Genomic DNA, 72,089 nt, shown 5'->3' with positions numbered 1-72,089 from the left:
TTTCAAAGTTTGTTTTCTTTTATTTTCCTCCTCACCTCCTTTTTATACTGTCCATTCAAAAGTTATATTTGGTGATTATTTAAACATATCTAACTAATGTTTGAAGACAAACAAGTATGGTGGGGGAAGGTATGACAAATTATCTGGTGCCAAGTAAACTGTAGTTTGTAGCCTAAACATGCATTTATAGATATTATTCTGGGAAATTTGCCAAATGGAGCATTTTGCTTAGTAAGTTTCAATAGTGATTTTTTTTTTTTTTAATGTCAACAAGCAAAACAAAAAGAGGTTCCTAAAAAACAAAGGGCAGAAAAGTGGAATCTTTACTTGACAGTTTCAGGTAAAAAGAAAGGATAAAATTATCCCTTTAGTAGAATATATTCATATTTTAAATAAATTTTCAGCTTTTCATACTTTGGGACTATTAAACAAAAAAGACAAATTTTTGCTTCCCCCCACCCCCATTAAGCAGTTGCCTGTAAGAGGCGAACAGTTTCAAGATAAATTAACCAAATAATCTTCTTTCACCTATGAAATCACTTGACTTTTCTCTTGAAATAATTCATTAATATGTCAGTGAATGAGTTTTATATTACTTTGTAATTAATGACCTCAAACTGTCATGGCTTAAAACAACAACTATTGCATTTGCTCATGATTTTCTGATAAGAAATTTGGCCTGAGCTCAGCTGAATGGTTCTTCTATTGGTCTCATCCAGGTTCATTTCTGTAGCCAACTGGTGCAAGATGCCCACCTCATATGTCTGGCAGGGGGTGGTACTTGTCAGCTGGGCTATGCTAACTACAAGAGATGAATCTCAACTCCTTCACATTGTGGTTTCACTGCTTCAGAGGCAAAGAGTGAAAGGTGCAAGGTCTCTTGAGGCTTAGAAATCATAAAGTAATTTCTGTCACATTCTATTGGTCAAAGCAAGTCACAATGCCAACCTGGACTTAAAGCAAGGAGCAGACTCTACTTCTCAATAGGAAGAGTGGCTAAGTTACATGGCAAAGACTGTGAGTATATAAATAGGAAGAATTATCATGGATCTCTGCAAACAATTTACCATAGTTATTATGAGAGAAAGTTAAAAATCTATGAAGTTTTAACAATAAATCATTCTGTGATTGAGGTAACAAGTATATTTATTATATAATTTAATTAAATAAATAAACATCAAAATAATTTTGATGATTTTTCCCAGAATTTAGAATGTCAACTAAGTATCTTTCACTTTCCACATGTGTATGTGTGTGAGCATGATATATGTGTGTGTGTGTGTTTGAGATTTGGTTTAAAACCTGCCATGGAATAAAACAACATAAAGTTTTTTTTTGTCGGATTAAAAACCAACTTAGAACTTACATGTGGGAGGTGGTAGGGAAAATAATTTGCCTTTGTGAGGTTAACAGCAAGTGTTTTTATTTATTTCCTGACAGTAATTAGTAGATGGGATGAATAGTTTTTATAAGGTATTTGTTTTTTTAGTTGATACCATTTCACTTCAAAGTAGAATTATGTAGAAATCAGGTGTGCTTCTCTTTCACAATTAGGTTACACATTGATTCAATGCCACCTGAGTGGAGAACAACTTCTTAAAAGTAGTTAAAACGTTAGATGCTGATACCTAAGTGCTTAGTCCATTCTGACCAATTAAAATTATTTAATATACTTAAATAATGGCAGGATTGTATTTTATAGTAATGAAGAACACAAAGTAAGCCTAGCTTTAGGAAAGGGAAGTGGCTCACTACACAACACCTGAGACTTTGCTTGAGTTTAATATACATTAACTGTCTTGTTAAAAATAATAATAATAAATATTAAGCAAGCATGACACCTTTTTTTCCCCCACACAGAATTTATACACAGTTGACCCTTGAACAGCATGGGTTTGGAATGCAGGTGCACACTTATATGTAGATTTTGTTCAACCAAAGCACCTATGGAAAATACAGCATTTACAAGATGAGAAACCCGAGTACACAGAGGATCAACCTTTCATATAACACGAGTTCCACAAGGCTAATTGTGGCATTTGAGTATGCAAGGATTTTGTTATATTCAAGGGACCTGACACAAATCCTGTACATGTAACGAGGGACAACTGTATAATCTATTGTTTATTACCTAATCCCTTCATTTTTGATACTCAGTGAGGTTAAGAATGTCTTGTCCAAAACTACTTAGTCGATAATAAAAGAGGCTAAAAACCCAAATCCTTTACCCAGCTATTAGAGCAGTACTGTTTTCTCTTTCTCAACCATTCAGGGTTCACACTGAATGATTTCATATTAACCTGACTACTTGACAGTTCAGTTCTTCCTCTTCTAGGCATTTGGCCGATTCCACCCAACCCCATTCCATTTTTTTTTTTTTTTTTTTGATGTGGGTGGAACAGATGTAGGGGTATCAATGGCAGAACTCTCTTCCTTGAGAACATTTTAATGATATTATAAAAATTAATTTACTTTAAAGTCTGAGCACAGTTAGCACCATGACATTAAACTTTTTTGTTAAAATAAAGTGTTTTATTCAAGTCAATTAATTTTTGTAGCCTCATTCAAATTTTATCAAAGAAGTTAATTCTTTAAATAGTCATCAATACAACATATGGTGTAGTAAACATTGGTTTATTAAAATAAAGTGTTTCACTCAATCCAAATAGCCAATTTCATTATGTTTATCATTAATTATTTATGTTTCAGCATTTGAGAAACTGAAGAATTCAAAAAATTATTATGTATGGAAATAAGTTTTATGTAGAAAACAATTTTATGGAAAATAATTTTCACTTCAGGCACATTAAGTCAATAACTCATTTACAAGTTTGCCTATTGTATTTCACACAATCATATTTTTTTATTTAACAGTCATTATAGAAAAGGTATTTTTCAGAGGGTATATACATATTAGGGTGAAAAGTATCCAGTTGTCATTTTGTAGCAAGATTGGCAATTTCAACAATATTGAATCTAACATACACATTAGTTGTATATTATTCTCAATGATTTGAATGTACTATGGTTCTATATACATGCATTTCTACTTAAATTTTCTTCAGTAAACATAGATTATTAATTCAACAAATATAAACTGAAATCAATGGAATGAAGCTTTTAAAATGGCAAATTGCTAGATGAGAGTTTTGACAGAACCATGTAAGTTTTAAGAGATAAAAAATTCATTTATAAAAATAATACATGATATTCACCCTCCCTGGATAATATAGCTTTGCTTTTTTAAGTAAATGTAAGAAAAAAATCATTAGAATAGTTTAGGCAAAAGTAAGGATGTAAGTAAAAGAAGACTGGGTCACAAATAAGAAGTTGTGGGCAGAAGAGAAAAATGAAAAAATATATATATTTTACCAAAAAGTTCAGAATTATCACTGACAATATTTATGCCTAAATATTACATGCAATCTGTAATTAGAATCAGGAAACGATGTTATGTCAGACTTCCTGTATTCACAAAAATACACCAATTGGAAGACTGACCATGAAGACATTCTTTTCTAATGATAGCTAAAACTACTGCTGTAATTGACAAATAATCTTTAAAGACAGAAGCTTTTTATTAAATGTTCCATCTCAACATTGGGAATGTTATTTTCCACTGAAAGAATATTCATTTGTTCAGTGCTGCTACAAAATATCATGAAAATTAAAGCTATGATGTAATATTTTGAGTTTTTTAGCACCCCTAAATTCAGTTTGGAGAGCATACATGTGTACCCAAAAATGCTGTTCCCATTTTTAAATTTGTGTTTTTCTAACATTCCTATAGTTGTGTTCGGTAGTGACATTGATTGGAGTTATCTCCAAACAGTTTTTTGTTGTTATCTCTAGCAATAATAAAGATATAATTTGTAGAAGCACCATTGTCCCTTGCCTCATCATTGTTACCAGATTATTCCCTCTTTTCTAAGGTATTGAGACTTTCTCCAGTCTTTTCAGTCATTTTTCTAACAAGTCCTCAATGTTCAGTAGGGCTCTTCAGCCCAGTGGCTTACATGGGGATCTTCTTAGACAGAAACTCCCAGAGAAATATCAAGAATATAGACAGCGCTACCACATGGAGAGATCTCCTCCAAACTCCAATACTGAGTTTCAGATGGGGCTCCTCACTGTCACTGAGTACCTTGATGAGCCAGAGGTCAATATTCTTAACCTCTTTGACCTGATTCTGCTCATTTCAGAACTTCCAGGAACTTCTTAAGTTTCTATTCAACAAATGTTAGCTACTCATTGTCTTTATGTTGTTGTTGTTATTGTTACTATTATTATGAACCAGGCAATCTGTTAGTTACTGGAGATATAAGAATAAGCAAAAGGACATAGTTTTTGCCTTCATAGAAAGAAAGAGTATAAGTTATCCAGAATGTGTCACAAATAAGATAAAATTTCCACACTTTCAATCAGCTTTCAGCTGCACACATTGAAGTTGGTGCATGTAATGTCATCATAAAAGAATACCTTTGCACAGATCTCTGGTGGTTCCTTGGAATTGAGACCATAACTACCTAAGACTCCTCCCCCTTCCTACTAGATGACACTCATTGAGTATTATGTGCTAAGCACTACTTCATATATTTTATGTTAGCTTTTAAAAATCATCACTGTAGTCCTGTGAAGCAAGTGGTATTACCTTTATTTACAGATGAGAAAACTGAGGCACAGGATATTTTAATGACTTGCCCAAGACCACAAAGCAGGCTTCAGACCATAGGTCATATATAAACAGGAGACAGAAAAGTAATCAGAAAGCTCCTTATCATGGAAGATACAGGTGGCATAGTGAGTAGAATTGATGCAGAATACATCATGGAACAAGATTATTATTATTATTTTATTGTGTCTGAAAGCTAAAATTAGGAAATAATGGAAATCTTCAAAAATAGGGATAAAGTAGGATCCAAATGAACAATGAAATACTATATAGTACTGGGAATTACTGAGTATGTTTAATGGCACAGAAAGAAATCTTATGACATGTTGAGAGAAGATAAAAACAGATTACAGGACAGCAAGTAGAGCTTTGTGTACAATTGCATATATGTGTGTGGCTGCAAAGAGAAATACCTCAAAATATACTCACCAAGAATAGTTATTTGGGAATGTTGAGATATCATCTAAGCTTCACACTTCTGTTGGTACCTTTGTATGCCATGGAAGCTTATTTCTACTGTAATAGTACCAATTTTACAAAGAATAACGCTATATATTAAATAACAAAAGTCATAATAAAAAGTGGATTCTGAGTGCAGCTATCTAGGTCCTGTCTAAGCTTTGCATCTAGCTATCGGTACGATTTTGAGCAAATCACTTGAATTCTCTCTATCTCAGTTTTATCAAGTTTTAAAAATAAGCTTTGCAATTTTTTTTTTCTTCTAGATACTATGACACTTTTATTCAGAAGTTGCTTGGTTGCCTATATGTTCAGTGTGGGGCTAGACTACCAGCTTGGATTAACTTAGAAAACTGGGAAAAGAACCAGACTTGCCTCAAAAACAATTTCTCCCCTTTCTCTTTCTCCTTTTTTCTCTCTTTAGACTGCTATATTAACAATGAAAGTCAGCTACAGATAAACAGAATTCAATCACTGTGGACAAAAGACAGGAACTTAGCTGTGGTCAGTCCCCCACATCTGATGTCCTCGTGGTAGAGTTCAGGGTTGGAGACCAAGCTGGAAGGAAGGATGGGACTAGGAAGAACTGCATAATCAGACATGCCGTATTCACACACAAACTGCCAACTCCAGCCAGAAATCTTCACAGCTTTTTGAATAATAAAGTGGATAAATGTGAAGAGGCTTCAGTAAGTTAGATCAAGGAAGTTCTCAGTACCCAGAGCTATGCTAGGAGTAGTCATTAGATAATAATAACCAAATGTATTTTCCTTGACTGTTCTATAGGATTCAGGAGTGTTACCAAATTGTGCCTCTAAATCTTAAAAATAAAAGCCTCAATCTCTATGTCATCATGTATTAATTTATTTAGTCGTCACTTACTGAATACCTACTGGTTGTCAATGACTATACTAGGATGCAAAAATGAATAAATTGTGGCCCTCAGAGTGAGTAAGACATTAAGGAAAACCTATATGTTTGTGTGTGTGTGTGTGTGTGTGTGTGTGTGTATGCAGATATTGTAATATAATGTGGCAAGTGCAATGATGGTGGGCAAGAAAGTCACAGGAGCCCACAAGAGAGAGGGTCTCTAGATCTCAAACCCCTAGCAAGAGCAGAAAATAAATTCCTTTGTCTTACCAAAAATTAAGCCACCATCCTCCAAAGTATTAGGAAGATGTATAGATTTCAATAGGATAGATGTTTTCCCCATGCATTTCTGTTTAATAGAAAGGGTTTTAAAACTATAATTATTAATAGATGTTACCCAATTTAGAAAGGTATAACTAACCCCAGACAACTCCCAAAATCATGGGTAAAGACCCATAGTTGAAGGCTTAAAAAGTCCCCAATTCCCCACAAATATACATGCACAGTAGGACCTGAAAGAAAAATTTCCTTTGGCCACTGTAGTTTAGTTTGTTTCCTAGGACTATAGGAATCTGTACATTTGTTTCCTAGGACTGCCATAGCAAATTGCCACAAACTGGGTAACATAAAACAACAGAAATTTATTCTTTTTACCGTTCCGGAAGCCAGATGTCCACAACTAAGGTGTCAGCAGGCCTTATTCCCTCCAGAAGGAATATGGGAGATTCTGATCCTTGTCCCTTCCAGCTTCTGGTGGTGTCAAGTGTTCCTTGACTTGGGGTTCCAATTTCTGCCTCTGTGGTCACACTGCCTCCTCCTCTTCTGTGTGTCTCTCTTCTGTGTGTATCTTATAAGGACACTGGTGATTGGATTCAGGACCCATCAGAATATCCAGAGAAATTTCCTCAGTTTAAGATCCTTAATTTGCTTAATTTGGTTACATCTGCAAAGACCCATTTTCTTTCTTTCTTTCTTTCTTTCTTTCTTTCTTTCTTTCTTTCTTTCTATCTATCTATCTATCTATCTATCTATCTATCTATCTATCTATCTTTTTTGAGATGGAGTCTCACTGCTGTCACCTGGGCTGGAGTGCAATGGCATGATCTCGGCTCACTGCAACCTCTGCCCCCCAGGTTCCAGCAATTCTCCCGCCTCAGCTTCCTGAGTAGCTGAGATTGCAGGCACCCGCCACCACACCCAGCTAATTTTTGTATTTTTAGTAGAGACAGGGTTTCACCATGTTGGCCAGGCTAGTCTTGAACTCCTGACCTTAGGTGATCCAACTGCCTTGGCCTCCCAAAGTGCTGGGATTAAAGGTGTGAGCCACCACACCCAGCCCAAGGACTCATTTTCTAAATAAGGTAATGTTGACAAGTTCCAGGGACTAGGACTTCATATCTGTAGGTGACCATTATTCAGTTTCCTATACCACATGGCTCAACCCACTTTCAAGCTTGAAATGGTCATTTGGTTAATTCTTTAGCATCAATAACAGATTTTGCATAGAATTTTAGAATCTTTCAGTGAAAACAAAAGGTCCTCTTTGGAAAAGTCAGGAGGGACTAGTCCCCTTTGGTATCACCTGATTGAAATTCCAAAAATTGGAGAACCAAGAAAGAATTCTGAAGGAATGGAGACTTGATCATCCCAGTAACAATTTTGGAGACACATACATTTTGAGAAGGCTTCCAGAATTTCATGGGTGGCTTTTACAAGTGGAAAGCAATTTGTTCCTGGTAGAGCTGGGATATCAAATGAATTTTTTCACTGTAAGCAGTGAATAATATATTTATCAGGCCATCTCTTTAATTTCTAAGTGAGTGGTTTGATAGACATCCTAACTCTCAGGTCATATCCTTCCATATACTATGTCCAGGGACAGTGCCGAGTTAAGTTGAAAAACATTTTTGTAGAAACCAAAGAGTTCAGCTGATACCTTTCGTACATCTTCTTAGCATTCTTAAAAAACCTTACATGTCACTATCATTGACTGTTTACATTTAACATCTTTATTATCCACTGATAAACTTCACCCAAGTGGATGACAACCTACATCCAAACATATAATTTTAAAAATATAATGGCTAAGAAATGTTACACATTGTTTCTCATTGCATTCTCTGGAAACTTCATTATGATTTGGCAACATCTCATAATACTAGGTCACTGGCTATGGTAGGTCACCTCTAGTGTTTATAAATTAGTTCAAGCATTTCCAGAAGCAAGAAGATTAAATCACATCCAGGAGTTATTTTTACATGACATCAACAATTAAAGTCACAGCTGAATCTAGTTTAACTACTGTTTAAGTCACCCAGTGGGCAGCGCCAATAGATTGTAGCATCCTTTATATTTTTAGCCACATTCTTTGCATGAATAGCTGTCTACATTTGCTAAGATAAAACTACTATACTTCATTTAACTTTTCTAAAATAGACAATGCTTTGATCTACTAGAAACCCAGTGGGTATTTGATTTATTACATTTTTTGTAATATATACTATCTCCAAAGCAATTTTGAAGTGACTTATAGTATTAAAAATGTTTAAGAAATATAATCATTATTTAACAAGAAAAGTTAAAACAAATAGGAACATAGATACAGGGAGACCTAGGATAAGACTATTATTGAAGGGAAGGCATCCATTTAGTTCTGAGCTTCTTGACAAAAGGATACATCTCAGTTCATAATTAACAGAATGCAGTAGCTACTGCCTCTTGTTAGCTTTCCTTCTCTTAGAAGACCCTGTCCTTTGACCACGTATGACCTAGTTTTGGCTCTTCACAATTTTCCATCCTTCTAATAACAACAATTAGGTCAAGAAATGGAAATGTGACCCAAGTTAAGGGAATCAGCATTTATCCTTGCAATAGCTACATTGACTCTGGGCAATGCAGGCACTTCTTGCCCATTGAGTTGCTAAATTTGGGCTTCAGAGAACATAATCCACAGACACCTGGGGAAGTCAGTTTGCTTTAAGAGGAAGAGGTGTGAACAGGAAAAGACAGGCCAAGATTGTTTGTTTGTTTGTTTGTTTTTTAATCAGAGAGAAAAAGAAACTAAGAGCAAGAGAGGGAGAGAGGCAGCGCACTGTATAAGAGGTTATCCTATTTCAGCCCTTTGAAGACCAGTCCTTGCATCTAAGCTATTGACTCTGTGAGCTGATTCAGTGTCTTCAGCTTACTTAAACCAGTAAGTCATTTTTTGGTGCTAAAGTTAGCTTGGATTTGACATCTGTTACACTTGCAAACAAACAAAAAGCCCCAACTGATATTATTATATTGTTCTCATTTCTAATAGGGGATTTGTTTAACTTGATCTGAGGAGGTGTTTTTCTTCCCCTAGGATAGAATTCTAGGAGACATTGAAATATTATTCAAGAGGATCCTTATTAGGAAAAAACAAAAGTTGAGGAAACACTGGATAAGTTGTCCCACTGAAGTTGTATATCTATAAAATGGTTTAAATAAAAGAACATTTGGTTAAAATATCTTTTTCTATTTATTGCAAAACTACTTCTCCAGTGTTTCCTCAAAGTTTCTTTTTTTTCATCAATAAGAATCATCAAAGTGAAGATGCATCAACTAAAAAGAAAATTGTGTTGCTCCATAAAGCAGTTCAAAACAGTAATGGATTACAGAAAATTAATAAACTTAATTTTAAATTTAAATTAAGGCATTAATAAACAAGTGAGATTTTATTCCTTTTGGGGCCCTAGGTGTGTGAGAAGCACTGCTGATATTCTGTCATAAAGGTTTAGCAGTCATGTCTCCATCCTTTCCTTTAAGCTCCTATCCCACCTTACCATAGAATTGATTGCAAGAGATGCCTTCACATAAAACCATTTTTTCTTCCTTGAAAATGATGTCTGAATCCACTCAAACTTTTCCACAGATATTTAGTTCATGTTCTAAGGTTTTCTGATATAAACTATGAGAAGTTTTTGTGCCTAAAATAACTAGTCTAATCCTCTGAGGAATGTCAGATTCTGATTAGAGCTAGACTCTGATAGACACACTAGGGAAACAGCTCAAAAATATCCTTCAAAGAATATTTAATACTTTACTCAATGCCATCATGATTTATATTAAGATCCCACAGCAGCCTGAAGACCCACCTCAGCTATGTTAGCAAATATTATCATTTGAATAGGGTTTAGGAAATATCTAAACTTTTCTTGTATGCTCAGAACATAAGTTTATCTTAGGTAATTATGTTGGTTGTGTATGTGTTTTCACTACAGAATAACAAGGTCTATTTTTTAAGTATGGCTTATGGACTGAATCTTATTAATTTATAGAGATGTAATTAGTGAAGTGTATCAATGTTGACTGGTATTCTTATGAATTCTCCCAAACATTTTAGGTGTATAAATTTAGAGTGGAATGTCTTTAAGTAAATCTATTATTATTGTAGGAAGTTCCAAATTATCACAAAAATCACCTTTTTATCACATATATGCAAAAATAAATCCTAGCCTTTGCACTGTTTACCGAAACACATCTAGTATACATATTGACACTGACACATTAGTATTGAAAGTATTATACTAACTTTATTAGTAACATTTCTACTCCCTTGGGACTGTGGACTCCTCACTGAAATGTTAAAAGAACATAAGATGTTTTTCTGGTCATTCCCTTAAATGCTTGTTTATAGGAAAAATTACAGCTTAACTACCATAAATTCTTTCTAAACAAAGACAAAATTATTTCCTGAATAAGATATGTTGGTAGATTTAGTTCTTTTTTTAAAAACATAGCCCATGTCAGGGCCATTGGTCACAAGTTTATTATTAGTTAAATTATCTTACTTTTCCAAAACAGAAAATATCATGTACTTAGACTTGTTACACATTTATGTATCATTTCATCTCACAGGACACTGAGAAGGCTTCTTTGTGGTTTATGTTAGACCAAACAAGTAAAGTTTCTTTTTTTCCATTAGTAAATAGTCATTTTACTAACATTTTCTAATTATAGACTCAAAATAAATGGACATCAGGTGAACATTTAAATCATGGCATCTATTTAGGCTGGGTGCATAACAAACTTCAATATCATAAGCATATTCAACTTTTTTACAGGTAACATTGAACAATGCTATTAATATCTGTATGTAGATTTTTTCATTTAGGTGAAATATTTTAGTTATGTAAGTTTTATTTTTAATTTATGTTTATTTGATTATATGCCATTTTGTAGTTATGCTTACATGCCTTGATATAATATTGTTCAGGTTCATTTGTCATAAAATTAATAAGAACTAGTTTTTATTTAACAAAGCTTCTACTCAAGGCACAAATGAGCTCTTAGTTTTAAGTTGCCTAATCAAAAACACAAAAGTTTTTAAAATTCTCCTTCTAAACAATGAAATCCATGTAGTATCCCAGAAGGCCTTGGGAAAATGCATTCATGAACAATTTCTTACTTCAGTGTACCATCATTATAATGTTGCACCCCATTGCTTTGGCTGATAACATTCTTCAAGATAAATTTAAAACTCAGTAAAATGTTTTTTTACCTTGTAATCTCCGAACCATTTCTGATAAAAATTTAAATTCTTGACTAAAATGTGGCATACACATTTCTGACCTCTCTCTGTTCTCTCTCTGTCTGTCTCTCTTTCTCTCTCTCTGTATGTGTGTGTGTGTGTGTGCGCGCGCGCGCGCGTATGTGTAACTCTTAATATCTGTAGATTAGCATTACAAAAAAAGAACCTAGGAGTGAGGTAAGCATAAAGTTTAGTATTAAGGAATTGAAGTAAAGGCAGGAAAACTAAGAATTTGAATAAATTACATGCAATTAGAATTTGTATAAATTACACGCAATAACATAGTAGGAATAATGGGATGTGAGTACAGAGATAAGAGAGGAAATCCATTAGGCAATTCCAAAACAAGAAAATTAGGAAAGACAATAGTGTCAGCCTCTTGCAGATTAATTAAAGAATGGGAATTGAGCCAATGTTCGAAAGGAAAGAACAGTACTATAATCTTCTTTTGAAAGCAATGGCAATGAACCATTTATCCTGTTGGTTTTACCTTGGCCTGGTGCCCAGACTGGACAATTAATAAAATATTCTTGCCACGGTATGGTACTGGCAACTTTATCTTGCTGCTGTTAACAAAATGTCATTAACAACTATATGCACAGATCCAATCTATATTCTAAGTATAGATGAAGTGAAAACAATCAGTAGAGAACAGCAATTGGAAAGAAGTTACCCTGGAACAGAGACCAATCTCTGCCCTTTCTTGGGGCGTACATGTTGAGGAGAAGCACAAATCAACATCATTGTTTTCATTACAAAGATCATGTATACAAAGAAATATCCAGAGGATATCTGGGTATCTGAATCAGCAGGACAGATTATGTGTAGGACTGCAAACGATCGAATGTTTGGGGGTCTACATTCACCACACTGGTTGTCATGAATATACAGTCAAAATAGTCTAGATAAACATTTTTCTTTTACCAGTAATAGCAAGATATTATAGTTCATTCAGTCTTAGTCCAATAAGCTATTTCTAAATTAGAACCAGAATTTAATATTCTCCCTATTTCTCTAAGTATTTTAAAGATTGTGACCAAAAATACATTAGATTTTTTAAAAATTACAAAGGGATTTTCCAATATACCAAGTATGGCATCTCTATGGTTTCATTATAATTTACTTTTCATCCCTAATTTTTTTTTTGCTAATAGTAACGTTATTATCTTATACATGTATTTTAAAATAAAATTCATATAATTGAATGATTCAACATATTATTTGATGCAAGAAATTTGGGCTTCTTTGCTGTTCCTTTTTAGAAAAAGAAACTATTATAGTCATTTATTTCTGAAAATTCTTATACTGTACAATGTTAGCTGTAACTGGGGCCATTTAATCTTTTTCAAAATCACAATCCTATCCAAGAACAATAAAACACTCTCATTATTTCAGTCTTACTATATAAATACTAGAGAAATGTTGACAATTCAACCACTGTCTTTCATAACCCTGTTGTGTCACTACAAATAAATAAATACATTGCATGCAGTCTAAACAATATGATTGTAAATTTATGATAAGCATTCATTTTCTTTCTATCATCCTAAATTTTAGAATTTTTACATAACATCAATGGTTCACCAAAACTGAAGGTTTGATGAGTGTGCTGAATTTCAGTGAAAATCAAATTTCTTTTCCATATTGCTTTGTATTAGATAATAAAGACTTTAAAAGGTTGACTTGGCAAATAATATTATTTGTTACTTTCTATTGTAATGCAAAATGGAAATACACTTGCCTGTAATCTAAATGATTTTTGTAATGGTGGAAAAGATGTCTGGTTTGATTTTTAAACTAACCATTTATGTGAATCACCATACCAAGCATGAAAATGAGAATATAAAATTCTGAAGATTTTAGCTTTGCTACCATAATAGATTAGACTACTCTTCTGGAGATTTGATTATGTCAATAGGGCCAGAAACACGCACATATATGCATTTACAGAAAACAGAGGACAGAGGCAGTAATTAGCTATTGAAGTGCGACCTCATTATTTAATGCTTTAACAAGGCATGTATCCACTCAGATAGCCAGAATAATAGTGATGGTAGAGCCCTCCAGAGCAGTGCACCTCATTTATATACCCATGTGGCAGGATTGTTTCAAGAAATATATTTTGAAATAACGGTTACTTAAAAATCTGTAGTTTATATCAAGGGTTGAAGATAAGCTACGACTAGCCTCTCTCCCTACGTACTGGGCCATTCTCACATTGCTAGAAATACCTGAGATTGGGTAATTTTTTTTTTTTTTTTCTGAGACAGAGTTTTGCTCTGCCACCAGGCTGAAGCGCAGTGGTACGATATCAGTGCACTGCAACCTCCACCTCCCAGGTTCAACCAATTCTCCTGCCTCAGCCTCCCGAGTAGCTGGGATTACAGGGGCCCACCACCGCGCCCGGATAATGTTTGTATTTTTAGTAGAGACAGGGTTTCACCATGTTGGCCAGGCTGGTCTCGAGCGCCTGACCTCATGATCCACCTGCCTCGGCCTCCCAAAGTGCTGGGATTACAGGCGTGAGCCACTGCACCTAGCCGAGGCTGTGTAATTTATACCAAAAAGAGGGTAAATTAACTCACAGTTCTGCAGACTGTTCAGGAAGCATGGAGTTGGAATCTCCTTCTGGGGAAGCCTCTGGAAATTTACAATCATGGTGGAAGGTGAAGCAGGAGCTTGCAAGTCACATAGCAAGTCACAGAGCAAAAACAAGAAAGAGAGAGAGGGGAAGGTGTCACATACTTTTAAACAATCAGATCGCATGAGAACTCACTACTGTGAGAATAGTATCAAGAGGATGGTGCTGAACCATTCATGAGAAATTCACCCCTATGATCTAATCACCTCCCACCAGGCTCCACTTCCAACATTGGGAGACTGCAATTCAACATGAAATTTGAGCAGGGATATGTATCCAAAACGACATCACCCTGTTTTACTATAGTTATTGTAAAATCACTTTCATGAAGAGGCCTAATGATGCTTATCACAAAATTAATACCCTTAAAAGTACAATGATACTGAATCTTCGGAATAGTTAAGGGTTTTTTCTTATTTTTTTTTTGGCTCAACTACATTTGTTTTAACTATTAATTTATGCACTGTTTATTTTAACCTGAAATTTTTATTTTTATAGTTGTTTGAAATAATGAAAACTGCTTCTGATGGTTTAAATGATAAATTCCTATATACTGTTTTACTACAAGTAGTTCTTTTAGTAATTGTATGACAAAACAAAGGACATTTCTTCTATACACAAAAGCTATCTTTAATCCACAGATTGTTGTTGGCTTCTGAGATATTAGGTACAAATAGTTAGCTCATCCTCATAAAATATCCCCACTGAAATTAGGTGGAGTTCTGATTGGTTTGATGCTGAGGAATGTGGTTTATTATAGCACAGGCAACTGAAAAAGTATATGAAATAATTAAAATTGGAATCGGACACACCCATAATGCTCACTAGAAAACAATATAATTAAAACCACACTGATATATCGTATGACCTTGACCTAAATGGAGTCAGTCTTGAACAATTCAGCAAGGCCTGTTTATCTTTGCCTTTTAATATTTTTGCTCATCCTTCTTCAGTACTGAGAAGAAAAGCAAATGACTTATTTTTATTGGAAAGCACCCAAACATCTGTACATAGGTTTCTACTCTACTAACCATCCAACTGGAGGTTGGGTCACTTCCTAAAGTATGTGCAACTCTGTCTGCCTGTATGCAGACTCAACAAGGTGGGGCAAAATCTCATTTAATTTAGACAGCATGGTTAAGTAACTTAATTTTAAAAACTCTTTCAAATATTACATATTCAAGTTTAAACTCTTCCATTTGCCTGTAATTCCTAACATTCAATGATTGTTTACTTTTAATCTAAACTATTTGTTGTGTACTTACTAATAAAAAAAATAATTCAATTGCTCTTAGTCTTTTCCTACCCTCTCTTTCCATCCCATTTTGTCCTCTACCACAAGAGGCGCAATGCACATACACGCAGACACCACAGCCTACATGTTCAAGGTCTTTTCACACCTCTTTAAACCGTGGCCCTGTAGCCATCCCTCAGGCCTAGAGTTACATATACTCTAGAGTGTAATCTGCCATCGGAAAATAGATCTAGGGAGGAGGACTGCAAAGACTCTGGAACTGAGCTTGGGGCACTTAAGCCAGAGTTCCAGGTTCCAGAACTATGGTTTAGAAATGGCGCAGGCAGTTACAGCCCCTGAGTAAGTTCCCTTGATCTGTAAGATGTCTTACCCCCATAAGAAGGGGAAGACCAGAAGAGGATAAGAACAGACTCCTTTAAAGTATGGAGGCCCAAGGCAGGGCAACTATTACCTGGGAATATAGAGATCCAGGAAATGAGAGTCACAGTCAAAGAGACAATGAGCTGTGTCACCCCTTTGGGGAGCTCTAGTGGATGCAGCTCTGAGTGAGAGGTAGGCTGAGCCAGACATTTTGCACTCAAGCAGGGAACTAGAGAGAGCAGGATTAAACTCCTATATCATAAATTGGACTTTTTGCATTTCTTATATTCTTTGTATTTATGCCCTTAGGTATTGGTTTTTCTTAGTGTTATGCAATCTATTTTGTATTTTTCAGCCTATCTTAGCTGTGCTGTAGAGTGCTATCAATAATTTGAATCAGAACATTTAAAGGGGTCAGCATCTCTGGGTGCAACTGAGATGTGACAGAAATAACCAAAGGGAGAGGATATTAGGGGGAAAGTGAAATTGAAGAGAGCAAGGTCCAGATCATTCAAACTTTGTGCAAAGATAACCCTGAAAGTCCTGAGTTTAATTTAATTAAAAGAGATAATTTCACTTGTCTCACTTAAATTGTAATTTAATTTTTATATCACTAAATTAATCTGCATAAATTTATGATACAGACTATAATTTCCTAACTCAAAAGGTATATATGTCTCCCTATTGCCCACTATATCCTGTCTAATGCTTCTTTCACTCATTTAATATTTATTCATCATCTACTATATATCAAGGACTGTGCTAGGCAATGGGAATACAAAAACAAACAGAATAAACTTGGTACTGAACTCACACAGGACGCAGTAGAGATGCTAATAGGTAAAGAAGATAAGTACTGTGTAATCATAAAGAAAAAGAATAGAGTGTTAGGGAGAAAGTAGGAGACAGAGAAAGTAGAAAAGGGAAGAAAGTAGGAGAAATGAGTATTGGGGAGAAAGTAGGGGAAGGAGGAAGGTATTTGCCTACTTCAAATAAGGGAGACTACATTTAAGCAAATACATAAGAAAGAGAAGGAATCAGCCATTCACAAAGGAGGAAGAAGAATGTTCTAGGAAAAAGAACAGCATATGCAAAGGCCTTGAGGTGGGATTATTTGCCTTTTGCAGAAGTGAACAAAGGACAGTGAGCGTAGAGTGTAACAAAGAAGAGGGAGAATGATGTTGGTATTGGCCAGGGACCAAATTAGGCAAGACCTTTTGGCAATATTCATGAGTTTGATTTTCTTTCTCACAACAAAGGATTGTCATTGAATAATTTTCCACAAAGCACTGGCATAAGCTAGTTTACATTTTATGAAACTCTCATTTGCTGTGTTGTTAAGAGTGAATTAGAATGGAGCATGAGTTGATCCTAACGTACTATGAAAGGCTGGAATAGGCCAGTGAGAAACCACATGGTTTGGTTTTATTTCACAATAGAAATTAGGGGAATTAGGCAAGTTTGAGATATATTCTGGTGGCAGAATCTGACCAGTTATGTGAAATTTCTCCACTAAGCTGCAGTTTCATAGATGCAAATTTGGAAGAAAATAAATCGTTGGGATTTTTCTGGAGAGATCACAAAAGCAATAAAACTATTTACTGTCAATGATTAGAATATGAACTACAGAATTCAAATTGGAAAACAATAGATGGAAAGAGAGGAGAGGATTAATGGATGAAAGGAAAATTACTGAGTCAATACGTTTGAAATTTGAAATTTGTGGAAAAAGAGCTACAGTGTTGATACGAATCTGTTAGATTTTTTGCTTGTTTGTCTCTTGCATGCCAAGAAGCCAACTGCATATCCCTTAAATGTTAAAGGGAAAATTATAACCAAATCCTTGATAATACATAGCAGAACCTCATGGAAATTCTAGAAGAGGCTCATGAGATGACTCAGTGAAACCAGCACTCATTTCTGTTTATCTTTGCTCATTTATTTTTCATCAATGTCCAAGAGATAGGCTTTTTCTCCGACTTTAAAGTGTATTAATATATCTCTAATTATTTATCATTCACCTACATTCAGAGGACAGGGTAGATGAAACATATTGGAAAACTAGAGAAGTAACCATTGTAGTCAATAAACCATACAGCTTGAGTAAGAGAGCTAGAGGCACAAGAGGTTGTAGTTGGAGAGTGGAATGTTAGAAAACTGTGAATTCAGAAACAGTGCAATTTCAGGTGACAAGAAGGTGTGACATGGGGTGGGAACGGAGTACTGAAAGAGAAGTTCTTGTCAGGGAACCAAAGCTATTCATTATATATTGAGCAAAGAATGAAACAAAGGATGTTTCATGCCTGGGGTGCGGGAAGAGCTGAAGAACCAGAATCAAAATGAAGATTGCCAATCAGAAGACCAAACTGGAGGGCATGGAAAAAAACAGGGAATTTTATGGGTTAAAGATGGTAAATTTTTAATTTTAAAGGAGCACTGTATTTTATGGAGCAATGGAGACAAATAAGGAGCAATGGGGACACACAGCACAGGTCTCAGCCCTGCACTGGCCCCAGTGGCCTATTGTTCCCTTTATCCCCCTAGGTTTCTGCATTATCCCTTGCAGGTCCCCTATACCTTCTGATACCTTTGTATTTAATCCTTTGGCAAATGAACTCTTATTGGATTATTCTAATTTGGGTGTACCATTAATATCCTTTTAGGACCTTAAATGATCCATCAGTTAATCTAAAATGTCTTGTTCCCATTTTTCTCTTTCACATATATTGGTAAATAATAACTGTATTAGTCTGTTTTCACACTGCTAATAAAGACACCCAAAACTGGGCAATTTACAAAAGAAAGAGGTTTAATGGAATTACAGGTCTACATGGCTGGGGAGGCCTCATGATCATAGTGGAAGGTGAAAGGCACATCTCACATGGCAGCAGACAAGAGAGCTTGTGCAGGAAAACTCCTCTTTTTAAAACCATCAGATCTCAGAGACTTACTCACTATCACGAGAACAGCACAGGAAAGACCTGCCCTCATGATTCAATTATCTCCTAAAAGGTCTGTCCCACAACACATGGGAATTCAAGATGAGATTTGGGTGGGGACACAGCCAAACCATATCAATAATGATTAAATGTTGGGTAATTACAAATAACCCAAAACAATGCATATATGATCTAATACTAGATATGCAGTAGATTGTGCTTCCTCCATATTAAGGGCAAGGAAACTAAGGCTCAGGAATGTTATGTAGTTAGTAAGTTGCAGAACCAGCCTGAGTCCAATACCTGTACTCTTAAATAAAATTGCTGTACTGATTCTGACAAGGGGAACACCAAGATGGCAGGGCCTCATCTCTGCATATAAGGAGAGAGGCATAATTTTAGTTAAAAAAATTAATTAATGTATGTGTGTATGCAGGGATGTATGAATGTATGAATATGTATATAGACACATACACCATACACACATAAAAAACTTACAATTAATAAGTGATGATTTTCTTGGGTATATGTAAATGGCACAAGTGTTTAAAAAACAGTATATGTATTCATTATAGACCAAGGAAAACAAAAGAAGAAAATGGTATACATTCCAAACAGTGAATGTCATTTATCTATATACGATGTGCCTTGTATTCTTTGGAAGTGAAAACTACTAGAATTTTTGAAACTTTTAGTTATAAAGAGTGTGTGTGTGTGTGTGTGTGTGTGTGTGTGTGTGTGTGTGTGGTATATGTATGAGTTTATGTGCATGTATTCTTCAAACAACAAACTGGTTGGTTGGTATAGAAAAAAATCCACTTAAAAACTTGCCTGAATTTTATCAAAATAGGTCATGGCTTTGTAAAGTTTGCTTGATGCAAGCAGCATTTATTTTAGAAGTAGGAAGTTTAAGCCATTCGTTGCATACAGATAGTCACACAGGAAAACAGCTCAGTAAATTCAAAGCATGAAGAGCAAAGTTGTTATGATTACATTCTATTTCCATTTCATCTGACCTTACGGTGTGTGCTCATTATTTTCTGCTGCTTATCCAACCCATTCTCTAGTCCCCCTGAGTCTGAGGTCAATGCAATGGCATTTCCCCTTGAGAACATTATTACCTCACGCCCTATAATTGGCTAGTGGAATTAGAGAGATTGTGGTTATGGGAAAAGAAAATTCCCCCTTTGACAAAAATGCAGAATTGTCATCGTTTGATTTACTTTCAGCCATTCAAACATTATTCAGTTTTACAAGTTAAAAAACATCATTTTATTTTATTTTTTCTAAACAAAATTTGAGATGTTTGCTATAAAAGTGGACTAGTTAAAACGATTAGAAAAGACATTTACAACTTGGAGAAATTCCAGATACTATCAATCCAGACACTTTTGTTGTAGAACAATCCTTCGACATCATTTACAATTCATGGGAGAGTTGTTTCCACATAAGGGAAGTTGTTATCTTCCAAGGTCATACAGAAGAGAGTATACAATATCTGACACAACAGAAACTGACAGAGGAATGTTCCTGAGGTTTTAAATTTGTCATTTTATCTGTAAAAACACAAATATGTTTTTTATAAAATAGCCCATTTATGATTTGGCATTTCTGTTGTCAATACTTTACAGAAGGTGAGAACAGTAGTTGGTGTATTTCAGGGAAATTTTTGGATCTTTTCTGAAGATACTAGAATTATAAAACTAAGTTGAAAATCCTACCATTCCCAAAGTGCATCTCTTAGGAGCAGAAGCTGAGGTGCATAAGTTTTTCCTTGGTAATCTTGTAAACAACAACTCTTAACCACTGGTGGCAAGGGGATGTGTCCATTCAGTACCATCAAAGACAGTTGAAATAAAAGAAACTGAAAATGGAGGTCAGTTGGGTAGAGGCTACCCACTAACGAAATCTAATAGAGACATTGATAAAAACAGCTTTCATATTCATTGAAATTGGATAGTTCATATAGGCTTTTTTCTATTATATTTTAGATTGTTAAATAGTTAGGTACTGTTACTTCTGATTACTTGGCAGAATGCAAATAGAAATCTTACATGCATGCCATACTCTAGAGAGAAAGAGCAGGTAGAAGGGAGAGGGAGATGCAGAGGGACAGGGAGAGGAAGTGGGGGCACGGGGAGAGAGAGAGAAAGACAGAGAGAGAGGTATTTGGAGATGGCAATGTGCAGTGCAGCTAACATTCTTGTAGAATATTGAATACTTAGCATCCTTCACACTTCCTGAACACCAAACAACATTTTTGGGATCAAGATTATTCCAAATACAGCATTCCCTTTCTTTGATTCATTCTAAGGCTTAAAACAATGGCTTTTTTTTTTTTTTTTTTTTTTTTTTTTTTTTTTTTAGGACAGTTGCATTCCTGAAGGCTACAAACACAAGAGAAGGGAAAATGTTCATGAATCAAATCAACCAAGTTGTGTCTGTGTGTATTCTATGCACTGTAGACAATGTGGAAGAAACAAGAGAGTGTATGAAGGACTATTTTGAAAACCAAAAGAACTGAGCTTTCAGATTCCAAGAACACCAAAACATACAAGGCAACTAGGGATCAGTTGGAGCACAAAGCCTGGTGAAATCTAAAACCTCACTCTTTGGGGAGGCTGAAGACTTGATTGAAATTGTACCTCATTTTTCACTATCATGCTGGGTTCCTCTACCTTGAGTAACTTTAAACCATATGGACCTCAGCTGATTAATCTATTAATGAGGAATATGTTCTAGATTAGGGATTAGCATGCATGCTGGAGTCTTCCCTGTTCCTCAACCCACACCACCAATAGGCTTGGATGGTCACACCTTTCCTTGTTGAATCTAAAAATGCTGTATGTATTCTGTGTCATGTATATGACAGAAATAGAAACAGGAAGATGTGAAAAGGAGGTCTTAAATTATAATCTTTTATGGGAAACAAACTGCTTTGGATTAATCTTATCCCAAATCAACTGGTTTCTTGATTTCTACTATGCATGAAAATAACCCTGGAAGACTTTTTTTTTTTTTTTTTTAAATAGCAGTGTTCAATTCAAGCCTTATCTTCAAAACTTCAAATTCAGTTGTTTTGGGGACAGAACCTGAGTATCCTTTTTGAATAGCACCTTTCATGAATCTTATGTGCTGCAAGGGTTAATAAGCATTAATTTGAAGGGGGAGTGGATCTAAAGGGATCAAAACAGTCACACTGGACAATACTTCCCAGGTAAGCATAACAAACAGAGGAGAGAGAGGGAAACACCAGGAGAGCTTGCTGCAGTATGTCTCTGTGTAGGAGGAAGGGATTTTGTTGGGCTTTAAAGGTTTAAGCAGGATCTAAATAAATATGGAAAAGAGGGGAGAGAAAATTTCAGATTGAGGAAGCAGAATAGATAAAAAGCACAAAAATGAAAAGCAACGTCATGAGGAGAAAGATGTTAAGGCTGCTCATGTTGTGAGCTATGAGAAATTAGATCTGCTAAATGTAGGGAAGATATTGAAACTGACCAGTTTTTATCCTTTAAAGGTTCTTACAATTGTTCCTATGCAACTGATGTAGGAGTGTTACAAAAGCATTCAACCTAAATTTTAAGTGACTGAATAAATAAGTTTTAAATACTTATAGAAAAAAAATTCAGTCGTTTGATCTGACCAACAGAGTAGAGAAGCCCTTACTCTAGTAGGAAATGCTGGTAACTAGAAATTCTGCTCTTCTTGTTTAGATCCTAGAAAGAAATGTAAATTGCTTCTGAAAATGTTTTCCTATGAAACCAGTGTAAGAATTCCACAACCAGTGGAACATAATTTAACGTGGTGTTAATGTTAGAGAAAACCCATATCATAAGAGTTCTTTCTCTTTTTAGAACAATGTTGAAATCACTGGGGCAGAAAATGAAATTATTTTATACATCATTATGTCAGCATAAAGGCTAACAGAGAGCTTTATAGAATGTGAGTATTCAGCACGTGTATGAAATTAACAAAACATAATCAGTTCAGGGTCCTTCTGTTTTCTTTTTAAATTACGGCTTTTTTGTTTTCTAGCATTTGAGTTCGTGTAGCTGCATCTTTTTCCTAATTAAAGCCTTTTTGTTTGCTGTTTTCTCAGCCAACATAAATCATCCATCCAGCAAGCTTCTCAGTTGAGGATACATTTCTCATTTAGGATACATACAAATTAGGATACATTTCTGAAGTTATTTGTAAGATAATGTGAGCTCTTAAATAATCTGAGAGAAAACTCATTTAACATGATGTAAAGCATGATAGATATACCTAGAACATGAAAAAAAGAGCTTTACACATGATTTCTTTGCTATTTAACACTGGGTTTTGTAAGCTGCTAAAAATAACCCAGGCACACCTGTGTTATTAAACGATCCTTTATACTGTAGAGTTTGGGTTATACTGTGTTTCCACTTAAGTGTTGATGGTTAGGCAGCTGCTTAAATTTATCTGGTACATTTGAATGATTTCAAGTTAGTAGCATTTTCCATGATTAGCACAGTAATAATTATAGTAACTCATGAAATTTAAAGCTCTTCATTTAGCTCTGTCAATGATAGGTCATTATTGTTAATCTTGGCCTTTCTGTTTCCAGTAACTGCCACACAAATAAGAGATTGCATTAGGTAGTAATAATAATAATAATTCAACAGAGAATCAATGCTATGCATAAGCATAGACAAGTTATTTCTCAAACATTTGCTACTCTCCCTTTTATAGGCAAGCTGGAAATCATATTTTTTTTCTACAGGCTGTAAACATTCATGAAATGTCTCAATGTCAGTGAGTATCCTCCAATTTATATTTAAAAAACATATGTTTATGAACCCGAAACAGAGAGAAATTCAAAAGTTTGGGGTTTGGATCAGAATAGGCCCAGACAGCTGGTATCAGCTTGGAGGGTCTCCTAAAGAAGCCATATTCAAAGGGAAGATGTTTGGTTGTTTTCATTGTGAATGGATTCCACTCAGATCAATAATTTCTCAGTATTAAACTAAGCCAAAATTTTCCGCTTCTCATCCAAATTGCTGTTGAATTTTTTTTAACTCATCCATCATCTTCCTATCTCATATAATACATTTTCTCATTTTATTATGTATTCCTTCTAGTCTTTTAAACAGTAAGTTATTTTTTAGTCATATGCTATGTATACATGAGTATTCTATAACACAAATATATTTCCTTGTATATTTAGGAAATAATATTACCATTATTTCAATATGGCAAAGAAAGAATGTCCAGTCCAACTAGCCATCTGTTAGACTAGATGTTTTTATACTACATTCCTGTAGGGATTGTCTCAGTCAGGCATGAATACTCATAGTGATGAATAATTCACTACCACTGGAAATCTTTGGCTAACTCTCTATGTATTTGAACATTCTCTCTACAATGTAGTAGGATAATTTCTGTATATGGTTCTCTCTCTAGTCTTTAACAACATAAAGATAGAGCCTAATGTGTCTTCCACATGCTAGTGTACATGCTAGTCATGTTTCTTGCAGTAATTCCTCATATGACATAGTTTCCAAATCTATCCTTTATCAAAAAAAATTCTTCAAGACACTATCTAATTATAGAAAGATGCATCTCTTAGGAGATGCAAGTATTAGAGTATATAAGCAAAATATGTAAGTAAAGCAAAGTATTAGCTTGGATTTTTGTTTGGTTCTGTTTGCTTGTTTTTGGTCTTATGTCCTTCTTGTTGACTATATCAAAGTGTATCATTGAATAAAATGACAAGTTTTGTATAGTTTGGATGTTTGTCCCAGCCCAAATTTCATATTGAAATGCAATCCTCAATGTTGGAGGTGGGGCCTGCTGGGAGATGTTTGGATCATAGGGGCAAATCCTTCATGAATGGCTTGGGCCATCCCCTTAGTGATAAGTGAGTTCTCACTCTCAGTTGACGGGTATCTGGTCCTTGAAAAGTATGTGGCACCTTCCCTCCCACCCCCACTCTCTCTCTCTCTGTTTTGCTCATGCTTTTGCATGTTACATGCCTCCTCCCCCTTTGCCTTCTGGCATGGTTGTAAACTTCTCGAGGCCTCCCACAAGCCAAGTAGATGCTGGCACCATGCTTCCTATAAAGCCTGCAGAACCATGAGCCAAGTAAACCACTTTTCTTTATAAATTACTCAGTCTCAGTTATTTCTTTATAGCATTGCAAGAATGGCCTAATACAACAAGTCTGCTAGCCAGTTGAACAGATACTGTTAATTGTTCACCACAACTAGTTGCATTCACTACAACCGTGGTTTATTCTTACCAGTTGAATTTCTAATGTATTCAAGTATCTAGCATGAGAGAAGATATCTCTATCCTGAGCTAAAGGTTAAATCAGAGTCCCTGTTAATTACAATGATTTGTTTTCCTTGTCGGAATTGATTAAGGAGTAGTCATGTGACCCAGGTCTAGTCCATGAGATGTATGAGAAGCCTGTTGTGAGGGAGTAGGGAGAGAGCCTTCTGAAAAGTTTTTCTTACAAGTGAAAAGAGAACACATAAAAGAACAGCTTCTGTGGGGCACTATCTTATCTCCCTGTGATGGCTGGAAATGTGGCAGGCTTCTTGAAAGCATGAGGTGGATTGACCAGATGACAGGCAGACACACATATGATGACAAATCACTTCTTTTTCATTTGTTTTTAAGGTTATTGAGATACAATTTAAATAGAGTAAAATTACAGATACATAAATCTATGAGTTTTGACAAATGTGTATATTCATATAGCAATACACAATCAAGATATAGAATAGTTTTATCACCCCCAAAATTTCCCCGTGCCTCTTTGTAGTCAATCATCTCTCCCCAACTCTGACCATTGGTAACCACTGATTTATTTTCTATTATAGTTTTGACTTTTTCAGATGCCATATAAATAGAGTTATACAATATACAGTCTCTGAGTTGGGATTTTAAAATTTAGTATAATTAAGTTTGAGGTTTACCCATGTTATTACATAAAACAGTAGGATGTTCCTTTTAATTGCTGAGTAATATTCCATTTTATGGATGTGTAATGTGAACACTGGTTCTTAATGGTATTCAGCCACAGAATTAACCAGATTCAAAACCATCCTACTCTGGGACACATTGATAGGTGAGATTTTTTTTTTCTTTTAAACTATTTTGGTATCTTTTTTTGTCCAATTCATTCTAACTGATATATCAGATTGATCCATCCTACCACAAATAATGTCAAGGATTGAGTTTGAATGTAAGATAGTATATTGATTCCTGCTGAGCATTTCACCTAAATGCCGACTGATTCCACATAAGTTTGTCTAAGATTACTATCTATGGCCTGTTCACTTAAATTCTATTTTAATAGATTGGGCACATGGTGGCTGTCAAAATGTGTTTTGGCCCTGATTTTGTCATTTAATATGTGTGTTATTATATTAAGTTTATCCATCTACAATTAGGGTGAGCCTACCATCTTTTATAAATGTATTTATTTATTTATGAGAGGGAGTCTCGCTCTGTCACCCAGGCTAGAGTACATTGGCGTGATCTTGGCTCACTGAACCTCCCAGGTTCAAGCGATTCTCCTGCCTCAGCCTCCTAAGTAGCTGGAATTATAGGCACTCGCCACCACACCTGGCTAATTTTTGTATTTTAGTAGAGACAAGGTTTCACCATGTTGGCCAGGCTGATCTTGAACTCCTGACCTCAAGTGAGCCACCTGCCTCAGCCTCCCAAAGTGCTGGGATTACAGGCGCAAGTCACCGTACCCAGTCGACCATCTATCAGCTAATGCAACATATCTCTATAACAAAAGTTACTTACATTGAAATCCAAGCATATTGTCTTTCATTATATTTTTTTCTTTCTTTTTAGGCAATGCATCTACCCTTCTCAATAGAGATGAGCATATTATTCCAATTGTTTTCAGATTTTCCCCAAACCTATTTTTCTATTTGGAATGCTTGTGTTTTTTTTGGGTTTTTTTTTTTTGGTTTTTTTTTTTTTTTTGAGACGGAGTCTCGCTCTGTCGCCCAGGCTGGAGTGCAGTGGCCGGATCTCAGCTCACTGCAAGCTCCACGTCCCGGGTTTATGCCATTCTCCTGCCTCAGCCTCCCGAGTAGCTGGGACTACAGGCGCCCGCCACCTCGCCCGGCTAGTTTTTTGTATTTTTTTTAGTAGAGACGGGTTTCACCGTGTTAGCCAGGATGGTCTCGATCTCCTGACCTCGTGATCCACCCATCTCGGCCTCCCAGAGTGCTGGTATTACAGGCTTGAGCCACCGTGGCCGGCCGGAATGCTTGTTCTTAATAATATATAGAGTTAATCTAAATTAATTATTTTCCATCCTAATTTTCAATTATTTGGGCAAAATTTAAGATATTTACACTCTGCTAAAGATTTTACTTATATTCTCTCGATTAGTCTTTGCAATTATTATCTCAACTGTATAGATGGGGAAACTAAGGCTTAAATCTCACATCAACTCCCAGGTAACATGTCCTAAACAAAACTATCTATACCCAAATTTATAAAATGTCAAACAAATAAATTATTTATAACAATGTGTTTTCCTTTTGAAATATGCCTCTTGTAGCTATATGGGGAAGGTTTCAGTTTATTTCATTCATTTCTCAATATTTTAAAAAATAAATATTCCAGTCTTCTACACTAAAACCCAATGGCTGCATTCAGTATAAATGTATTCATATGATTTTGTATCTATTTCATATTTTGCAAATTGTTCTAGATAAAAGCAAAGTAGTATCAATACAAATAATCATCTATACATATGGTGGCCCCCTAGCATCTAACTACATTCTTCAATAAGCCTCTATATCTTGTCACTCATGTCCTGAAATACAGGTCTATATCTCAATAGATATAATAGTTGTATGCAGCTGCTCTGCCATTTGTTTTTCCTCATAGATGGAATATTGAAGCACCAAATCATATACTAAAAGGACACTGACAAAACAGAGAACCATCTGCAGGCACTTTACAAAATTTCATTTACGACATGGTAAAACACCATGAGGTTATTTTCTAAATCATCTGTTTAAGCAAGGGCATCAGTGCCCTTTCATAGCATGACATAAAGCAAGTTGCCCTGGAGAGTTCACTGGTATCCCTGACCAATGGTCATTTTCTCACTAATTTGCTTTTACAGTCAGTCAGGGTATTCAGCCCTGTCTCCATTAATCATCTCCAGGGGAATGAGCCAACAAAGGTTATGATGCTCCATTTTAGGATGTCAGTCTTATTTGCCTTGAATACAAAAATCTCCTAGACAATTAGCCATGGCACTTCCAAAGCTGATAACTGGAGGCCTTTCTTCAATTTAGGAAAGAACCCTGGGAAGTAACAAGAAAGACCACAAAGTAAGGGAATATCCCTATCCCAGTTATTCTGAGACTAATGTGCAAATGTGTACAGGAGTATCTCATAGATATTGTGGGTTCAGTTCCAGACAACCACAATGAATGAACAACATATTCAATTAAAAAAAGTTACACAAATTTTTTGGTTTCTAGTGCATATAAAAGTTACACTATAGAGGCCATGCGCAGTGGCTCACCCCTGTAATCCCAGCACTTTAGGAGGCCGAGGTAGGCAGATCACGAGGTCAGGAGATTGAGACCATTCTGGCTAACATGGTGAAACCCTGTCTCTACTAAAAATACAAAAAAAATTAGCTGAGCGTGGTGGCGGGCACCTGTAGTCCCAGCGACTCGGGAGGCAGAGGCAGGAGAATGGTGTGAATCCGGGAGGCAGAGCTTGAAGTGAGTGGAGATCCGTGCCATTGCACTCCAGCCTGGGTGAGAGAGCAAGACTATGTCTCAAAAAAAAAAAAAAAAAAAAAAAAGTTACACCATAGTGTAGTGTGCAATAACATTATAGCCAAAAAATGTACATAATCTAATTAAAACTGCTTTATTAAAAAATGCTAATGATCAGCTGAGCCTTCAACGAGTCCTTATCTTTTTGTTTCTTTTTTAGCTGGTGGAGGGTTTTACCTCAACATTGATTGCTGCTGACTGATCAGGGCAGTGACTGCTGAAGGTTGAGGTTGCTGTGACACTTTCTTAGGATAACAATGAAGTTTACTGGATGCAATAGCATGCAATGCATTTTGATAACATTTGACCCACAGTAGAAATTTTTTTCAAAACTAGAGTCAATCCTCTCAAACCCTGCCACTGCATTATCAGCCAAGCTCATGTAAAATTCTAAGCCATTTGTTGTCATTTCAACAATGTTCACAGCATCTTCATCAGGAGTAGATTTCATCTCAAGAAACCACTTTGTTTCCTTATTTGTAAAAAATATCTCCTCATTCATTTGAGTTTGATCATGACATTGCAGCAATTCAGTCACATCTTCGGGCTCCACATCTACTTCCAGTTCTCTTGCTATTTTTACCACATCCACATTTACTTCCTCCACTAAAGTCTTCAACCTTTCAACACCATTATGAAGGCTAGAATCAACTTGTTTCAAACTCCTGTTAATATTGATATTGTGACCTCCTCCCATGAATCACAAATGTTTTTAATGGTATCTTTCCAGAAGTTTTCAAGTTCAATTTACTTTGACCAGATCCATTAGAGGAATTAATATCTATGGCAGCTACAGCCTTATAAAATTACTTCTTAATCCATGGGCTGCAGAATAGAGGTGTTATTAGGCACAAAAACAACATTAATCTTCTCATCCATCTTCATCAGAGCTCTTGGGGCAGTAGGTGTCTTGGCAGTGAGCAGCAATATTTTGAAAGGAATCTTTTTTTTTTTTTTTCTGAGCAGTAGGTCTCAACAGTGGGCTTAAAATATTAAGTAAAACATGCTGTAAGCAGATGTACTGTCATCCCAACATCATTGTTCCATTTATAGCACACAGGCAGAGTACATTTAGCATAATTCTTTAGGGTCTTAGGATTTTCAGAATGGTAAATGAGCATTGGCTTCAACTTAAAGTCATGAGCTGCCTTAGCACCTCATCAAAGAGTAAGCCTGTCCTTTGAAGCTTTGAAGCCAGGCAGTGACTTCTCCTTTGTAGCTCTGGAAGTTCTAGATGGCATCTTCTTCCAATAGAAAGTTTTTTCATCTACATTGAAAATCTGTTATGTATTGTAGCAACCTTCATCAATCATCTTAGCTAGGTCTTTCTGGATAATTTGCTGCAGTGTCTACATCAGCACTTGCTGCTTCACCTTACACGTTGATGTTATGCAGACAGTTTTATTCCTTAAATGTTAGGACTTACGGACCAACTTCTGTTAGCTTCCAACTTTTCTTCTGCAGCTTCCTTACCTTTATCAGCTTTCATAGAATTGAAGACATTTAGATTCTTGCTCTGGACTAGGCTTTAGTTTAAGGGAATGTTTTAGCTGGTTTCATCTTCTATCCCGACCACTAAAATTTTCTCCATATCAGCAATAATGCTGTTTTGCTTACTTATTCATGTGTTCACAGGAGTAGCACTTTAATTTCTCTTAAAAACTCTTCCTTTACATTCACAGCTTAGCTAACTGGTGGGGGCAAGAGGTCTCGATTTCAGCCTATCTTGGCTTTCAACATACCTTTCACAGTGAGCTTAATCATTTCTAGCTTTTGATATAAAGTGAGAGATGTGTGATTCTTCCTCTCGCTTGAACACTTAGAGGCCACTGTAGGGATTTTAATTGGTCTAATTTTTGTTGTTGTTGTTTGTTTTTGAGACGTAGTCTCACTCTGTTGCCAGGCTGCAGTGAAGTAGCACAATCTCCGCTCACTGCAACCTCTGCCTCCCGGGTTCAAACTATTCTCCTGCTTCAGCCTCCTGAGTAGCTCAGACTACAGGTGCATGCCACCAAGCCCAACTAATTTTTTTGTATTTTTAGTAGAGACAGTGTTTCACCATGTTGGCCAGGGTGGTCTCAATCTCCTGACCTCGTGATCCACATGCCATGGCCTCCCAAAGTGCTGGGATTATAGGCGTGCGCCACTGCACCCGGCCTCCTTAATTGATCTAATTTTAATATTGTTAAAATTAGAGAATAGGGAGGCCCCAAAAGAGGGAGAGAGACAGGGAAGCAGCCTGTCAGTGAAGCAGACAGAACACAAACAACATTTATTGATTAAATCTGCTGTCTTATATGGGCATAGTTCATGGCACCCTGAAACAATTACAATAGTATCATCAAAGGTCATTGATCACTGATCACCATAACAGATATAATAATAATAATAAATTGAAAATCTTATAAATTATCAAAGTGTGACACAAAGATAAGAAGTAAACACATGCTGTTGTAAAAATAGTGTCAACAGACTTGCTCAGCCATGGTTACCATAAAAGTTGTGTCTGCAAAAATGCAGTATCTGCTAAGTGCAATAAAACAAGTTGCCCATAATCAAGTATGCAAAGAGGATTCTTACTTCATGAAACAATTTCTTCACCTCCAAGCATGAATGTCTTCACTATAATGACGGACGCCTCTGCTGTAGTTTTCTGAAGCAGATCTATTATAAACAAGGTGATTTGAACCCATGAGCAGTAAAGATGATCAGCCTGTTTCTTTAATAGTAGATAGTTTGATTTTCCTCAATTAACTTAAAGAGATATGGCACTAAGTATAAAATGTATGCATAGTGCATAGAAAACTATTTTGGGAGAACTGGGAAATGCATTCCTTGGAGAATGCACTCGGTTTCAAACCCAGTCTCTGACACTTACATCCAAGTAATCTCGGCCAATTCCAGAGTTTCTCTGTGCCAAAGTTCCCTTATCTTATCATATAGAACACAATGTTACCTACCCACCACATAGGGTTACTGAGAAGATTAAATAACATATTTCATGTAAAGTGTAGAGAACAGTATATAGGACATTATGGAGGTTCAATTAACGGTAGCTATCGTTATTATTGTTGCAGTTGCTGTTGTATATGTGAATTACAGTTCTACTTTTGGACATCATTTGGAGCTATCTGTACCTTGTAGGTATCAGAATTCATCATCAAATCATTTAGATTCCACAAATACTAAACCATCTAAATCAAAAGTTAAAAAGCCCTATATTTTTGAAATATGTTTTTTTCAAGGAAAATACTTAAAAATAATAAACTTTTTCAGATATTGAAATGAAAGATACATAAATATTCTGTTATTCAGCATGAAAATGTGCTTTCTACGTTGTGGTTTCAGTTGTTTTCAAAACATATTTGTTCTCATCTAGAAGGCACTAACAGAGAAACAAAACAAAACAAAAAGGTAAAATAAGAATCACCCTTAATAAGTATATTTACTGGATCACCAGAGAAATATTCTTCCTGTCACATGACTCTTCCACACCTTTCCATTTGAGCTATTTCTTACATCTCTTTGCCTTTGAACTAAAAAAGCATAATCAAGAATTTATAAATAATAGCAATGATATGCTAGGTAATATGCATGTAGTGCACATAAATGCCCAACACTATTGCTTCATGTGTATTATCTTGTGAGGCCTTCACAATGAATGTATGAGGTCTTATTATTGTTGTCATTTTATAGATGGAGAAATTAAGGCACAGAGAATTTTGAGAACTTGTTCCAATGTATCTAGTAAGAAAAAGGGCTGCCACTGAATTCCTATGGAGTATGCTGTCAACCAACTGCACTTCACTTCCTGTAAAGCCAGCTGTCCAGAGCATGGCCATAGTGCCACACCCCCACTGATTATAATTGTCCACTTGGCTTGACTGGCCATCTAACAATAATCTTCCTGGTTATTTTTTACAGAATTCCATTTGTACCCATTCTAGATTTTTTCTAAATATATTTTATATAATAAAAACAAACTCTCATAAGCACAAAGAATGAAGGTTACTCGAGTCTAATTTCCTTCACACCCACAGGTGTGGTGAATGAACCTTCCATGTGTAGATGGTGAGTCAAAAGAAACATCGGTATATCCCTAATGTCTAGATTTACTAAACTGGACTTTAAACGAATTGAATCAAATATTGAACACATCTCCACTACTGAAGACACCTATCTCACTCAGTTTTGTCACAGCTTGGTGGGGATAAGGGATTACCATTATGATGCCTTCACTATGCTTGTGGAATTTCCATTTATATCTGAAAAACATTTCTTTGTGTTTCTTTTTAATTTTCTTTGGTGATGAATAGTCACATGTCAAAGGAAAGGGATTAAATTTTGCATAAAGCCAAAATTCATTTAAACAAAAGGATAGAAAAAGGAATACTTTAGCACTATGGTCAAAGAAAGAGAGACAAAGAAAAAAAAAGATAGAAAGAGAAAAAGAAAGTGAGAAAGATAGCAAATGGAAAAAGCGAAAAAAAAAAAAAAAGTCTTCTCTGTATGGTTATAATAGATCCAGAATATGATTCTGAAAAAAACTCACCAAGAAAATTTTGAGTGGTATTAAATTGTATTCATTGTAATATGTGTGTAACCTCCACAGATATCATCTAGAAAGTAAAAATCAATTTGCTAAAGCTCTGAGAAAAAATGCTCTCAATTTTATCTTATTTTACCTTTTTTTTTCCCCCTCACAGGCACTAAGTAAAAAAATCCTACGTCTTTGAATCTCCACAGAAGATCGTGAGATAGTGAAAAAAAGAGTTTGTTGGAATGTGGACTTCTATTCAAACCTGTTTTTGTGTGCCTCTCTTGATTTCTTAAGCAGCCAAATGCCTCAGTTCTGCATACTCTTCTTCCTTGGGCCTGCCGCTCTGGAATTTTTGACTCTAATCCAGCTGCGACTGCGGAAAGAGAGTAGTTTTAATAATAGTGGAAAGTTACTGTTATTATTCAAACTTTACATCATCCTGAAACCAAAATATTTGTTTGTAAGATACAGTCTTTCATAAACCCACATTATCTAATACTCTATTCTTAGGTTCAATTAGCAAAAGCACTCACTTTCTTGTCAGTGTTTTTCTCACCTTTCTCAGCTAGATCACTTCCTAAACTGTATTCTTCACCATCCTTCCCTCCTCCTAGCCAAACAATTTTAGTCTCAGGAAAGAACTCTTTGTGTTGTATTGTTTATGGCAGGATCAGTTTTGCGAATTCTTCCTGAGTGTTCTCAAAGTGCGGCTTGTTTCCAAAGCCAAAATGCAAAATAATGTGATTTCCATGGTTTCCTGCATGATCCAATTTAAGGCATTTGGAGTACTTGTATTTTATAGCATTAAAAGATATTTCTTAAATTTTTTATTGAAATCATCCCTAAAATTATTTGCGTGGTCAGAAATAGATAAATTATGTGGTCAATTAATGAGTACCATTATAAGCATGTGGTTATGTAACCTCTAAATCCAAAGATCTATCATAAATAAATGAAGTAGAATCCAAATCGTAAGAGAACAAATTACATGCCTCTAGTTTCCCTTTGGAAACAGCTGTACTGAATCAGGTGGAGGATGAAGAACAACTACACTTGGCTTTGCGAATTGGCCTTAATTAGCATCCATGACTCTCACTAAAATTTATGAGGATAAACTGTCTTTGGACATAATGGTCCCTGCTGTTTTGTTATCTCATGCAATGCTCATTGGCTTCTATATTCAAAGTGCTGTAATATGCCCAGGGCCTGTGTAGAGAGTATTGATAGCATCTTCTTGCTAAGGCTTTTCAGGTTTGTAGTACATTTTCTCAGATATATTGAATAACAAATTTCCATGGAATTTATGAATCATTAAATTAGATGTTTTCTTGCTAGGCAGAAGTAATGTGGGGAATCATTCTGAGTAAAATCCGACATTAAAAAATTATTATGTGTATTTTCACAGACATTTATACCAGATGGCAGTTACTAAAGCCTATGTAGTTTTATTTAGCATAAGTAGTAGATAGGCTGAAGTTTTTCAGACAGTCACCACTATCTGAAATTTCAGATAAACTTAAGCTCTGTGAGGTTCACTCTTATCTTGAAAAGAGGAATGTCTTTGCAGATGGCTTCAAGACATGCACCTGGGATCCATGAACCACAATAGTTGCATACTTTCCATTAATTGGCTCTACCTAGAAATTGCACGATGGTGCTCAAAAGATTGGCTGGGATTACTTAATAATCTATAGATGGAGGCGAGACCAAGTTTGATAGGAACCAGTGAAACTTACTCAGATTATGCAAGAATGTTATAGAATGTGAAATTCCATTCAGACCTGCTTTTCAATAGAATAACAGGTTCCATTGAGTAACACTGGCTTGGTCAAATAATTTAATGTTTAGTTATTAAATTATGTTTTAAGAAAGTTAGAAATTTTCTGATTTGAAATGAAGTAACAATCAGAAGAACTTAAATCACACCAAATGGGTCAGCATTTAATTAATTGATTCCATTTTCTTATTTAACATTGTCATTAATTTACTTATGCCACTTTTGGAGGCCACTTTTAATTCCTACTGAACATGAATAAATGGATAAATAGGTATTTAAAAAAGGCTATACGTAATTAGTAGCCTTTACCAATATATTGCAAACAAGCACCTAACTGGACTTCTTTTCCCATCTCAAAGGAAAAAACCTAAATCACTTTACTCTGAGAAATAAAACTTCATCTGTGAAGGTTTGACTGGGATCTCAATATTTTGCCATTTAAAAATAAGATCAGATCAGCCATGAGTATATCTTATTTTGATCATTTTCAAGTACAGCTGTTAATTTTGATAAATTTATATTACAAATAACCATTGAAAATTTTGAAAATACGATTAAATGAAAAATATCCGTAATCAGCAAGGCATAATTACTCTTCATATTTTGGCATATAGCCACTCAGACGTTTTGCTCTGTACATAATTGTATATAGAAGTATATATGCATTAATGTATAAATTATAGATCTATAAAATCAACAAAGCAATAAGGTAGTTAAATCTATAATACAAAATATGGCATAATAAAACATTTTGAAATGAAAACAATTATAATTCTATACTATTCCAATTGTTGCCACTTTTAATCTCACCTTCTGGTCTGTATTCATATTGCTACTTAATTATAATTATGAAATTCGTACTTCAACAACTACTTTGATAAGAATATTATAACTGCATTTCTGTTGTTTTAAAGGAATTCTTTTTTACATACATTCATTCACAATTTATACAGGAAGTGAAAAACCATGACATCCACCTCAGAGGCATTTTAACCTTTTTGGGTGACAACTCAGTAGACTTATAAAAAGCAATAACATAAAAATTTCCAAATATTTGATTTCCATGTGGGAAGCAGCTGTTCTTTTTCATGCAATTTAAAGAAAATGTGTGTGCTCTCTACTCTGCCTGGCTTTCTGTGGCTCTGACCATTGAAATATCATTCCTACTCGGATGTATCTTCGAGGGTTGATGATAATACAGAAGCACTTATTAATATTTATTTTGTGACAAGCATTGTGATATGCAGTTTACAGATATAACCTCATTTAGTTCTCATAACAGCATTTTAAAGACGAAGGAATTAAGGCTTAGAGAGGTCACATATCTTGTCAAAAATCACAGACAAGCTACAGAATGGGAGAAATTTTTTGCAATCTACTCATCTGACAAAGGGTTAATATCCAGAATCTACAAATAACTCAAACAATTTTACAAGAAAAAAACCAACAACCCCATCAAAAAGTGGGCGAAGGATATGAACAGACAATTCTCAAAAGAAGACATTTATGCAGCCAACAGAAACATGAAAAAATGCTCATCATCACTGGCCATCAGAGAAATGCAAATCAAAACCACAATGAGATACCATCTCACACCAGTTAGAATGGTGATCATTACAAAGTCAGGAAACAACAGGTGCTGGAGAGGATGTGGAGAAATAGGAACACTTTTACACTGTTGGTGGGACTGTAAACTAGTTCAACCATTGTGGAAGACAGTGTGGCAATTCTTCAAGGATCTAGAACTAGAAATACCATTTGACCCAGTCATCCCATTACTGGGTATATACCCAAAGGATTATAAATCATGCTGCTATAAAGACACATGCACACTTATGTTTATTGTGGCACTATTCACAATAGCAAAGACTTGGAACCAAACCAAATGTCCATCAATGATAGACTGGATTAAGAAAATGTGGCACATATCCACCATGGAATACTATGCAGCCATAAAAAGGATGAGTTCATGTCCTTTGTGGGGACATGGATGAAGCTAGAAACCATCATTCTGAACCAACTATCACAAGGACAGAAAACCAAACACCGCATGTTCTCACTCATAGGTGGAAATTGAACAATGAGAACACTTGGACACAAGGTGGGGAACATCAGACACCAGGGCCTGTTGTGGGGTTGGGGGAGAGGGGAGGGATAGCATTATGAGATATACCTAATGTAAATGACGAGTTAACAGATGCAGCACACCAATATGGCACATGTATACATATGTTACAAACCTGCACGTTGTGCACATGTACCCTAGAACTTAAAGTATAATAAAAAATAATGCTACTAATACTGGCAATTAAATAATGATGGGATTTTTGCATGTAACAGGAGGTCCAAAACATGATCTCAGGTTGGTGCAGAAGTTCCGCTGTGTTCACAGCGACTCTATCTCCTTCCAGATGCAGTTGTGATCCACGATCTCATATTTAAAAAATGGCTTGAAGTTTCAATCATTGCATCCATCTTCTAGGCAGGAATAAGAGGAAGGGAAAGTAAAGGCAAAAAGGCACCAGCCGGCTAAGCGTCAAAGCTGTCAAAGTTCTAATTTATCAACTTCCACCCACATGCCTTGACCATTCTGCAAAGGATTCTGGGAAATGTAGTTACTGAGCTAGGCACCTTGCCAATGTCATCAAATTTATGGTTCTTTTAATAAGAAAGAATGGAGGAATAGATATTGGTTAGGCAGTCACACCAACATGGCACATGTATACATATGCAACAAACCTGCATGTTGTGCAAATGTACCCTAGAACTTAAAAAGTATAATAATAATTAAAAAAAAGTAAAATACAAAAACATAAGGGGTAGAGCCAGTATTTTTTTCTCCTTGATGCCAGAGCTTGATCACCAGCACCGTGTTATCCTGCATTCCTCTGGGTAGCTACGTTCCACTGTTGATTGGGAGATTAGTAATTGGATGTCTTCTGCTGGAACCTCCATATCCTATCAATTGTCCTACAGCTTGGGGTAAATACTTGCAGCTTTCAGAAAGTGGCCTAGCCTTGGGAAATCTATAATTTTACTCCTGGGAAAGCTCCTGACACACTTTTTTCCCCTAGTGATTCATTCTTATGTCTTGGCTAAGTACCTTGAATTAATTCCCCAGGCAGACTCAGTCATTATCTACTTCTACCTTATTTCTTCCCCCTAGATCTGTAAGTTATGTCTTCCCTTGAATCAAAGATATACTTATCTTATCTCATTTGAGACATTTGAGGGCTCCTCAGAAATTTCCAAAGCAACTCAGTTCCCCAAAAGCAGTCCATATAGTTTTCTAGTTGCTGAGGTCAACATTTTTGGAGTCAATTGCAACACAGTGAACACTTGAAAAAATGAATGGAATTCACCTCACACTTTTTGAAGTATAATCATTTTAGGATGCTACTCATTACTTTCCAAGTAGAGTGTGCAATAATGTGAGCCATTTTTAAAATTATACTTAAAATTTAGCTGATATATTTTAATAATCCATGTTGTATGTTAACACTTGACCCCAGAACTGAATTCATCTCAAAATTATGAAATAATTATGGAATTTAAATAATCAAACAGGTATTAAAACAGACAAAATAACTTTTATACACATACACACACATATAAATATATTTCACTTGTTTTGGTCTAGATCAATATCTGACTGTCAATATTCCATACCTTGGTTATGTAATGTCTTATACAGAATGTTCAGAAGCAAAATAATGCAATTTTTGGCTTCCTATTTCCTTTCAGTTGTCCCAATTTCTGAGGTTTCTTCCCTGCCTTAGTCTAGTGATAGTTTTTTAATCCATGATTACAAGGTCAAAAATCAATTTCCCCAAACTGGGTGAAAATCTATTTGTTATTGTTTTAGATACCATATGTAATTGAACTCATGAAGCTTTAAAAATGTCAAATTCATAGAAACAAAGTAGAATGATGGTTACTAGGGGCTGGAGAAAGGGAGATATGGGGAGATGCTGATCAAGAGGTACAAAGTTTTGGTTATTTAGGATAAATAAGTTCTGGGGATCTAATGTACAACAATGTGGCTATAGTTAACAATCATGTATCGTATTGCATATGTGAAATTTGCTAAGAGGGTAGATCTTCAGTGCTCTTACCAGGTAAAAAAGTACCTATGTGAGATCATGAATGTGTTAAGTAGCTTGAGTGTAGAATATTTGACTCTGGAATATTTAACAATGTATGTATACATACAGTGTATACATAAATCAAATAATAAATTTATACAACTTGAATATATGCAATTTTTAATTGTCAGTCATACCTCAGTAAAGTTGAAAAAACCATTTATTTGTTGTTTCTGGTAGCATTTTTTATTTTCTTCTAAGAATCATGCAAAAAAGTACCATGAAGAACAATAAGAGGCAAATAAAATATCAAACCAAAGAATTATGTATATTTTCACAAATTGAAAACTTATCAGAATTAAACACTCACTGACCATGTTGATCGCTAATACTAACGTGAATCCCATCCAGTCACATTTAGAAGATGTATCTAACATCAAGTGGATCTTTTTAAAAATTTCACATAAAAGATGACTTAAATCAAATACTGGTTAATATACAAAGAAAGGAAGAGACATGGGCAAAATTAAGGGCAAAAAAAATTTAGGGGGGTGATGGTGGTTTATTATGACCAGAGATAAACCTGAAAGCTATTTACAGCTTTCAGGGAAAGAAAATATTTTTTTTCTGACCACAGCTGAAGAGAGATCCTGACAGTGCTTTCCTGCTCCCCATCTCCCATGTCATCAGCATATTCTGGGAGAGGAATCTAAGGTGGTTTTCCAGCTAAGTGGTTACAGCTGTTTCCACAGTCTCAGTCAGATGGAGTTTCTGTGCATATTGACTTTGGCTGAAATCTTTCCCTGGAGCCCAGCAGCATAAGAGCATTTGCTCTGAGGCCTGGGACTCTGGACAAACATTCCAGAGTTTCTGAGTTCTTAACATTAACATTTGATGAATTCTTCTCTTAATTTCTTCTGGAGAAAAGTCAAAGATACTGGATGATCCCCTTTGCCCTGTGACAAGCATAATATTTCCCCCACACAGACTTCTTACCCTTCTTTATATGTAGTGAAAAACCTGAAGAAATAATAATGTGCACAAGCAATGCCAATTCATGAAACTATGCATTCTTTTAAATATGCTTCAACACATCTTGACAGTTTTCTGAAACACCAGACTCCTTTGAAGTTTTTTTTTAAATGAAAGAGAAAAATAGGCTTTAAAACAAACCCTGAAACAATGGTATCAAGGGTTCTGAGAAAATTTGAAATGTGGCTACAGAGTTAATTAAGGAGGTCAGCTGTCATAATCACAATGAGGTAGAATAGCACTTTTTAATGTTATTTTGCTAACCTTTCAAATATAGTAAACTTAATGCCTACTTTCAGTTACCTTCTATTGTGGGTCCTCATATTAATCATGAGAGGCAAAATTAAAGATTGATTCTTCAACATACGAGAAATTGAACAAAAATTTATTATAAAGACATCTTTAGGAAAAGGTTAATTTTTGTTAACTGGATGGTGTCAAATAGGTCCAAACACATAACGGATGAAACTTGCCTTTATTTGTTATAATAATAGAGGCATATAGGTTTTGGTTTCTATTGCAGGATTTCGGTTGTAAATAAGAGAGAACATTCTGACAAAGGTTATGGAAATGATAACTTGGATAACAAACAGAAACTTAGAACCATTTGCCTAGCAAGTTCTAAAAGTGTGCTTTTAAAAATTATTTTAAAGAGTCAGCCAGGATAGTCAAGGTAGGTATTAAAATGGTAATAAATAGCATTTCCAAGTTCCATCAAGTTCATTACTTTAATTAGGTCCAAGGGTATATTAAAACATGAAATGGCTACCTGCATGGTAAATTTATTTTATATACACACACATGCACATACAGATTGGCAAATTTTATGTATCACTATAGTAGCTTATATGCTTTTATGTATAAATTCTTTAGAAAAGAAACTTTGTTAGGGCATAGCCTTTGTTTTTTATATTGATTTGTTAAACAAAGCACATAGTAAATAACATAGAATCTGTAACTATTTTATTTGCAACATTATTCTAAGAGTAAACAAATAAACTACACATTGTTAATATGACTGTTGTTGTTTATACTCCATCTATTTAAGGATAATTAAGAGCTTATAAAGTTAACCAATCTTAACTTGGATAGTATAATGTGATGCCTAAAAGTGCAGTCTCAGCAGATAGGTTACCTGGGTTCCAGTAGCACCTCTTCCCTTTACTAGCTGCTTGACACTAGACCAATTATTTATCCTCTCTACCTCAGTTTCCTCATTTGTAAAGTGAGAATAAAAATTACATCTAATTCCTAAATGTGTAAGTATTCAAGAAGTATTGTACTCAGAAGTATTAAATATGTATTTAATTTATGATGCTTACATAGCACCAGGTATAAAATTCACTCTCAATAAAATAATAATAATTGTTGTCTTTCTATCATAATGCAACTCACCTCCTAATTGAGAAATTTCTTTTATAACATCGATGTATGTGATCAACTCATGTAACCTTAAGTATTAAAAGTGACTTAACACTTTCTGGAAGACCCCAGGGCTGTGTTGGATAGCCTTAATGGTTAAAAGTTTTATTTTTTTGATTTAGGCAATATCTATTAGGTTGGCGCAAAAGTAACTGCAGTTTGGCCATTAACAGCAATTACTTTTGCACCAATTTAATATTTTCTGAAATTTTCTAGCTATCCAGATCAATTCAGATTATTTCTACTTTCCCCATTGAAATCATCAAATACTTGAAGTCTTCTTTAATTCCATCTCAACCCCCATTCATACCTACTTTCATCCAGACCAAACATGCTCTGTGCACTCAGATATTTCTCTCATTATATGATTTTTAACAGCCTCTCCCCATTTTAGTGTCCAGGTTTGAAAACTTAATTTTTTAGTCCATGAGCCTAGCAGGTATATTTCTTTTCTCTGACTTCAACAGTTACTTATGTTGACACTGTTAACCTTTTGGCTATATTGCTTGGGGTCAAAGAAAACTCACTGTTTCTTTTCATATAATTTTGTTTTTGTAAATCAGCCTCCCATAATTTTTTCCATTGCATTGATTTTGTTAAGTGCATCGGCTCCAAGACTTCTGTTTTTCAATGTGACAGAGTAGTTTTTATCAAACCAATTCCCTGAACAAGAAAACCTATAAAAGCTGGATAGAAAACAACAAAAATGACAACACAACATCCATGGTTGTTGCAAACATTAGCCATCAAAAAAGACAGCCCAACCTGAGAGGTCAGTAACACTAGGAGAAGAAAAATGTATTGAGGGGGATGGGCAGATTTTTCATCTCTTCTTTCTCTCCAGAACAGTAACAACCTGAAGCTTTAAGCAGTCCCACATGGTTATGGAAACAAAAACTCCAATTAAGAGCTATCAAAGCAGGCAAATCCTGGAGAACAAAGGAACCACAGAGAAGTGAGTCTCATATTTGGTATGCCTTTTCTTCCTAATTTCTTCACCCAATTTCTTAAACCAAAGCTTCAGAGAACTGAGAAGGGAATAAACCAAGAGAAAAATGACTACTGAGATACCAAAAAGCCAAGCAGAGATTTTGGCATTTTACTGGACTGGGGAGGGAAAAAGTAATGTCATTTGACTGGGCCAAAGAAGAGAAGTCTTCCTTTGTAAATACCTTAGACCTTCAGTTAAGACCTCTAAAAGTCTATAATAGAGTGGGAGCAGACTGGAAATAAATCAATCTTCACAGAGCTTACAACACAGTACACAATTATCTCACTTCTTAAACTGATTCAAGATAATCTCTAACCTCAAAGCCTGTATAATTTTTTAAACAAAATATCTGTAATGCACTTGAATGTACATCTAGGATGAAATATACACAGAACAAAATAAGGAAGACCCAGAGAAAACCAGGCAACAGACAGACTGTGCGCAGGGATGACATTAGAGTTAGATACATGGATTTTAAAATAACTAATAAGTCAAAAAAAAAAAGATGTATAATTTAGCCCCAAATTGAATATATACATATATATAAATCAAATGAAAATTTTAAAACTGAAAAAATCTGTATCTGAAACTATAAAATCAATAGATAGACTAACAGTATGTTAGACACAGAAAAAGAAGGGATTAGTAAACTAGAAGATAAGTTACTAGGAAACATCCAGACCAACGGATGAAGACAAGAAAGAATGAAAAATAAACATGAGCAGAAAACACATGTGAACTACAGTTAGAGTGAAAAGATAAATGCAAATACATTATCAGAAGCAAAAGAAGAGAATACAGAAAATGTAGGAAAAGAATACTGGAAAATAATCTGCATAAGAATTTTCTCTAATTCCAAGCTGCAGATTTCAAGAAGCTCTGTGACCCTCAAGCATTAACTGCCACGTCTAAGCACATCATGGTCACACTGATAAAAACCAAAGGTAGAGAAATGTCTTAAAATCAGCTCCGTTCCCCCAAATGAATTCTATATCACCATAAACGGACCAATAACAATATTGATTGTTGACGTTTCAAAAGAAGTGACACAGCTAGAAAACAAGAGAATGATATTTTTCCAGTATTAAAAGAAAATTACAGCCAACCAATAATTTTGTACCCAGTGAAAAACATCAAACGTGAAGATAAGTGAAATAATTCATCAGCAGAAGACACATGCTGAAGGAAATACTAAGAGGAGACTTCAGATTAAAGGAAATAATCTCCATTGAGACCACAGAAAAACAGACAATTATAAAAATTCATGAAAATGTAAATACATGGGTAAAACTCAATGAGCATTTATGCTCCACAACAATAATAATATCTCTTGAGGTTTAAAATGTATATATAACTCAAATGCATGATCACAAGCACAAAAGGCTGCAGAACGTAAAAGGGACTAAAGTGTTTTGAGTTTTTTAAACTGTCTTGGAAAGGTAAAAGTAACAATTTGTTGTTGACTCTAGTGCCTGGGAAAAGTGAGTCTAGGCTCTTCTCTAGGTCTTTCCTCTTGAGGTCGGTTGGTATGTCAGGAGGTCACAGTTTTATCCCTCGCATTGTTAGGAATAGAGAGGTTATTGTCTAAGAGTTCTTTGTCTTGATAGGTTGCCCATTTTCTGGTCCTTGGCTACAGAAAGCAGCCATTTGCTGGGGCTTTTTGGTTTATTTCCCTTGATGTTTCTGGGTTGCCAGGTTCTTCCACTCCATGTCTAGGATATATGTGGCAAAAAAAAAAAAAAGAAAGAATCCCAGATATCTCATCATCATACCTCATTCCTTGGGTCCTGAAGTCCCTAGCCATCTAGCCAGTCTGACTTTTCTTCATCTGTTAAAGCCTATATAATATAAGTAATATATATCAATCTTTCTTATATATAATATATGATAAGCCTTCTTATGTATATTTTACGTGTGTGTGTATATATAGAGACAGAAAGAGAGAGAGACAGTTACACACACACACACACACACACACACTCACACAATGTCCCAAATTTTTAGTCATATTTAGTTGGAGGAATGGGGAAAAGCATATCTACTCGATTTTTTTGGAAGCAGGATTTCCTCTTAGTATAGCTTTCATTCTTAAAGAATATTTTTGCTGGAATAGAATTCAGGGTTGGCAGTTGTTCCCTTCAGCACTTTAAACATTTTCCATAGTCTTCTGGATTTATAATTTTTTAATGAAAATGTAGCCATCATTTGAATATTTTTCACTGTATGTAACAGGTCATTTTTTCTCTGGCTGCTTTTAAAATTTGATTTTTACCAATGGCTTTTAACAGTTTTACTTTGACATGCTGAGGTGTAGCTTTATTTTATTTATCCTGTTTGGAATTTTCTGAGCTTCTTGAGTCTCTAGATTTAACAATTTACAATTTTGAAAATTGTTGACTATTTTACTCTAAAATCTCTTTGTCGTATTCTCCCTCTTTTCTCTTTCTTAGATTTCAGTAAGACATATGTTAGACCATGTATAATTGTCTCCCATGTCCCTGAAACTGTTAGTTTCCATTGCTTTATCTCATTTACATAAATAATTTCTACAGGATATCTTCATGGTTATTAATTTTTCTTCTGCTATCTCTCTTTTGCTAGGAAGCCCACCCAGTGACTATTTTATTTTACATATTATATTTGCAGTTTTAAAATGTTTATATTTTGAATTTTTATTTTGATGTTTCCAACATTTTCATTCATTATAGACATATTTGACTTTATGCTCTTAAGTATATTTATAATAGCTATTTATAAATCCTTGTTTTCTAATTTCAATGTGTCATTTCAAGATTGGTCTTTACACTTCTCTTTTTTTTCATGAGAATTTGTCACATATTTTTCTGATTCTTCAAATGTTTAGAAATTGTGAATGCTATGTTGTGGTGTCTATGTATTGTTTTATTCCTTTAAAGACTTACATGTTAGACCTAATACCATAAAAATCCTAGAAGAAAACCTAGGCAATACCATCCAGGACATAGGCATGGGCAAGGACTTCATGTCTAAAACACCAAAAGCAATGGCAACAAAAGCCAAAATTGACAAATGGGATCTCATTAAACTAAAGAGCTTCTGCACAGCAAAAGAAACCACCATCACAGTGAACAGGGAACTTACAGAAAGGGAGAAACTTTTTGCAATGTACTCATCTGATAAAGGGCTAATATCCAGAATCTACAAAGAACTCAAACAAATTTACAAGAAAAAAACAAACAGCCCCATCAAAAAGTGGGCAAAGGATATGAACAGACACTTCTCAAAAGAAGACATTTATGCAGCCAACAGAAACATGAAAAAATGCTCATTATCACTAGCCATCAGAGAAATGCAAATCAAAACCACAATGAGACACCATCTCACACCAGTTAGAATGGTGATCATTACAAAGTCAGGAAACAACAGGTGCTGGAGAGGATATGGAGAAATAGGAACACTTTTGCACTGTTGGTGGGACTGTAAACTAGTTCAACCATTGTGGAAGACAGTGTGGCAATTCCACAAGTATCTAGAATTAGAAATACCATTTGACCCAGCCAAGGATTATAAATCATGTTGCTATAAAGACACATGCACACGTATGTTTATTGTGGCACTATTCACAATAGCAAAGACTTGGAAACAACCCACATGTCCATCAATGACAGACTGGATTAAGAAAATGTGGCACATATACACCATGGAATACTATACAGCCATAAAAAGGATGAGTTCATGTCCTTTGTAGGGACATGGATGCAGCTGGAAACCATCATTCTCAGTAAACTATCGCAAGAACAGAAAACCAAACACCGCATGTTCTCACTCATAGGTGGAAATTGAACAATGAGATCACTTGGACACAGGAAGGAGAACATCACATACCAGAGCCTGTTGTGGGGTAGGGGGAGGAGGGAGGGATAGCATTAGGAGATATACCTAATGTAAATGACGAGTTAATGGGTGCAGCACCCCAACATGGCACATGTATACATATGTAACAAACCTGCATGTTGTGCACATGTACCCTAGAACATAAAGTACACAAAAAAAAAAGGAGTAATGTTTTTTTTCTTGAAGCAGGCAATTAACTTAACTTGATTGAACTCAAGCTTCAAATTCTGTCTCCTGGTGGTAGTTCAAATCTAAAATCAATTATTTTACTCCCTTATCTCGGTTGTTTGTGTCTTAATTGCATGTGTGTTTCAGAGTTGAGTCAAATATTTGGGGCAGATTTTTACACACAATTAGGATATTTTCCTATCTCTGATTCACCTTTACGGAGTTTTCCCCTTGATTTCAATTGGTTACAATTGCTCTTAATTTTGTCCTGTGATTCTGCCAGCCAGAGAAACTTGCAGATGTCTCTGTCGAGTTTTAACTGCCACTCATAGAGCTAACTTTATTCTGATCAGAAGGTAAAAATAATAAAAATGAGTAATTCATCTATGCCATAAATTCTTTCGAGTGTTCACTGTGCTCCAAGATACCTCTAATTTTATGCACTGTTCCACTTATTCTATAGTTGTTTCCTTGGATTTACTACTGAGTTTATGCTAATTATCTGCAGGGTGGTAGGATTCAATAGAATCTTACTTTATCATGACAGATGTAGAACTTCATTAATTAAATTAGAGTGATTATGTATCAGTACTGATTGTTTTGTTAAGAAAATCTTACTGTATATTACTGACATACAGACACATACACCAATGGAACAGAATAGAGAGCCCAGAAACAAACCCAAGTATATATGGTCACTTCAACAAAGTCAATAAGAAAACACCATGGCTCATGCCAGTCATTCCAGTGCTTTGGAAGGCCTTCGTGGGAGGATCTCCTGAGACTGGAGTTCCAGACCAGCCTAGACAACATAGTGTGACCCCCATCTCTACAAAAATTTTGAAAAATCCGCCTGGCATGGTGGTGTGCATCTGTAGTCCTGGCTACTCAGGAGGCTGAAGGGAGGATCTCTTGAGTTCGGGAGTTCAAGGCTACAGTGAGTTGTGATCACAGCATTGCCTTCCAGCCTGGACCCCTGGGTGACAGAGTGAGAACCTGTCAAGGAAAGGAAGGGAAGGGGAAGGGAAAGGGAAAAGAAAGGAACAGAGAAGGGAAAGGGAAGGGAAAGGGAACGGAAAGGGAAAGGGAAGGGAAGGGAAAGGGAAGGGAAAGGGAAGGGAATGGGAAGGGAAGGGAAGAGAAGGGAAGAGAAAGGGAAGGGAACAGGAAGGGAAGGGAATAGGAAGGGAAGGGAAGGGAAAGGGAAGGGAAAGGAAGGGAAAGGGAAGGGAAAGGGAAGGGAAGGGAAAGGAGAGGAGAAAAGATAGTCTATTTGATAAATGGTGTTGGAAAAACTAGATATCCACATGCAAACGAATAAAACTGGGCCCTCATCTTACACCACACACAAGAATGAACTCCAAATAAATTAAAGACATAAACATAAAACCTGAAGCTGTAAAATTCCTAGAGGAAAGCCTAGCGAAAATCTCCTTGATATTCTCCTTGGCAATAATATTTTTATATGACCCCAAAAGCACAGGCAACAAACACAAAACAAGTGAGACTATATCAAACTAAAAAATCTACAAAATGAAATGGCAGCCAATGGAGTGGGATAAAATATTTACAAACTATATGTCAACCAATGGAGTGGGATGTAAGAAATTAACCCAATACAATAGTAATAAAAACAAGTTTTAAAAATGAGCGAATGACCTGAAAAGACATTTCTTCAATGAGGATGTACAAATGGCCAACAAATGTAGGAAAAAGTGCTCAACATGACTAATCAGCAGGAAAATGCAAATCAAAACCACAATGAGATAACAACCTCACACCTGTTTGGATAGCTCTTATCAAAGAGATAAGAGATAACAAGAGTTGGCAAGCCTGTGGGAAAAAAGGAATCCTAGTTACAGTCTTGATGGGAATGTAAATTAGTACAGCCATTATGTAAAACTGCATGGAGCATCCCAAAGAAATTAAAAGTAGATCTACCATATAATCCAGCAATCACTCTTCCGGGTATATATCCAAGTGAAATGAAGTCACCACTTCATAAAGATATAAACTCCCATGTTCATTGCAGCATTATTCATTACAGCCAAGAAGTTGTGACATACGTACACAAACACAGACATGCACATACAAAAGAGTATTATCCAGCCTTAAATGAAGAAGGAGATTCTGCTGTTTATAATAGTTGCACCTAGGGAGCATCATACTAAGTAAAATAATTCAAAGGAAGAAAATCACTGCATGATCTCAATTATGTGTCAAATCTAAATTTTTTAATGAATATATAAAAATAGAGTGTAAAGGTCACTACCAGTGTTGGGAGCTGGGGGAAATGGAGAGATACAGATCAAAGGGTACAAAGACACAGTTATCTCAGAGGAGTAAGTCTAGAGATCTAACGTACAGCATAAGTATAGTTAATAATATTGTATCACATACTGGAAATTTGTTAATGGGTGTAGATTTTAGTTACTCATACCACAGAAAAAAGAAGAAAAAGCAAGTAACTGTGAGATAATGGGTATGTTAATTTATTTGATGGTAGTAATCATGTCGTATGCCTTAAATATATACAATAAAAATAGAAACACAGAGAACATCTTACTGTGATATTTAATAAATAAAATAAATACATATTTTCTTGTTTTTTTTTCTCCTAATCTCAATCTGTCTGATCTTTCTTTCTTCTTCTCTTTTTCTCAAGGTGATATATGAAGAAGTCCCAGGGATAATGTTTTGAAAAGTACTATATAAAATTATTTCAAAGTTATCTCTAAATTATCTCAATTAAATTTTATATAAAAGTGATATTATTGAACTAAAGTATATAATTTAATAAAATAACATTTAATTTTTATTAATAACATGTTATTTATTAAAAAATTAATTGAGATACTTCAGAGATAACTTAGAAATAATTTTATGTAATACTTCTCAAAACATTATCCCTGGGACCTCTTCAGATAACACCTTGAGAAAAAGAGAAGAGAAAAAAAACTGGTAGATTGAGATTAGGAGAAAACAACCAAATAATTATTTATTTTATTCAATAAATGTAAGTATTTAACAATAAAAATACATAATTTTCTTTCACAAACTTGAAGAAAATATTTGCAAATAAAAATAACTATGGATATAAAATAGTTCATGAGGTCTTCCAAATCAATAAAAAAAAAAAAAAAAAAGGAAAACAGGATATTAAGAGGCAATTCAGAGATACAAAAACTGAAAGGATAATAACTGTATGGTTAAAAATTCTTAAGTTCATTAGTAAACAAATAAAAATTAAAACAAGTTATCACTCTATCAAGTTGAGCAAAACATAAAAAGCCTGATAATACTAAGTGTTGGTGAAAATATGTGGCAACACACACAGGAATTTTTCATGTGTTACTGGTGAAGAAAAAAATTGTCATGACCTCATCAAAGAAATGTCGTAAAAATTAGTGTTGAGAGGATAAGCCTAAGCTATGAACAAGAATATCACTTCTAGGGGTATACCCTAGAGAAATCTTCAACCACAAGGATATCCTAACAGGAATTTTATAGCAGCCATAGTTTTTAAAAATAAAACTTCAGAAAGAATAAAAACATTTATTAACAGGGTATTATGGGCTGAATTTTGTACTTCCCAAATTCATGTCAAATTCCTGATTCCCAGTATTTCAGAATGTGACTATGTTTGGAGACAGTCTTTAAAGAAGTATTTAAGTAAAAAGTAGGTTATTACAGTGGGCCTAATTCAGTATGACTAGTGTTCTCACAAGAGGGAGAAATTTGAACACAGAGGTATACCAAGGGAAGACCATGTGAAGGCACAGTGAGATGATGGCTACAATGAATTGAATATTTATGTCCCCCATAATTCATTTGTTGAAATCCTAACCCCCAAGATGATGGTGTTATGAAGTAGGGTCTTTGAGAGCTGATTAGGTCACTAAGGTGAGACCCTCATTAATGGAATTAATGTCCTTACAAAAGGAAGCTAGAGAGGCCCCTCCTATTTCCACCACTTGAGAATATGAGACGACGTCTTTCTGTAGCCTGGAAAATCACCCTCACAAGAACTCAAACATGTTAGCACCCTGATATTGAACTTCCAGCCCCCAGAAAAGTGAGAAATAAATATCTGTCATTTATAAACCACCAAGTCTGTGGTACTTTGTTATAGCAGCCTGACCTAGGACAAATGCCATCTACATGCCAAGAAAAGATTCCTCAGAAGAAACCTGCTGGCACCTCAACATCAGACTTCCAGCTTCTAGTACTGTAAAAAATAAATATTCATTGTTTAAGTCACACAGTCTACGGCACTTTGTTATGGCAGCCTTAGCAAGCTAATACTGAGGGTTAACAATGCATTTTCGTGTATTCATTTATTACTATAAAACAATTAAAATTAATAAATTAGAGCTAAAGCTGTCTTAAATGCATATATAATTTTGAGGGAAATAAGCTGGAAAGCAACACACTTATAAAATGATTTATAACAGTATTAAACACACAAAACTCTATAGTTTACATATATATATATATGCAGTTTAAAAATAAAAACATCTATGGGAAGATGGAGGAAAGAAATGAAATTGTGGTGGTAAATACTGAGAGACTCCACTGTACCTGGGAGAGAGAGGAAACAAGACAGCTGAAGCCAACATGCAAAATATAACATCTCCTTAACCTATATAGTGAGCACATGGGTGTTTTATAAATTAAATTCTATATATTTATGTTTAAATATATAATGGTATAAAAAGTAGAGGTGGAACATCATTATCATATATTGACTTGTTTTATATAATTCTATTGTTAATTATTGTCAGGACTTATGGCAGCAATTTTCATTCTAAAATTATTTCTTGAGATATCTTTTACAATAGGATTTACATAACTAGAAGTGAATTGTGTTTCTACAGTACTTATCATGTCATACAACAAAGATAGCTATAAGCACCCACCAAATGGCTGCTACTATTTCTAAGATGGTACAATGTTAGAGATGACTTAAATTCCAATTAAGGAATAATAAATTTAAATGACAGAAAATGTATACCAAAAATTCTACTTTTTAAATCTCAATTTTCTAAGCGTGTTGGTTTGTATGTGATTTCCATTACACAGGTTAAGCATTCCTAATCCAAAAATACAAAATACAAAATGGAAACGATTCCACACCTGACCTTAGGTAGTAGGTCACAGTCAAAACACAGTCACACAACATACAGTTTATTCAGTGTTCCCAAAAGCGAAAAGACCCTCCCAGTCACCTTCAGCTGCAATATATTTCTTCTGTTCATGTCCAAATCTCCCCATGCAATCATGCCTACAAAAAATAATAAAATGGCATGTTTGCATGGAGGCTGGATGCACCAATGATTAACTCCCCAGGATGCCCTACATGAGGCTAAGACTTACGTGTTTTAGTGGGTTTTGTTTTGTTTTTATAGACAGGATCTCACTTTGCTGCCCAGGTTGAAGTGCGGTGGCCTGATCATAGCTCACTGCAATCTCAAACACTTGGGCTCAAGCAATCCTCCAGCCTCAGTAGCTGGGACTACAGGTATGCACCACCACACTCGACTATTTTAATTTTTTTTTTTCTTTTTTTAGAGATGGGTTCTCACTATGTTTCTCAGCCTGCTCTTGAACTGGCCTCAAGAGATCCTTCTGCTTCAGCCTCCTGATTAGCTAAGATTACATTTAGCCACTGTGCCTGACTAACTCAAAATTTTTTTTGTTTATTCTCTGTTCTCTGACATAAAGATATGTTTGAAATGTCAGGAAGCCCTATAATAGTGATTTGAAAAGATAAAATAAAGGAGGCAGCATACATAGCAAAGAAGTCACAGCGCTGGAGAAAATGAACAATGGTGTAAGTGTGAAACATTTTAGAGCAGACGATGGTGTTGGGATGACCTCCATATATTATCTGAAGAAACAGAAGGATAAACTGTTGAGGTTCTATGCTGAAAGCAGTGAACAGAGGTAAGGAAAAATAGAAAAACACTGCATAAAGCTAAAAATGAAGGTCTTAATCATGTATTGAAAGTGTGGAACTGCTGGTGTTGCAGTAAACACATGCTACTTGATGGTATGCTGATTATGAAATAAACAAAGATATATCACGATAAACTTTAAATAGAAGAGAACTGTGAATATTCAATAGGCTGACTATAGAAATTTAAGAAAAGACACAGCATTAAAATTTTAAAGATTCATAGTGACAATACATCTACTGACATGAAGCAGTGGAGAAATTCATTGACGACTTTGCCAAGATCATTGCTGAGGAAAATCTGATGCCAGAACAAGATTATAATGCTGATAAGACATCATTGTTTTGGTGTTATTGTCCATGGAAGATGGACTACAGCTGATGTGTCAGACCCCACAAAAATTAAGAATGCCAGGGAATAACTGTGTTGAGATGTGCTAATGCTGCAGGCACACATAATTATAAACTTACTGTGATAGGCTAAATCTTGCATCCTAGCTATTTTCAAGGAGTGACTTTCTTAGCAGTTCATTGTTACGCTAACAAAAATGTGTGGATTACCAGGGACATCTTTTCTGATTGGTTTCACAAATATTTTGTACCAGTGGTTTGCACTCATTGCAGTGAAGCTGGACTGGATGATGACTGCAAGATACTGTTACTGCTTGACAACTGCTCCACTCATACTAGAGCTGAAATTCTCATTAAAAATAATGTTAATGCATTTAATTTTCCCCAAATGTGATTTTATTAATTCAACTATATGAACAGGGTATCCTTAGAACAATGAAGAGTAAACACATAAACACTTCCTTGAATAGCATGCTAGCAGCAGTGAACAGAGGTGTGGGTTTCAAAGGTTTTCAAAACAAGTGTAGTATGAAGGATGCCACATATGCTATTGCCAATTCTTGGAACATAGTCACTAAAGATACAGTTGTGCATGCCTGGCATAACCTCTGGTCTGTGACTATGTTCAGTGATGGTTAGGAACAAAGTAATGACTTTGAAAGATTTTGTATGTCAAACGAGAAAAAATTATGTTTGACCTCATTATATATGCAAACTATATCTTCAGAATCCATCAGTAACCTGCAAGAAGTGGATATCAAAGAAGTTTTAAATACTAATGATGAGATTCCAGTTGTTCATTCACTGATGGTAAAATTGCCTAGATGGTTCTGAAGCAAGGTGATCCTGATAAAGTGACAATTAAGATGGCCTTCTTAAAACTGCAGAAAAAGTGACTATTGACAATACGGTTAAAATGTGTGATGGGCTTCTTGAAGGACTAAAGCAGCATGTATTCAGAAATGAATAAGGAATCATGTCAGCTTATCAAATCAAAGAGAGACTTCTAAGACAATAAGTCATTGTTAATGAGACAGATGATCCTGAAGGAAACATTTTCAAAATCCATCCAGCAGAATGCCTCCTCATCCCCAGAAAACTCACTTTCTGGTCCCTCCGTCCCTCAACTGCTTCTGATGTTTTCTCTCTCTCAAAAAAAAAAAAAAAGCAGTGTATGGTAACTCTTCAATCAAAATAGCATGGAGGCTGAAAGCCTGCTGTTGTTGGTTGTTACTATGGTTCAACAGCTGATACAAGTATTCTGGTGATGCTATTGTATTGCTTAGTTACCCTGAAAAGATTTTTTCATTGTGTTAATGACATCACATTTTTTACTGTTAAGTACTTATATGTGAATAAGGATATGAAAATGATTGCTTATTGGTAGCATACAAATTCAGTGTCAGGAAAGATGTGATGCCAAACAACCACAGATTGTCAACATGGGTGGCTGAGATGGTGACAACAGTTCCCTCTGATGGTTCAAAGTACACATACTTGGTTTCATGCACTAAATTATTAAAAATAGTATACAGAAGTACCTTTGGGCTATGTGTATAAGGTGTATATGAAGCATAAATGAATGTTGTGTCTAGACTTGGGTTCCATCCCCAAGATATCTCATGTATAGGCAAATATTCCAAAATCTTAAAAAATTCAAAATCCAAAACACTTCCGGCATTTTGGATGCGGCATCTTCAACCTGGATTAATATTTTTCCTCTTACTTCTTAAGTAATCGCTACTGTCTTTTAACTACTCTAAGTATTTCATTTATAAAAGGCAGTAAAACCATTGTTAATATACGTACGTTGCTGTCTTCCTACCAAACAGCTTGGCCAAAAATCTCAATGACTAACGTGAAAGAAAAAAAGAAAATTTTTCTTCCACAACTAGAAACAGATTAAACACAGATTAGAAATACTATTATTAGTAATTATAATCAACTTGATAAGTTGAGTGTTTAAAAAAAAGTATATTACAATTAAAACAAAAATGTCTCCAAGTCATTCTTAGCATTAGAGATGTGTATTTTAAGATGTATTTTCTGATGGGGTCAGCACAGATCATGTAACATTTAAAAGACTCACAGGGTAATTTCTGTACTGCACAGCTGTAGGGCCATGAGAGAATATTTTTATTCCCTAGGCAAAGTCAGTCTGTTAGAAGCTTTTAAACCTGATGTTTAGGATGAATCACATGCTGGAATTGGAAAGAACTCTTAAATATGATTTAATTTAACCACCTTACTGTAGTGATGAGGAAACTGAGGCTCCCCAGAGTCAAGGGTCTTGATCAAAGTAGTAAAGGAAGTTGAGGGCAGGGCAAAGCCAGGAGTCAAACTCATCTATAATCTATACACTGACCTTTTTTAAAAAAAAAAAAAAAAAAAAAAACAGCCAGGCGCCGTGGCTCACGCCTGTAATCCCAGCACTTTGGGAGGCCGAAGCGGGCGGATCACAAGGTCAGGAGATCGAGGCCACGGTGAAACCCCGTCTCTACTAAAAATACAAAAAATTAGCCGGGCGCTGTGGCGGGCGCCTGTAGTCCCAGCTACTCAGGAGACTGAGGCAGGAGAATGGCGTGAACCCGGGAGACGAAGCTTGCAGTGAGCCGAGATCGCGCCACTGCACTCCAGCCTGGCCGACACAGCGAGACTCCGTCTCAAAAAAAAAAAAAAAAAAAAAAAAAGCCTACTCCATTTAATAGATGCTGCTGACATTACATGCTCAGTTCTGTCTTACTTTAAAAATGCTTCTGGGAATGCTTAGTGGGATTTCTATGAAACTTATTTCTAGGTTATGAATGCAAGCTAAGTCTAATGCTAACCAGCTGGCTTTGTGTATGAAATCACTGGCACTTTCCAGTGTAGGTTCCTTTGAAGGTGCACAGATTTTCTGCCAACTGCCAAATTGGCTGGGCAAGCATGGGCACTAAAAACTACCCCACAGATTTTGGAAACCTGTCCAAATCTGTGTCCCTTCCTTCCTAAGAGTCACTGGCACATCTGAAATTTGAAGAATGCAGTTAAGGCTGGTGAAGAGCAAACATCCCTTCTAAGATGATCACTATTTCCACCTTCTTGTTCTCACTCCTTCTTTCTCCACTCTTAAATAATATTAAGAGCTGCCAGTTTACTGCTTTGACAATAAAAACGAGTCACACAAATAGATTTCTAAAACAGTCTAGAAACATTTTCTGAATGCCTAACATATTCAGGCAGTATGCTAAATATATCCAAAAGCATATAAATATACCATGAATCCAGGAGAATTTAGATAGCTCAGGTCTTCCTCCAGATTACTTTGACTCAGAATACATTGTTGGTGGCATAGACAATCAGTACCTTTTCTCATTCCCAATAATCTGTCATACTTGAAGATGGTAATCCAGTGTACATAAATTTATTTGCAAATGTATGTAAATAAGCCCAGATCATATTGACAAATGGAGACCCCTGCCTATCCTTTACATTGAGTCTTTCTTGTAATCTATTTGAAACCCCCAACAAATCTACTGCCACCATTAGCATCACTACTACACCTGTAGGACTTCAAAGATAGACCTCAGCTCCAAGCAGAGTAAAAGAGGCTGGCTCACAGGAAAGAGAAATCAATGGAGGAGGCGGGAGAGTGAGGAAGGGAACACACCTACCATTTCTATAAGATAAGCAGAGAAAGTAAGGGGGTAATTTTCTACATTTTTTTAATCAGAAACAAAAAATAATTTCTTACTTTTTTTTTGATACAGGGTCTCACTCTGTTGTGTAGGAGGGAGTGCAGTGGTGTGATCACAGCTCACTACAGCCTTGACCTCCTGGCCCCAAGTGATCCTCCTACCTCAGCCTCCTGAGTAGCTGAGACCACAAGTGAGCCCGACCATGCCTAATTTTTTTTTTTGGTAGAGAAGAGGTCTCACTATATTGCCTAAGCTGGTCTCAAACTCCTGGGCTCAAGCAATCCTCCTACCTCAGCCCCTGAAAGTGCTAGGAGTACAGGTATGAGCCGCCCTGCCAAGCCCCAAATTTTTCACTTTTCTTGACAGCATCAATTAAGCAACTTATAAAGTTTGACCTATCTGTATTAAAAGATATAATATCAGTACAAGCAATTATGTCTATTGTGTCTCTATTTTAAGCAAAATGGGCTATGAGAGTTACTCATACTGAGCAAGGAGAGAATTTCTACCTAAAATTAATTAACTCATAAAAAGAAAGAGCTTAGAACTAACTACTACCATTTGTATACTCAGCAAATATTTTAGGCCTATTGACAAAGCTATTTACAAAATAGAATTTGATGAAACATGAATTATATCTATCTTACTTAAATTTGGAATCTAAAGTATTACTAATAAGAATGACTAAGCTGTCTAATACATATTTTGTTTAATAAAAATTAAATAGAAAAAAAATACATATATTAGAAAATCATTTTATTTCCATATAGACCTGAGACTTAATTAACAGAACATCAAAATAGTACTGAGAAATACTTTACCAAAAGTGCTCTGATCTCAAGTGGGTATAGTAATTACCTTTAAAAAATTAAGTACAGTATCAGAACAAATGGGATTTTAAAGAAGTAAAATTATCTAAGAACTATTATAAGCTTAGAAATTGAATTGAGAATAATACTTGAGATACAACAATATGGTGGTACTTCCATGCAAAATTAAGCAATGTTTATTACTCATAAAAGGTTATTTCCTGTTTGTTTGCTTGTTTTTTTCCTCCAAAACCTACAGAATAGGATCTGGCTTTATAATGGATTTAATAGAGAAACAAAACACTGTTCCAGGCCTTGAGCCTTCGAACAAAATTGGGTGTTGGTTTGCTCATTCCAGTTATTTTAGAACTGCAGTAGGTCAAAATTGAAGTATGTTGAGTAAGGCTCTGGGGAATTAGAGTGGAGTGGGCAGAGGACAATCTCCTTGCTAAAGAACACAGCACTTAAAAATCAATATATGCCTTAGAAGGGCTAAACCTAGGCAATCACCTATGACAATGAGCTCTCTTAATCAGATAAAAAGATACCTTCCTTCCAGAAAAATCAGAAGCTGGTTATTAACCACACTGAGGTGCAGAGAGGGTAATGAGAAAGGAGTGATGGCACTGCCATATGTAGTTAATTTGACCCTGGCTAGCTGTGTGACCATGGAAAAGTTCCTGTCCTTGTCTAAGTCTCAGTCTCCTGTGTGTAATATGATGATTATAAGAGTATTAATTTGGGAATAATCATGAGGAACAAAGGACAAGGCAAAGAAAACATGTAGTACAGTGCTAGGAGAAGCAGCAGACTCTTTATAAAGGGTATTTATGATACTTTATGAGTCTCAAGTCAAGGTAGGGGTTACAGAGAATAGAATTACGCTGCTCCAGAAAATAGGAAGAATTAAGCTTTTTATTCCTGAAAAGAAGAGGCAAAGAAATGCCAAATGCCAAATGAGAAAAAGTGTGTGTGTGTGTGTGTGTGTGTGTGTGTGTGTGTGTGTGTGTGTGAAAGAGAGAGAGAGAGGGAGAGAGAAGCTGCTCAATGGAAAAAATAAAAATATTGACAAATTTAAAAATAGACAAATGCAAATAATGAAATGTGCTCTGAGGAAAATATAAAATGCTAGAAAGAGCTGGAGGGTGGAGACTTTATTATGGATAGCCAGGGAAGTTGTGAAAAACCCTCATGGCAAGATGAAACTAATAATTTAAAGATATGGGGGAAGAGTGGTTCAAGCAAAGGGAACACAGCTTGTATAAAATGTGCTCAGCATTTCAAAACAAAAAGAAATCTGTAATCCTGGAAACCAGAGAATGAAAACTGGTAACAGCTGAGACCAGAGTCAGATCATAGAAAGGATTTAGATTTTATTTTGTAAGATACAGAGAAAAATCATTGAACTTTTTAGTAGAGCTTGATATAATCTATATCATAAAGCAAACATTTTAGCAGCTCTCTGGCATGTAGTGTTAAAAGCAACAGTAGAGCATGTCCATTTTAATGGTTTCAGGAATCCATGAAACAGCTCTTGGTTGTTTGGTCTAGGATTGAAGTGTAGAAATGATGAAAGATTGTCAGTTCCGATTCAGAATAGATGTTAAATGTGGGGCTGACGGGACACGAAGAAGAGGAAAAGTGAGAAGTCAACCATGACTGCCAGACTTTTTATCTGCAAAACAGAATAAATAAGAGTTGGGGAGTACTTAGAAATAAACAGGTTGAGGAAGAATGGATTAATGTAGGCAAACTGGTAAATAATTATTTTTAGACACATTACATTTGAGAGGCTAATTCATCATCTAAGCAAAGATGTTGACTGGGAAACTGGATTAAGGAGATTGGAGCTCAGGGGAGAGGCTCAATTTGAAAATACAAATTTGGGAGTTTTCAACATCTATTCAATTTAATGCCATGGGAACAGATCGGATTCCTCAGGAAGAGAGTATAGTGAATGGTATACTAAGAGTGGGTCTGAGGTGACGGCATATTCAGATCTCTGGAAGAGGAGAAGGAGTCAGAAGAATAGACTTGAGAATGTGTGGGGTTCTGGAACCCAAAGACAGAAGCCAGCTTAAAAGTCAGGCTGGGAAGAAGTAGGGAGTGTTTGTCTGTGCCAAATGATGTTAAAAGAGGAAGTTGTGATGAGGACAGAAATTGAATGTTGGCTTTTCCAGGATGGAGTTGATGATCTTTACATGAATGAATTAAGTGGTGCAAGGACTATGACAGTCTGTGTCGAGTGGATTAAGAGGAAAGTGGGTGGTAAAGATGTGTAGACAGGGATTTTAATAGCCTTTTTTATTTAAACAAAAATGTATCCAGTTCCTCCAAACATAAAATGAATAAAAATAAGTTGCTTTTAGGGGTGATATGTGGGTGGTGGCAGAGAAAAAGCCTGTCTATTTTTTCATCACACTTGCAGTCATCCTGAGACACCTTCATGTAATAGTTTGTCTCCAGGAATATACTTTGGAAATCGCCAGTCTCTAAGACACTTCCAAATCTTTGTGGAAGAACAGTGATTCCACGGCTCTGTAATAGTGCGTGTTCTTTTAATGATGCTGAGGCTTAATGGCAACATACCACTGTCCCTATCCTTGAATTTTTCACAAGCTTAGTGAAATCAGATTAAGAAATAATAACGTGGTTTTTGTTTCATGGTGAGTAAGGCTGGAAATAGCAATCAAAGCATTTAAATTACTGTAGAAAACTAATTCAATCAAGACACTTTTTCCAAAAATGATATAAATATTTGATATGGATTTTTGACCACAGGTTCTCAGGCACATCTATGGCCAAGTCATACGACACTGGACAGTCATGCAAAGTAAAAATGATTCAAACCACTCCATAGATATAGTGTGTATGTATATCTGTCTCCACCCAAATCTCATGTTGAAATGTAATCCCCAATGATGGAGGTGGGGCCTGGTGGTAAGTGTTTAGCTCATGGGGGCAGATCCCTCACAAATGGCTTGGGCCATCCCCTTGGTGATAAGTGAGCTCTTGCTCTGAGTTCACTTATTTAAACAAAATCCGATTATTTAAAAGCATGTGGGCTGGGAGCAGTGGCTCACACCTGTAATCCCAGCACTTTGGGAGGCAAAGGAGGGCGGATCATGAGTTCAGGATTTCAAGACCAGCCTGACCAAGATTGTGAAACCTGGTCTCTACTAAAAACACAAAAAATTAGCTGGGCGTGGTGGTGGGCGCCTGTAATCCCAGTGACTCGGAAGGCTGAGACAGAGAATTGCTTGAATCCAGGAGGCAGAGGTTGCAGTGAGCCGAGATCACGCCACTGCACTCTAGCCTGGGCGACAGAGTAAGACTCCGTCTAAAACTAAACTAAACTAAACTAAACCAAACTAAACTAAAATAAAATAAAATGTGTGCAGCACCTCCCCCGCAACTCTCTCTCTCTCTTGCTCCTGTTCTCACCATGTAATGTACCTGCTCCCTCTTTGCCTTCCACCATAATTGGATGCCTCCTGAGGCCTCCCCAGGAGCAGATGCCACTGTGCTTCCTGTGCAGCCTGCAGACCCTTGAGCAAATTAAACCTCTTTTCTTATAAATTACCCAGTACCAGGAATTTATTTATAGGAGTGCAAGAATAGCCTAACACTATTAGAATTAAAGATAAGCAAGAAAAGCCTATCTTTAATTCTTTTCAGTATCAGAACCCATTCTGGACAAAGCTGTTTGTTAATGGCTCATTTTGAACTATTCCCAGATGTGCTCCTTACACTATGGCCAACACAATGATACCTATTAAATAGCAAAAATATCTTTCTATGCTCGGGTTTAACTCATCCAAACAAACTGTGAATCCTTTCATAATTTCTCCTGTGTATTTTTTCCATATCTAGTTTTAAATGACAAGGACCCACTGCAATTAGTCTCACCTTTCATTCAACCTTTACATACAGGAAGGTAAGAGTATATTTATTGAAGTGAGATGATGTGGCAGTGCACCACACAATTCAGGGTCTGCAATGACAGATATCCTGGACTTTAAGAATCTCACATAATTCTTTCATAGTGTTGGACCATGTTGATGGTACTATGCAATGGGATCCCAAACAAGGCTAATGATCATAAGGGATAAAAGCCTAATTATAGAGGGTGGTTGTGGAACTTCTCTTTCTTTTGCTTCTTTTCATTTTCTCAGTACTGGTTGTTTGATGTAAAGATTTCTTCTTTTCTAAAGTATAGGTATAGATAGGCCCATAATTTAGAAAGGGTGGCCTAAAATTAAATCTTTTGTTGTCATCATAACTATTAAAAATATGTTTATCTGCCTCTTTATCTGTCTCTGAGACAGACAGACAGAGACAGAGAGAGACAAAGAGCAAATATGTGCATCTAAAGAAGAAAAATGAAAAGTTTGGGCTAATTGGACTGATAATATTCCTTTAAGGGAAAGCAGTGTCCTATGTTTTGGAAAACTCTTTGACTTGTTATTTGCCTGTGAAAGATTAGGGCCTCCTGACCTCAATCTAGAGGGATACCATTTTGTAAACATAATTAGTTAAATGACAAAACAGAAAAAAGCAGCAGTACTTTTGGCATTATTCCTGTCAATTAGAGAAGCTGAATAGACTAGGAAGAGAAAATAGAACAGTCTATTTGACTCTAGAATCAAGGGGTTCCTTGTTAGAACTATATTTAAATATAATTGGCTTCCTTTGCAATTCTCTGTATTATTCGTTCAAAACTTTTTTCTGAGAAAACATTCATGAGCTTCATCAGGCCATCAAAGAGACTTAAACAATTTTTTTAGACATACTACTCTAAGGAAAGATGATTCTAAATGGCAGTGCTGAAGAATGGAGTGGTAGAGAAACTCAACAGGAAAGAGATTGCACAGGAAATTTCTAGGAATCACAGAGCAGTTATATTTGAAATAGTTTATTTCCTGAGCTCTAATTACCTTCCATCACTACCAAATCTCTGATTAAAACATTTAAAAATTATGAAAATCCCAATATTGATGCTCTTCAGTGGAGAGAAAGAAAGGGTGGTGGTTATTATTATTATTATTATTATTATTATTATATTTTAAGTTCTAGGGTACATGTGCACAACGTGCAGGTTTGATACATAGGTACACGTGTGCCATGTTGGTTTGCTGCACCCATCAACTCATCATTTACATTAGATATTTCTCCCAATGCTATTCCTCCCCCAGCCCCCTCCCCAAAACTCGCCCTGGTGTGTGATGTTCCCCGCCCTGTGTCCATGTGTTCTCATTGTTCAACTCCCACTTATGAGTGAAAACATGCGGTGTTTGGTTTTTCTGTCCTTGTGATAGCTTGCTTAGAATGGTGGTGGTTCTAAGACAACTGGCAGCAAACACGGAGAAGCCTGAGGGATCCCACAGAGACGCTGGGGAAGAGGGCAGCACTGAATGATTCGGGCACAATCGTGTGGCAAATATCCTTATCCAAAATGTGCTAGAGGAAGAGCACCCACAGGAAGGGTAAGGAGAAAAGAAACTACATCTGGCTGTTGTGGCAACATGATCTCAAGAGAAAGACAACTCCAAAAAGACAGAGAACTTGGGGATGACCAGGAAAGAGACAGTTGACCAATCAAACTTTCTATCTGTTATCTACTTATGCAAAAGAGACCATATAACATATTGTAACTTGCTTTCTCATATTGGGGGACTTCTCATTTTTAATAAATATGTTTCCATATCATCCTCAATCTTAATGGCTGTTGCCTCAATACGTGAATATACTCTAATTTTCCTTATCCTATAACTTATTTTTAATGCATGTAGGCTGCTTCCTTTATTTTAATGTTTATAAATGATAAGTGTCCAATGCCTCATATATATGTTGAATAAATACACTGAATGCTACAATTAAGATTCTTTAAATAAAATTTTGGACATTTGTTCAATTATTTTATAATAAGTTATTAGAGGTGAAATGTTTAGTCGAACAGTTTTTGTACTCTTAATTGCAGCAAGTACAACAAATCCTTTATCAATTTGTTCTAAGTTTCCATCTGCATATGGCAATTGAGGTGAGTAGACTACTTTAATTAGGAGATAATGAAACATTCATAACATTTGGGATAAGCTCAGTAAATCTGTCTGTTGGAGTTTTGCTTAAAAATTTCATCTGGGCTATGTGTTTAAAGTAAAATATCAGTTGTCATTCTTATTTTATACAGCTATGAATATGGGCATGAAGTAGATTCATTTTTGTTCATATTTTTGTATGTGGAATACAGGCATAATACCTCCTACATTGAACAGATTAAAAGCTAAATTCATCTGCATAGACGTGTTAATAGATCTTGCTTCAATGTGGACAAGCTATTCTAGACCTACTGACCAACTGCCATGCTAAGGGGTCCTTTCACTGAAACTTGGAGTTTGTCCTCCTTTTTCTGATATTTCATATTTTGCCTGGATATATCCTTAGTAACAGCTTCAGGAACAATGAATATCAAGTAAAGTTCCTGAGTGCCTGTGTATCTGAAAACATTTAGCTTAATACATACTTGAGAGTTGAAAATAACTTGCTCTTAGAACTTTAAGATGTTGCTTTATTATCTTCTACTGTTAATGAGAAGTCCAGTTCCATTATGAGAGTTCTTCCTGTGCAGATAATCTATATTTTCCAGCTAGAAACTTTAAAAATATTCTCCTTATAGTTAGCGAATTTCATGAGAATCCGTCCAGCTAGGAATCTGTCCTCATTAATCCTATTGATACTTAGCAGCCTGAATCTGAAGATTTTCTTAAGTTTTGCTAACTATTCACACATTCCTTTTTGGTTTGATGTTTTATTCCTTTATTTCTTTTATTCTGAATTTCCTATTTGTTGGATATTGTGACTCTTATGTTGATCCTTGATGTCTCTTTTTTTAAATTATTTCCCCTTCTTTTAAACTATTTGTCTAAGCTGGCTCCTCAGTTTTACTTTCCTGCCCTTTGAATGTTTCATGCCAACTGTTGCAATTTCCATTCTAGAAACTCCCAGACTGGTGGATTTACACAGAACTTCATTTATGACTAAAATAGCTTCTCACATATTTCTGTGACTATTAATTAGATTTTTTAAAAATTCTGAATTATGTCTCTAATAGATATCCACTGAACATCTCTTGAACTCTATATGTGTGGCTCAACTAGAGCAAAGTCAGCAAGCTGCCTTTCTTCCTGAGAGAATGAATGAAGAGGGCCTTTGGGTTGGAGCGCTAGTATCAGTAACATCAAAAATTGAAATCCACCCATTCTAAAGAGCAGCTTTCCAATTGGATGCACCCAAGATGATACAGTTGTTAAATCAAAGCCATAATTCTATCACAGTGATCCCGATTCTAAGACTGGTGCTCTTGCCTTTATATTTTTGGCTGAGTGACTTAACAGATATGATCATGGCCAATTCGATTTTTTTATCATAAAATTTTAAGTATTTCACATAAGGCATCGGCCCTTTATAGGTTACCGTAGTATGACATGTAATATAAGTTATATAAAATTATATCATTTTTGAGGGTATGAGTCATTTACGATAATACATTTCTTCATATTTATAGAAGTTTTCATGTGTGCAAATAGTTTATTTAAGACATCTTGATTTGAGTAAGCTCTACTATGCCAAGAAAGTTGAGTTTTCCTTGAAATGTCAATGCTGTAAAGTCTAAGGAAAATATTCCACAGCTCCATGGCAGCTGCTTTCAGGGAAAATTACAGTTAGTAGTTCATGGTTGCCGTAGCATCCCAGTTAATACCATAGCAATGAGTTTTAAATTCTGTCAGAAACAAAAAAGTCACTGTATTTGTATGCGCGTTTCTACTTTGAAAGTTAAGGCTGAGTCAGAGATTTCAGCTAGCGAGACTCAGATTTCCTACCTTTCAAAAGTACTCTCCAGTGGGGTGAGGCGTGTATCAGCTAACCTGCCCACAGGGGCACCTAACATAAATGTGCCAGGTAACAGGGGAGTAGGGGGGATACCTGTCATATGGAATCATTGGTAAGTTTCACGCAGGGCCTTCCTGAAGAGCCAAAAGGCTTTAGGGAGAAACCTGAAAAAAATGAATTTCTAGTGTAAATAGCACAAAAAAGAACTAAATTAATACACATTATCTTTGCAGTAGTTGACTTTTTCAGTACAGGCAATTACAGAGAAGGCTTACCCCATACTTTAGCCACACTGCTGTTTCTTCATGAGGACATCTGAGCTTCCCCAAGAGCGACCAAATGTCCACTTCTTCAGAGAAAGAAGTTCATAGTGCCACTGAGAAAGTTAGCCTCTAAGGACTTGTCAAACATATTCTGTGGAGGCTGTCAATTCTTGCCATCAGTTGGCAAAGCAGAAAAGCCAACAGCAATAGGGATTTAGAGTGCCATAGAATTCTAACTCCTCTTGAGGTCACTAAAGTTTTAGCCTCATTTATTTTTAGTTAGCTGTTAGTTTCTTTGGAAGATTGTATTTTGAAGGAGTAGAGAATACATTTTAATAAACACAGGGTAGTAGACTGGAGGACATATTTATGTGGAATGCCTCAGTGGAGTTTATTGTAAGAAATACAAAATTAAGAGCAAGAATGCAGACATCTTGAGAAGAAAAGTGGATAAGAGAAAATACAGCATAGGAAACATGTTTTAAATGATTCAGCTATTTAAGCACAGTCTGAAAAACATTCAATAAGTGTATGGTTGTTCAGGGAGGATATTAAAAGACTGAAAGTGTTTATCTGTGACTGGACAATATCAGCATAACTATACTGACCACCCTGGAGGCAGAAATGTGTTCTGATTGGTGACTGTGAATATGATTTAACATGTGTGTGGATGGCAGATGTGTTTAGATGAGTCTCATCAAGAGGGCAATGTTTTCACTAACTCACTGGATTTGTTCCAGCAACAATGCAGGCACACCCGTGCATAAAAGGACAGAAGGCGTGGCTAGTGATGTAACTTCAAAACATAAGGAAAGTTTGGGTGACATCAGTTTCTGAAACTTCCAATTAGAAGTAATAAGTGCATCCTTTTGTGCTTTCTGTAATGCCATGTGTTGCGATGTGTTGTTGCTCAGTTAAGTTCGATAATACTTTTCCAAGAGTGATGCAGTGACTAGCTTCAGGAGAATTTTAATTCAAATGCAATGACCAATACTGTACAGTTTCTCAAGAGATCAAATTCCATTTGGCAGATAGAATAAAAACATCTTGGTCTACTTTAAGACAAGAGTAACATTTTACTAAGTGGCAAAGACTGTAAATATTAATAGCATATTAATAATAACTGATAATATTTACAAAGGCAATTTTAAATGGATTCACCAAAAGATATTTAGGACTGAAGAACTTAATTCTACATTTGTATACATACTTAATTCCACGATACATGTATTAATAATCAAAAAATGTATTTAGCTGGGTCAGTTAGACAGCCAATATAATTTAAATTTTGCAGCCTTAGATCACTCTTAGAATATATGTTTATTATTTTATTATTAAAATAATCCCTATTCCTATTTCTATGTTATCAATAGGGATCTTCTATAGCAGAATTCTAAGCAAATTCTGATGGTAGAGAGTTCTTTCTTTCTTTTTTTTTTTGAGATGGAGCTTATACCTTACACAGAAAAACAGGAAACAAATTCAAATTTAAGAAATAATATAATAATTTGTAAAAGTTCTGAGAACAATTTCTGCCTCTTGTTTAGCCTAAAGTATGTCAATTGGCAAGTGCTTTCTGGATTACCAATACACGTGAAAAAATGCTATTCAGCAAGATGTCGCTGTGAGTCACACCCTGGTCCTTGGCCACCCCTGTGCAGCCACAGGACCTTTATGGATCACTGGAGGGCTTCACTACACTTCTGGAGGAGACTGAGTTCTCTCCATGGAAACAGAGCAGCTGACTCAACCTCCTTGCTATGCATTTTTTTCGTCTTCCACCCTGCTCCCCCAACTATTTTTGTTTGTTTGTTTGGCTTGTTTCATACTGAGAAATCTTTTTCTATCTTTTGGTTACACTCTTTAAGTCCTGTTCGGAGAGTTAAATGCAAATACTAGACTCCTAAAAAGCCTATTTTCTAAAGTGAGTAAAAATTAGGGGCAAAAATGAACAATATGAAGTAACCTTTTCAGTGGGAACTTTGAAAGACATGTTGATATTTTAAAGAGCAAAGTTTGCCTTATGAAGCCCTGAATACCTAAAGGAAAAAAAAAATAATAAGAAGAAACAAGCTCTATGTCCTTTCCAAACCTTCACCTTCCCTTGACAAATAGACTCTTGCTGTTACCCTTCATATGAGTTTTCTAGGGCTGTCATAGCAAAATGCTACAGACTGGATGGTTTAAACAACAGCAGAATTTTCTCACAATTTTGGAGGCTGGGAGTCTGAGTTCAGGGGTTGGCAGGTTTTGTTTCTTCTGAGGCCTCTCTCCTCGGCTCGCAGGTGGTCGCCTTTTTGCTGTGTCCACACATGGTCATCCTCTTTGTTGCCTGTGTGCTACTCTCCTCTTTTTATAAGGTCACAGTAGTACTGAGTTAGAACCCACCCTAAAACCACATTTTAACGTAAGTACCTCTTTTAAGGTTCTATTTCCAAATGCAGTTGATGGCAACAGCTGCTGCCATCACTCCGGCTGCAGCAGGGAGGCAGGCTGGGGCTGCACACTCCATAAAGCCAGTGGGAGCCCCAATCCTTCTGAATTGGGGCAGAAGCTTCCTCAATTCACTGCCACTGCAGCTGCCCAAACCTCACACCTTGGCAGCCGACCCAGGCCCCCTGCTCTACGTAACAGGCAGGAGCCCCACCCTCCTGTAATCTGTAGCAGGCAGAAGCCCCGCCCAGGAGGGCGGGGCTACATCAGCGCAAACTGTGACTGTGGATCCGAGCCTCCCTGTGCCCTTGGAAAGGGGAGGGAACAGGCAGGATCCGCCCTCCCTGGTGCAGTTGCAGCCACCCTACCGCTGCTGTGGACAAAAGCAGGAGCCCCGCCTCTTCCGAGCTGTTGGGGCTGGAACTCCCTGGGTGCAGCTGCAGCGGCCCTCCTAGGCGCCAGACCCATGCATCTCTGCAGCCTGCACCCTGGCGGCTGGGAAGGCCCCCATGTCTCTGCAGGCCCTAGGGTGTCTGATCCCGCTGCCTAGTTTCTCTCCTCTCCCGGCACCCACTGGGATCTCAAAGCCGGGTTGGGGCCTAGCCCTTGGGCCAGAAATGGCTGCTGGAGGCAGAAAGATTCCTGTGCAGAAGGGGGTTGGTCCCTGGTAAGGCCACTCCTTCAGGAGCTGCCCCCTGCGGGTCTCCTCTGAGCTGTTAGAACACTCAATAAAGCTTCTCTACGTCTTGCTCGCCTTCCACTTGTCTCCATACCTCATTCTTCCTGGATGCAGGACAAGAACTCCGGCAATGGCACCACATGCCACAGAGGTTTCTGGCCAGAAAAGTCACACCCTAAATATCCTGCAACACAGTCACATTCTAAAGTACTGGGGGCCAATACTTCAACATACGAATTTGGTGTGTGGGGAGGGGCACAATCCAGCTAATCATACTCACTAAAAATATCTTAATGTTTATTATCTTTGATGATAATTTTTTATAATTATGTCACGGTACATAATTGTTGCTGCTGTACTGTTTAAAATAAAGCATTGCAAATTTTTAAGACAAAATACCTTTTGTTTTGTTAGTGAACATTTTGTTAAAGAAACATTAGCGATGTCATTTTGTGTCTACATTATAATTTAGTTCAGATCCTTGGTCAATGTCCCTTTAAAAACGTAGTATAAGTCTAAACTTTAAACCTTAAGAGGTTACCTGTATTACGTATCTACTATTTTCAAACTGATTTCTTTATTCTGTAGAATACCTTCCAAGATTTTTGTTGTTTATTTTGTACATGATATATGTAGTTACAATATTAAAGGATATAGAATTTTATAAGAAAGCATAAAAGGGAAAGAAAGGACATGGTAGTTTCTAAAGTGGGAGCAAGAGGAGAAAAAATGAAGAATATAGCCAGAAATGACAAAGAAGTCACTGTCAGATGGGGTACTAAATTGTCTAAAGTTTGTGGGAGGCAGTGGAATGGCAGGTATCAGGGTCAGAGGCCCACAGCCCTGTGTGACACACTGGCCATTGCTAACTTTAAATAGATTAATGATTCTGACCTTTCAACATAAGACAGCGAGCTTAATTTTTTAAAATCAATGGCAGGTTACATATTCATTTCATCTAAGGTGGTTTTCTGTTGGTGTGGCCATTTTTAAAAACTGTAGTTCCATATTATTTTGCTCATGTCCATAGTACAGATATCCAAAAATTAAAAACATATCCAATCTTAACACTAAGTATGTTTTTCTCTCTTTCTGTTCTAAGCAAAAGTTAAGAAGATAGAAGTACTTTGATGGTGAATATTGCCCAGGGCTTAGCCAGAAAAAACAAGTCTTGTGGCACTAGTTGGAGTTACAGCTAGAAGAATGGAATATGCAGGAGGTGAAAGGTATTTCCAGGGGACTGTTTATTAGCCTTGCCCTGATGAACATCTTTTTTGCATGGTATTCTAATGTTGCTGGTATCTAAAGGGTACGTGACCTTTATCTACATTGCTTTGGATTTTCAACATGTGCTATTTTTCTTGCTAAGAATGCTAGGGTTAAAACAGAGAAACAAAACATGCCAAAGCACAAAAATTTGTTCACAAAGGCATCTATACCTCAACACATAAGTCTATCCATTCTATCCATAAATGCATCCATGAAGTTCATTTACGTGTATGTGGGTGGGCATTTTGTCTTAGCAATAGTATTTGCAATCAAAGACACATAAAATCACAGAATTGCATGTCTTTCTCTTAATATAATTTTACAAATTTACTTTTAAAATGGTCCCTGTGTTTTCTGTAAGCTAAGGCGATCTTTGTGAGGTTGATGAATAGTCACCAAATGTATTCTTTGGCATCTGTTCCCAGAATGTGCAAATGCTTGTATAAGACATTGTATAAGACATTTAATTTTACCCACAAAACAATATATGTTACTTTAAAATTAATTGTGTGGGTGTCTTGATTACAGATAGCTCAAGTATAGCTTTCTTTTCCATTTTTATCTACATATTACCCCACCAAAGGAAATTACCTCTTGAGGTTTCAGAAGGATATCCATTTATTGCTAAGTTTTCTCTAGAGTTGTCTAATTCCATAGTGCCACCAATAGGTTTCTCATGGTACATTTACTGTACTGGTGGCGTTTACATTTGAGATTGGAAACCAGGGTGAATTTCTGATTATTTTCTACAGTGATTAAATCTATAGTGATTTAAATTTAAATCTTGTTGCTCTAAGCAAGACTGAACAAAGAAAAACAAAACAAAATTTATAATTGCTTATATATACTCCATTTTGCCGAAAGCACTATGAGTGACACAGAGCTATGTAACACAGGACCTCTGAACCCAAGGAAATTCCTCTTAGGCCTGTTGTTCTCAGGAATGTTCTTCCTGGAGACTGTTCAAGAATGGTTTTTTTTTTTTTTTCTTTTTTGAGCTCCCAAGCTCTTAGCAGGAAGCTGGTTGGTGACTACATTTACTGAAGGGAGTACTATTCTCAACTCTCCTCGGTGTTTCCATCTTCGCCCATAAAGCAGGGAAGTGCATCATTTAGAAAAGGAAAGTGAGCATCCATGGCTTGTCTTAACTCTCTCTCCCAGAAAAAGAAGAGAAATATCTTACCTGACTCATGGGGCTAGGAGAAGCAAATGAGCCTGCTCTGCTCTACCCTGGGAGTTCTCTTTTTTCCTTTCAGCTCCACCCCAGGTGAGCCTTCACAAGACGCATCTGAAAGCCATCTCACTCTATCCAGCTACCAGGGTCTGCTGTGTGAGGCAGGTATTTTCTGAGTGTATGCGTGTGCTCTACAGACACAAATCCTTCCTCAAGTAGGTTAGCCCTCAATCTAGATGAGATGTGGAGGATAAGGTGGGTCACAGGACCATAAAAGGCAGATTGTATCTCCACATCTAAGCCAGATTCTCCAAGCCAGCCTTGTCAAGAATAAAGCCAATAAATCTGCTTACTGCCTTTAATTTTAAAATTTTGTTTGGAATTTAGAGGGTAGATATAGGTAATACGTGTGAGTCCTCAAACACTCATGCAACTAAACATCCAGCAATGGAAACTTAGAGTTCTCTACATAATCTACAACTTTTGACAAAGATACATCAACCTGGTAGTTTTTTTGTTAATAATAAATTTACACTGGCTTCTCAATGAAAAAAATATGTCAAAAAACCATGAATTGGTATTCTGAAGCTGCTGAAAAATAAAATCACTAGGCAGGAACTCTGTCCTGTGAGAACATTCTTCCAAAACGAAGCTGTAGTTAAGGCATTTTTAAAACAAAAATAAATAAGTTCAGAAAAACTTTATCTCTGTGTCATTTTCACTAAAAGATATACCTCAGTCTAAAAAATAATAATAATGTCACAGGCAAATGTGAAGATAGAGGAAAGAAAAAAGAAAAAGTAATTGACTATACAATTGACTATACAAGTATAAAACAATATTAACTACAAATATTTATTTTTAGATACATAACTTTCATAATAAGTTGACTCAGAGACAGAAGTTAGGATGTTTTAGCACATAGAAGTAATTTGATAATACTTTTGGAAAAGCAAGGGAAGAAATAAGGATTGGGAAAAGGGAGAAATTAAGCTAGGATCTAGGCCCTGCTACAGTCTTGGCAGATCTGAGAGAGAGCTTTGCAGCTAGCCTAATGCATATTGAAACAAGACGGCCAAGATTTTGTATTTTTGCATGGATCAGTCATTTGTTGTGAACAACATTAGAAAGGACTAGAACCTTGGTG

The 72,089-nt window shown here is 35.9% G+C and overlaps 1 long non-coding RNA gene across 1 annotated transcript; it reads right to left on the bottom strand.

Moving 5' to 3' along the window:
- Positions 1 to 30,925: 30,925 nt before the first annotated feature.
- LOC105499724 (uncharacterized) lies at positions 30,926 to 67,990 on the bottom strand. The gene is made up of 3 exons (XR_011623025.1): positions 67,803 to 67,990; positions 33,356 to 33,466; positions 30,926 to 31,217 (listed from the first exon to the last, which is right to left on the bottom strand). It is a non-coding gene; the product is annotated as an uncharacterized lncRNA (long non-coding RNA).
- Between the last annotated feature and the right edge of the window lie 4,099 nt (positions 67,991 to 72,089).

This window comes from Macaca nemestrina, chromosome 5 (genome assembly GCF_043159975.1).
Source record: "Macaca nemestrina isolate mMacNem1 chromosome 5, mMacNem.hap1, whole genome shotgun sequence".
In the NCBI taxonomy this organism is placed as follows: domain Eukaryota; kingdom Metazoa; phylum Chordata; class Mammalia; order Primates; family Cercopithecidae; genus Macaca; species Macaca nemestrina.
Note: the sequence above shows the minus strand (reverse complement) of the source record. Positions and strands in the feature narration are given on the sequence as shown.